The following is a 72,089-nucleotide window of genomic DNA, read 5'->3' on the forward strand; positions in this document are numbered from 1 at the left end:
AAGCACTCGCCGGATCAGAAACTCGGAAGATTAGAAGAAAAGGAAGCCCTTGAAAGTTTAGAGAGATGAAGATCTTGAAGAAAAATTTGAGAAAATGAAATTGGTGGCCAAAATCACGGAATAACTGCCCTATTTATAGGGAAAAGCCCATGAAGAAGGACCAATCAGGGCACAGCCCATGAAGCGTCAACCAATCAGCGAACAGACACGTGTCAGACATGCAACCACGGAATGTCAATCGTTGCAACAGTTAAATGTCAATCAATGCAACAGTGACCAAGCGTCTTCAACACGCCCTTTCACATCTCTTCGTCTACTTATCTTCCTCAACAAATTCCTAGGCACCTGCTCTCCGCCGGCCACATGATCGACCAAGCTAGGAAGCACCGGCCGGGGGCAATCAAAAACAACCGGCACTCTCAGCTCTGGTCTCGGCCAGCGTCACATTCTTTTCCACATCGGATACCCTTTACGCATCCATGTGGAGGGGGGATATGGTACGGCCTAACAAGAACCACGCCGATACATCAGAAGAAGCCGATACCAGAAATTTTGCAAAAAATACTTACGCAGAATATACGCTCAACATACATCGGAGCCCATACCACGGCATAGACTACGCTGGGGGCAAATTGATGGGGCATATTCTGCACCGCTGACCAAGTCAACATATTGAGCAAGGTCAAGGTTATCCACAGCAAAATCAACGACTTAGACAGTCTAGCCGATGCATCCCATCGGCCTGTCACCTGGGTCTCGGCCTGACACCTAGCCAGCCGGGGCACATATCCGCGTACTCATATCCAAGACCCCTCGGCCGGCCTGCCATAGGTCCGTCGGCCGAGGGTAGAACGGTCTTTCCACCTGCTAGCCACTTGGCCACTACGTGACAAAAGGTAAAAGCCTATAAATACTCCTCAACCTTCATTGAGGAAAGGATCCACAAAATTGACCTAATAACCACTATTCATCTGGTAATATCTTCCTTATCTCTCTACAATACACTCTTAGCCAAGTTACGACAACTTCTCTCTAAGTTTACTGACTTGAGCGTCGGAGTGAGTACGCTCGGCCAAAGCCGAGCCCTCAGTTTGTTCATCGTTTCAGGAGACCGCAAGGAGGATTCAAGCAAGGACATCATTCTACGAGCTACGAGTGGTAACAAATATCTGCTCTGGAATTACACCCGGAACAGTTACAAATGGCGAAAAACTCTTATAATTTTAATTATTAGCAATAAAATAAAATCTATTCTATTACTCGTATAGCATATTATGATCTGCATATAGGAGTAAGGATGTCAATTTCACCCGCATCCGATCGAAATCCGATCCACCCGATCCTAAAAGATGGATGAAAACCCGACTTAAATGGATGATGGATGGACGACGGATGAAACAGATGACGGATGACAGATGGGCTGGATGAAGAAATTTCACCCGCCATCCATCCATTATCACCCGATTTTACTACTTTTTATTTAATGTTTTTACACATATAACACATTATTAAGATATAAAATATTCAAATTTTCATATTTTTATACTCTTAATATAGATATTTTTTGAACATACCCACTAGAAAATTAAACTAAAATAATAAACTAACTTTATTTTTATAGAGAATAAAAAATCATCATTTTTTTAACTTGAAACATATAAATACACAACACCCGTTTATCACCCGATCCACCCGTTTCATCCATGGATGATGGATGGATGGATGATGGATGATATGTTTCACGGATGACGGACGGGTTGGATGAGATTTTAGAAGGACGGATGGATGACGGATGAGGCTTCACCCGACCCGAACCCGATCCATTGACATACCTATATAGGAGACATGCCCAAATGAAAAGACTTAAGCTAGCCTTTATTTTTTTTATTTAAGCCTAATATTTTATAATGACAATAATGATAATAAGCTTACTCCGTATTTAGTATTTTCTCCATCATTGTAAAATATTCGGTAGTGAAAATAAAATTTAGACCAATTTTTTTTTCACATATGTAAGCTTTACCTTATAAAAATTAAACTAGTTTTACTCATGGTCATCTTAACTCGAATTGTTACATATGATGATTTTAGTTTGGACAAGTAATGCTTCACTTTCAATATTTTTTTTTTTTTTTTTTGTATTTTGATAGAAATTGATATTTTTAATAGGTCGGTTATAAAATAGGGTTATTTCATAACAATAATCCATCCTATTGGTGGTCTGCAATAATCATTCCATCATATCAATAATCCCAATTAAATCCAACCTAAGCACCATACCTTCTAATAACGAACCAGATGATATTTTTTTAAGTTTATGTTGAAATATTTGATAGTTTTTGGACAACCTAGCTTGTATATGTGATGTTTATGTGTAATATTTTCAAGTGATGAATCAAGTACTTGGTTTATTTGATACACATAAACATAAAAAAATACCAGCTGGTTCGTTATTAGAAGGTATGATGCTTAAGTTGGATTTAATTGAGATTATTGATAGGATGGAGTGATTATTGCATACTACCAATATGATGGATTATTATTATGAAATAACCCTATAAAATATGCTATTCTTAAAATAAATTGAGCCACCTCTTACTCTGGTCGTCTTACTGTTAGACGGTCTTATATTACAGAGAAGAATTGTCATAATGATTCATGAATAATTTAATTTGTTATTTTATATGCCTTTTGATTTATTTATATAATATTGATAGAATTTAAACCTAGTTTATGAGTATCACCCATCATAACTTATCGATTGAGCTAGTTGTTGTCATCTTCATTATATATGTCACTTGATGAGACAAAATGTCTCCCTAGTCCTTACCTCAGCCAAATGCCGTCATGGAAGTCCATAGTAATAAGATTAAGCAAGCCCTAATTATTAAGGGCGGCTCCAATAGTCTATATGCTCAACTTGTCAACAACAACAACAACAACATCGGAGCCTTAATCCTAAAATGATTTGGGGTCGGCTGACATGAATCATCCTTTCGAACCGTCCATGGGTGAACGCACGCCTCAAAATGCGAATAAAAAAAGGGAAGATGAAAAACAAAAGGAAGAACGAAAATGTAATGGAAAGTCAAGATAAACTTAGGGGTTTTAAAATCGAATTCCGTCTTTCTTTTATAAAAACTTAAAATTTAAATCGAGAGAAAAGATTAAAACGATTTTTAAAAACCGAAATAGAGTTAAGGATCCGGAATGAACCAGGTAAAATCTATAAGAAAGGTAAAATCTATAAGAAAGTGGTTTGTAAAAAAGTGTAATAAAGGAGAGAAGAATAAAATCTGTCAAAAAAACAAAAAAATTCCTTCAACCTAATAATAACTTACGATTAATAATACCATCATTATATTTATATTAGATTATTTTATTAATATATAATTGTGTTTATTAATAAATTTAAAATATTTAACGTGAGTATAATGGTACTAAAACATCCTTAAAAAAGTAAAGCTTTCTTTCTAGGGTTTCCTATGAAAGCTTTCTTCTTGGCCAAGTCTTTGTCAATTCCTTTGATTTTCGGGGCTATTTCTCTCGTGGGTATACGTGCAAGGAGCTATTAGTCTGCTACTTCATCAATCATCTGGTACGTTGTTGTGATTTCGTTATTTTTAGGGTTTGGGCGGGTAGTGGTATTGCATAGAATGGCGAGTTCGAGTAGGGATAAGGGGAAAGGCATTATGGGACAGGTTGACGATGGAGTTCCTGGTGTTTTCGAATGGGAGGTTGAGAGCGAGGTAGGTCAAGTTGATGATACACCTTTCTTGCTCATAGGGAAGATCTGGTCTTCAAGGGCTGTTAACGCAAAAGCTACTATTGAGACGATGGTTAAAGTTTGGAATCCGAAGGGCCGTATTACTGGTAATATATTGGATGTTAAAGGCAGAATCTTTGTTTTTCGTTTTGAGTTCGAGCGGGATAAGCTGAAGGTAATGGATAGTCAGCCATGGCACTTTGATAAGTTTGTTTGGTGTCTTAATGAGCCAATTCTTGAGGGGAAGATGATCGATACGCCGTTACACAACTTGCCTCTGTGGGCATGGATTTATGACCTTCCTTTAAAGGGAAGGGCGAATGAGACGAACCTCCGTCGCATTGGGGCACAGTTAGGGGAATACATTGGCCATGACGAGGTGTCCTTGACGGTTGTTGATAAGGTGGTTAGGGTTAGGATTCTTCATGATGTTCGGGTGCCTTTGAAGAAGGAGGTGAGTATTCGGCTTCCGTCTGAAAGGAGTCAAATATGAAAAATTACCAATTTTTTGTTATGGGTGTGGAATATTAGGCCATGGGGAGAAGGATTGTGACCATGGTCCTTATGAGCCTAGCGAGTTGGGGTTTGGGGAGGAGCTGAGAGCTCCAAATAGGAGGATAGTGAAGCCGGCTGTTCAGAATGTGGGTCGTGGTGAGGAGGCTCAGTGTAGGGTGGCTACGAAGGATGGTAGGGTGCGTGAAAAGTTGAGCATTGATCTGATGGTAGAGCGATTGCAGGCCATTGCATTATCTCATCGCGTGAATAAGCAGTTGGCTAATAATGTGAAGTCTTCGGTGCAGTTGAGGGAGGTTGGTGCGGGAGTTGTGGTTGAACAGTGTGCGGGAGGGTTGAGTTTGTTGGGTGGACTGGGCCATGACGGGGGTATGGAGGATGTGGGTCGGGGTTGTATGGAGAATGTAGCTGGGGTTTGTGTTATTGTGCCGAGTGAGGAGGCGGAGTTGGAAGAGCAGGCTGATGGTATGTGCAGGCAGGATGGTTTGCAGGGGCATAAGGTGTATGAGGGGAGTTTGAATGGAGTTAGTGTTGAAACAGGGGAGGGTGAGAAGTGGAGGAGGCAGATGCGTGTAGTGGGGGGGGGGGGGGTAGTTGTTTGAATGTGCAGGAGATTGTTGTGGGGTCTATTAATGATAATAAAAAAGAGCGAGAGAGGTAGATGAGATGGGGGAGAGTAGGGATGAGTGTGCAGGTATAGTGTTGGGTCGGAAAAGACGAAAAGATGGGGGTTTAGGAGAGGATACGGGTGTGTCGAGCATGGAGGAGATTCATAGGGATGTGACTATGATGGTATCTGAGGCGGAGGTTGATTCAATTCAACCCCGCCGGGCCCAATGAATTGTTTGAGCCTTAACTGCAGGGGGCTGGGCAACCCCGAAGCAGTAGGCGGTCTTCAAAATTTGTTTCGAAGGGAGGCCCCGGCTTTGGTATTTTTATGTGAAACAAAGCTGAGTTGTAGTGAGATGAGACGGGTTACAGCTAGTCTGACGGGGCATTGTAGTATGGAGGTAGATAGTGTGGGCAGGTCAGGAGGACTTGCTTTTTTTGTGGCGTGAGGATGTTAGTGTGAAGTTTCGGTCGGCTTCCGTCCATTATATGGACTTCGATATTGGTGAGGTAGGATTGGAGTGGCGTTTGACTGGATTCTATGGTTGGCCGTCAGTGCAGGATAGACATTTGTCTTGGCAATTATTAAAACAGCTGGCTGAAGAAGATCATTCTTCGTGGTTGTGTATAGGTGATTTTAACGAGATTTTATATGCTAATGAGATGCCGGGTGGGTCAAGGGCCCAGTGGCAGATGAATAATTTTAGGGAGGCCGTGGATGTTTGTGGGTTATGTGATTAATTATCTTTCGTGGGCTACGAATTTACTTGTGATAATGGTCAAGCTGGAGTGGATAATAGACAGTGTCAGTTGGATAGGGCTATGAAGACGGAGGCTTGGAGTGACCAATTTCCCTATGCTAGACTCTATCACTTGAATAGAGAATGGTCTGATCATGCACCCATTATGGTGAAGTTGGATGGCCGAAGGGAAGAGGGGGGTGATGGGGAAGCGGTTCCGTTTTGAGCAGATGTGGGTGGAGGAGGAGGGGTGTGAAGATACTATTCGGCGTGTATGGGAGGTTGATGATTTTGATGTTCTAGAGACTATTTCTCGTTGCGCAGTTGAACTGCAAAAATGGAAGGGAGTGAGTATTGAGAATATAGTGAGGGACTTGTCACGTAAAAGGAAGAGATTGGCATGGCTGAATGAGAATGAGCGGACTGTTGGTAATGTTAAGGAGAGGAAAAAGCTGTTGGGGGAAATAACAAATCTACTTCGCCAGGAGGAGGTTTTTTAGAGACAGAGGTCAAGGGCTCTTTGGCTTAGGGAAGGGGACCGTAATACTAAATACTTTCATAGGAAGGCTCGGCAGAGGAAGAAGAAGAAGACAATTAGTCGTATTGTGGGGAGGAATGGTGCGGTTTGTGAGGGTAGGGAGGCGGTGACGGAGGAGGCGGAAGGTTTTTTCTCGACACTGTTTGAGTCGTCTAGGCCAGAGCAGGTTGATGGGATGTTTGATGGGGTACGGGGTCGCGTGACGGCGGTTATGAATGAGCACTTTGGGGCGGCATATAGGGGAGAGGAGGTGATCGAGGCTCTAAATCAGATGCATCCTTTGAAGGCCCCGGGGCCGGATGGGATGAATGATTTATTCTATCAAACATATTGGCATATTGTTGATCCTTCTGTTACGAGAATGGTGTTGGGTGTCCTAAATGGAGGTGAGTTCCCTTGCTTGGTAAATCATACTCATATTGTGTTAATTCCAAAAAACAAGGCGCCGGATAAACTTGCGGATTATCGTCCGATAAGCTTGTGTAATGTGTTATATAAACTTACTTCTAAAGTCTTAGCTAATAGACTTAAGTTATTTCTTGGTATGCTGGTTTCAGAGAATCAAAGTGCTTTTACTCCGGGGAGGTTGATTTCTGATAATATTTTAGTTGCTTTTGAGCTGTTTCACTATATGAAAAATTCTTGGACAAGTGGGGGTCATTTGGCCTTAAAGCTGGATATGGTAAAAGCATATGATAAGAGTGGAGTGGGTTTTTTTGCATAAGGTTCTCCTGGCTATGGGTTTTGACAATGGGTGGGTAAGTAATGTGATCATGCGGTGTGTTAGTTCTGTTACATATGGAGTTTTAATTAACCGGATACCTTCACGGGAAGTGATTCCGACGCGTGGGCTCCGTCAAGGCGATCCCATCTCGCCATATTTATTTATTCTTTGTGCTGAAGTCCTATCAAGTTTGTTGCGTAGGGAATGTGAAAGAGGGGCTATACATGGGATACAGGTTGCGCCTCAAGCACCGGTGGTTACGCATCTTTTCTTTGCAGACGATAGTATAATTTTTGTCAAAGCTAATGTGAGGGAGGCACAACGTGTTATGGAAGTTCTTCATAGGTATGAGATGACATCGGGTCAATTAGTGAGTAAGGAAAAGACAACTGTGTCTTTTAGTAAAGGTACTGAGGAGCGCAGACGGCTAGCTGTTGAGGCTGTCCTTGGTGTGCGTGTGGTTGCCGAACATGACAGGTATTTGGGGTTGCCCACGGTGATTGGGCATTCGAAGCAGGTTCTCACTAGGGTGGTGCGTGATAAGCTGAATAATTAATAAGTTGCAGGGTTGGCGGGGTATGCTATTTAGCCGAGCTGGTAGGGAGACTCTGATAAAGGTAGTGGCCCAATCTATTCCTACTTATGCGATGAGTGTTTTTAGACTACCTGCCAATTTCTGTGATGAGTTACGTTCTATGGTGTCGAGATTCTGGTGGGGTTCGAATAATGGTAAGAGGAAAATGTCATGGGTAGCTTGGAGGTATTTGTGTCGGCCTAAGGCGAGAGGAGGGCTCGGTTTTCGTGATTTTGAAGATTTTAATAGGGCTTTGTTAGCTAAGCAAGCTTGGAGATTAATATGTGAGGATGGAAGTTTAATGGGGAGGATTTTGAAAGGTAAGTATTTTCCCAATTGTTCTTTTATGGAAGCTGAGATTGGAAATAATCCGAGTTATACGTGGAGAAGCATTTTTGGTGCGAAGGAGGTTATGGGTCTTGGAGTCCGTCGTCGTATTGGTTCGGGTGTTGATATTAGGGTTTGGACGGATCCATGGGTCCCGGGAACGAAATCAAGGTGTGTCATCTCTCCACGGGAACATGCCGATATTGATATGCGAGTAGCTGAGTTGATGGTTGATGGTGAGAACCGGTGGGATGAGGCAAAGATTGATAGTTTGTTCTTGCCTTTCGAAGCAGTGAGAATTAAAGGCATTCGACTTGGGGAGGTGGGAGCTGTGGATAGTTGGGCGTGGGATCATACGCGCGATGGGGAGTACTCTGTGAAGACCGGGTATAAGTTGCTTGTAGAGGATGGTGAGTCGGAGGTTGGGCATTCTGATTTTGCGAATGAAGTTTGGTTATGGAAGGTGATTTGGAAGGTACATGTTCTCCCACGGATTAAAGTTTTTATGTGGCAACTATGCCATGATGCGATTCCTACGAAGGTTAATATAGCTCGTCGGCTGGGTAGTGGTGATGTAGCATGTCCTCGTTGTCATAGTGAACGGGAGTCTTGTTTTCATGCTATAAGGGGTTGTGGTTGGGGTGATGAAGTTTGGGAGGAGGTGGGGGTTGATAAGGGGGTATGGCGGGGTGATATGTTGGTGAGGGATTGGTTGGAGGCTGCATTAAGGGAGCTGGGGGAGAAGGAGAGGGTTTTGTTCCTTGTCACATGTTGGGTTTTATGGGAAAGGAGAAATAAGCTGGTTTTTGAGGGGGAAAGGTGGGATGTGGGTGGGATTATGCGGAGGATTTGGGGTGTTATCTGGGAAATGGAGTCGGTGCAAGGTGAAAGTGTGCCGAGTGGTGTGGAGGGGTTTCGGCTAGGGAGCTGGGAGCCGCCGGAATTGGGGGTGTCTAAGATAAATACGGATGCAGGGGTCATGGAGGGGGTAGGTGTGGGGCTGGGTGCGGTTTGTCGGGATTCGGCGGGCGGAGTTGAGTGGGCGGTGGTGTTGCAGCGAGGTATAGGGGGTGATGTAGCAATGGCGGAGGCTGAAGCGATATTGTTGGGTCTGCAAGAAGCTAGAAGGATGCAGTCCCGGAAAGTCATTGTTGAGAGCGATTGTCTGATCGTGGTTGAAGACTTGATGAAGCATAGAACTGGTAGGAGTGAATTATTTGTGATTTATGAGGAAATTAGACAGATTAGTATATTTTTTGAGTCGATTGTTTTTAAGCACATTAGTAGGAATTTAAATAAGTTAGCACATGCTATGCCATGGACTCATGGTAGACGATTTTAGACGACTGATTTGCCGGCAGAGTTTGGTAATGTAGCCGTTGCAGATATTAGTAATATAATTTAAAGCCTTTATGGTTTTTTACAAAAAAAAAAAAAAAAAAAAAAAAAAACATCCTTAATACAAGAAACGTTACATGTTTATCAACTTAAAGAATACGGATTACAAAAAAATACAAACTAATCACCAACATCAATAAAAATTACAAAAAACAAAAATCAAATGATATTAAAAACTTTTGCAATAATATTTTTCGAAATCTTAATAATTGACAGCACCACAAGTCTTCCGAACTTGCCCTTGAGAACCAGTAAGAACACCAATCTCAATCATTTTAGTCATGGACTCAGCAAAATCCTTAGCAAAAGTTGACCCATATGAGGTAACTTGTGACTCAAGGTAGGTTTTCGTCTCAGAATCATCCAAAAGCGCGGCGTCAGACTGGAAGAGTCCTCTATGTTGTGTCACCATGGTGAAGTACTTCTCGTCGAAGACCTTAGGGGTAATTCGGTCCATAAAAACGAATGATTTAGAGTCGCCGACCACTTTAGGGCACTTGGCTTTTAAAAATGCAGCGTAGGATGGCGATAGGGTGGGGTCGGTGTCACCTTTTCCGGTGAAATTGTATAATCGGCCTTGGATGATGAAGCAGTGTCCAATTCCAATAGTGTGTGCACCTGTATGCATGCATACATGATATCTTTATCTTAACCATTGTACTAAAAAAACTCTCGATTAATTAGTTGATCATTGTCAAGTTTTGGCACCTAGTACACTGTACATACATATGTTGAATAGTATACGATCAATTAGTTGATCATTGATAATATATAAATTAATTATTTGGATAGACATGAATAAACGAGGCTAATTGTCACATGCAAGTTTCCGTTATTTATGGATCAATAATTAATAATTAGAATTTTAATTAAAAGAAAAATAAGAACCTAATAATACAAGTATAAAAAGAAACGACAATGATAGGACGTCCCCAGTGTCATATTCTTATGTAGGGTATCTTACTTTAAGAAAACGTTATATGTGACTATGTGAGATAGTGGTAATAAGACTCGGTATTGTCAGTAATGTAGTCTTAATTTCCGAGAAATAATAAGGTTACCTGAGAGGACGACCAAGTCCTTTTTGGTTAATCCAACAGCTGCGAAGTTTTGTGTAAGGGTAGTAATGTTTGAAAATGGTGAAGGAATATTCGCCAATGCTTCGGAAGCTAGTGATATTTTTCCATCTTTTCTACCAAGAGGCACTTTCCACCATGGTCCTTTAATCTGCATTTCATATATAGGTTGTTTCGTTTAACAGGCAATGTTAGGTGAAACTGACTGAAAATTTAGCTGAAGTCTGAAAAGTTAGCTTAGTTTGATGTTAAACTAGCTGAAAATTAGAGCTGATATTATTAAAACATTTCAGACAAATTAGTTGAAAATGTAGCTGATATCTGATAAAATGAAGTAAAAGAAAATGATTTATTATTATTGTAACAATTGAAGGAGTAAAATCGAAAGATAAAATAGAGTGTATACCGTGACAACTGCATCCCGAGCTGCTAAGGATAACACATCAGCACACGAAACCACGCCGGGGCACTCCTTTTCTAAGGCTCCTTTGATGGCATCAACGACTTCAAATCCTCTAAGTGTTACGTTTGGAACAGCATCTTTCTCTGTTTGATTGTTCGATGGTGTAGGATCCAACAAAAGCGAAGCATCACAACCCTACAAAGTTCAATAGAATCACAGTTATAGTCTAACATGTATCTGAAGTGCACATAATACAGATACTCGAAAGAAAAGCCTGCCAATAAAAATCTCACTAGAAAATGAAAAAGCGATTTTATATAGGAAAATCGGACACATACCCTAACAATGCAATCATGGAAATTCATTCGGAGCAAGCCGGGAGCTAGATTTGGAGTATGGCCAACATATTGCTCAGTAATTCTCTTAGAAATTTTCTCGACATTAGGGCACGAGTACTTGTAATAATCCGTCTTTAACCCGGTTGCACTCGAAATAGCTATGAACATGGCAAAAATAGCCATGAATGAGGTTAATTTTTGAAGCATCATTTTTGGAAGAATGTTTGCTATCTCTGACAAAAAATGACAGAAATTAATGTGTGTTTCGTAGTTTGTACTTTTGTTTGTTGATTGTGTGACTATAAACTTGTGAATTACAATGATTTTATAGTAGAGACGTAGAGCATAAGTGCCTTGATTAACGGTTAGAATGTCAACGTACAATGTTAGAGAATATAATTAATTAGGGTTTTCACATGCAAAATCATGTTAATTTGTACATAATGCACGTTAACTCATATGGGATTATTGTGACAATGCATGCCAATTATTATTGCCAACTCTTATGTCTTTTTAATATTATCGTTTACATATAATTGGGGTTCTCATATTTTGACGCTCCACGATATAATAAAAAATATCAAAATGTAGAAGTAATACGTACTATTATCAAAATATAATATTTGATCATAACAACTTAATTTGGTTATGGATATAACAAGGGATGGTGCTAAGCACACGCCAGCCAGATGACTATAGTCCAGGTAAACTTCCTGAAAAATTATTGTCTAGTATGATATTTTCTCATATACTTGTTACATTTTAAAGAAATAAAGTCCAAACTCCAAATATGTAAGTAAATTAATCAACTTACTGTAAATGAAACTTTTCCAACGCAGAAATTGATATGTCCTAAATTATTTACAGTTTTGAGATAACATATATAGTCAAATATTTTTTCAAAAAAACAAAATAAAATAGATACAACACAAAATTGATATATGAGAAATTGATATTTTTTTTTGTATTTTAATAGAAATTGATATTTTTAATAGGTCGGTTGTCTTTATAAAATAGGGTTATTTCATAACAATAATCCATCTATTGGTGGTCTGCAATAATCACTCCATCATATCAATAATCCCAATTAAATCCAACTTAAGCACCATACCTTCTAATAACGAACCAGATGATATTTTTTTTAAGTAAAATAAGCATAAGTTTTTGTATGTATACCGTGTTATCATATACGTAGTATTCCATACTAAATTACTGAATCAATTAAACAAAAATCTATGTTTAGAAGTATACCATAGCATAGGGTTACAAATGGCGAAGAACTCTTATAATTTTAATTATTAGCAATAAAATAAAATATATTCTACTACTCGTATAGTCGTATAGCATATTATGATCTGCAAATAGGAGACATGCCCAAATGAAAAGACTTAAGCTAACCTTTATTTTTTATTTAAGCCTAATACTCCATATTTAGTATTTTCTCCATCATTGTAAAATATTACGTAGTGAAAATAAAATTTAGACAAAAAAAATTTCACATATGTAAGCTTTACCTTATAAAAATTAAACTAGTTTTACTCATGGTCATCCTAACTCAAATTGTTACATAGGATGATTTTAGTTTGAAATTAGCTCAATTACAAAAACTCAAAACTAAAAAGACAAGTTATGCTTCACTTTCATTTTTTTTTTTTGTATTTTGATAGAAATTGATATTTTTAATAGGTCGGTTGTCTTTATAAAATATGCTATTCTTAAAATAAATTGAGCCACCTCTTACTGTAGTCGTCTTAATTACTGTCAATTAGACGGTCTTATATTACAGAGAAGAATTGTCATAATGAATAATTTAATTTGTTATTTTATATGCCTTTTAATTTATTTATTTTTGGTGTAAATAGAGTTACAAGGACGAATATAATATTGATAGAATTTAAACCCACTTCATGAGTATCACCTATCATAACTTATCGATTATGCTAATTGTCGTCTTCATTATATACGGAGTATGTGACTTGATGAGACAAAATGTCTCCCTAGTCCTTACCCCAGCCAAATGCCGTCATGGAAGTCCATATTAATAAGTAAGCAAACCCATATTATTAAGGGCGGCTCCAATAGTCTATATGCTCAACTTGTCAAGTGTAAATAATTAACATGGTATTTAAACAAAAAACATTCCTTCAACCTAATAATAACTTACGATTAATGATACCATTTTTATATTTATATTAGATTATTTTATTAATATATAATTGTGTTTAACAATAAATTTAAAATATTTAATGTGAGTATAATGGTACTAAAACATCCTTAATACAAGAAACGGGACATGTTTATTAACTTAAAGAATACGGATTACAAAAAATACAAATTAATTACCAACACCAATAAAAATTACAAAAAACAAAAATCAAATGATATTCAAAACATTTGCAAGAATATTTTTAGAAACTTTAATAATTAACAGCACCACAAGTCTTCCGAACTTGCCCTTGTGAACCAGTAAGAACACCAATCTCAATCATTTTAGTCATGGACTCGGCGAAATCCTTAGCAAAAGTTGATCCATATGAGCTAACTTGTGTCTCAAGGTAGGTTTTCGTCTCAGAATCATCCAAAAGCGCGGCATCAGACTGGAAGAGTCCTCTATGTTGTGTCACCATGGTGAAGTACTTCTTGTCAAAGACCTTAGGGGTAATTCGGTCCATAAAAACGAATGATTTAGAGTCGCCGACCACTTTAGGGCACCTGGATTTTAAAAATGCAGCGTAGGATGGCGATAGGGTGGGGTCAGTGTCACCTTTTCCGGTGAAATTGTATAATCGGCCTTGGATGATGAAGCAGTGTCCAATTCCAATAGTGTGTGCACCTGCATGCATGCATCCGATATCTTTATCTTAACCACTATACTAAAACATTCTCGATTAATTAGTTAAATCATTGTCAAGTTTTGGCACCTAGTACATACATATGTTGAATTGTATATGATCAATATCATTGATAATATATAAATTAATTATTTGGATAGACATGAATAAACGAGGCTAATTGTCACATGCAAGTTTCCGTTATATATGGATCAATAATTACTAATTAGAATTTTAATTAAAAGAAAAATAAGAACCTAATAAAACAAGTATATAAAAAGAAACGAAAATGATAGGACGTCCCCAGTGTCATCGAAATTTGGTATCATCCTCTCTCAAGTCTTATACATTATATAGTCATATTCTTATGTAGGGTCTCTTACATTAAGAAATGTTATATGTGAATATGTGAGATAGTGGTAATAAGACTCGGAATTGTCAGTAACGTAGTTGTCTTAGTCTTAATTTACGAGAAATAATAAGGTTACCTGAGAGGACCACCAAGTCCTTTTTGGTTAATCCAACAGCTGCGAAATTTTGTGTAAGTGTAGTAATGTTTGAGAATGGTGATGGAATATTCGCCAATGCTTCGGAAGCTAGTGATATTTTTCCATCTTTTCTACCAAGAGTCACTTTCCACCATGGTCCTTTAATCTGCATTTCATATATAAGTTGTTTCGGTAAATAGGCTATGTTTATTAGGCGAAACTGACTGAAAATTTAGCTGAAATCTAAAAAGTTAGCAAAGCTGAAAACTAGAGGTGATATTATTAAAATATGTCAGACAAACTAGCTGAAAATATAATGTAGCTGATATTGATAAAATGAAGTAAAAGAAAATTATTTTATTAGTCTTGTAGCAATTGAAGGAGTAAAAACGAAAGATAAATTAAAATAGAGTGTATACCGTGACAACTGCATCCCGAGCTGCTAAGGATAACACATCAGCACACGAAACCACGCCGGGGCACTCCTTTTCTAAGGCTCCTTTGATGGCATCAACGACTTCAAATCCTCTAAGTGTTACGTTTGGAACAGCATCTTTCTCTGTTTGATTGTTCGATGGTGTAGGATCCAACAAAAGCGAAGCATCACAACCCTACAAAATTCAATAGACTAACAGTTAGAGTCTAACATGTATCTGAAGTGCACATAATACAGATACTCGAAAGAAAAGCCTGCCAATAAAAATCTCACTAGAAAATGAATGAAAAAGCGATTTTATATAGGAAAATCGGACACATACCCTAACAATGCAATCATGGAAATTCATTCTGAGCAAGCCGGGAGCTAGATTCGGAGTATGGCCAACATATTGCTCAGTAATTCTCTTAGAAATTTTCTCGACATTAGGGCACGAGTACTTGTAATAATCCGTCTTTAACCCGGTTGCACTCGAAATAGCTATGAACATGGCAAAAATAGCCATGAATGAGGATAATTTTTGAAGCATCATTTTGGAAGAATGTTTGTTAGCTATCTCTGACAAAAAATGACAGAAATTAATGTTTGTTTCGTAGTTTGTACTTTTGTTTGTTGATTGTGTGACTATAAACTTGTGAATTACAATGATTTTATAGTAGAGACGTAGTGCATAAGTGCCTTGATTAACGGTTAGAATGTCAACGTACAATGTTAGAGAATATAATTAATTAGGGTTTTCACATGCAAAATAATGTTAATTTGTACATAATGCACGTTAACTCATTTGTACATAATGCACGTTAACTCATATGGGATTGTGACAATTCATGGCAATTATTATTGCCAACTCTTATGTATTTTTACTATTATCGTTATGCATATAATTGGGGTTCTCATATTTTGACGCTCCATGATAGTTGAAATATACTCGCTTTAATTTGTTACGGTTGGTTATTAACCTTTATTTTTTTTAAACATGATATTACTCCTATATAATGATAACGACATGTAAGTTTATTGAGTCTGTTCAGTATTATTATGTACTACTTCGTATTAAGCTGTGAAAATAAAATTAGGTTAAAGATTATTATGTAATCTTTGCCTTATTCAATTAAACTATAGTCTAACTCATAAATTTATCTTAAAGTAATTTATTACTCCTATATATACGACAATTTAACTTTGATATATATTAGCGCAATTTGTTACAAGTGCATGCTAGAGAGATCAATGACTTTTCAATTAGGTTATGTTTTTAGCCTTTTAGGACTTAATTTTTAGTTCATTTCAGATAATTTCAGTTCTATTCAGTTCATTTAGTTAAGTTTAACTTCATTTAGTTCAGTTCATATTTTCACAAATTAACTCTTATTTTAGTTCAGTTTAACTCAGCTCCATTAAATTCAGTTTAATTCAGTTCAATTTTTTTTAGGCAAAAAACAAAGCCTTACTTTTATTTTATTTTATTTAACCTGGTATGTATTTTATGATGGGACTTTTCAATTCAAAATTAGTTAGGCTATCTATTAGCAGAATGAATTGTTTTTATTGTAAGGCGGTTTTATAGAACGAAAAGTTGCTAATACTAAGAAAGTGAATATTTTGTCTATGTCCTTTGATGAGACAAAATGTCTGCTAATACCTTTGCCAAATGGCATCTTAGAATAAGTCCATAGCAATAAGTTTAAGCAACCCCAAATTATTAAGGGCAGCTCTATTTGTCCATTTGCTCAACTTGTTATTAAGTGTAAAAAATTAATGATGTCTTTATCGATTTATATAAGATTTCTGCTCAACCACTTAATAACTTGTGATTAATTTGGTGTCTAAGTGTGCTATCAACGTCAAATCCAGTGCTTCATGCCTTGTACGAATCTGATAAGATTATAATACCGAGCCTGAGCCACACTCATATATACGAAGGAGAGAGTCCAACTGATAAGTTTAAGCAGGTTCATTTTGTGTATATATATAATTGTATTATCATTGATATATTCCAAGTGAGTGGAGCTATTCATGAACGGGTTGACCCATTAGGCTCGCCTTGTCCGCCCCCTAACAAAGCAGGCTTGAACAATGTAATTTTCAAAATTTACAAAAACCCGGCCCACAAATCCGCCCGAAATTCGCTAACCCACATGTCCGTAGGCCCAAGAAATCATAGATACTTCATACTTGTATAGCCGTGGCCCTAGACCCCTAGGCTATTGGACTACATACATCATTGAATTTATCTAAACAAAAGCCCATTTCAACAAAGAATCATCATGGGCTCCCATTTTAAATTTTGTTATCCATCGTATGTTCTTGGACAGCCCAGTTGGATAATGCATATGTCATCTACCATAATCATCAGATTCATCACAAATTATTGTTATCATTTTATAAGAAGACTGACTAGCCCATAATATAAAAACATAATTATACCGAAGATGTTTTAGTGTAGTGATTAAGAAGGGGGTATTGTGGATAATAGGTCTCAAGTTCGAATACTCCTCCCCTATTGTAATGCTACTAAGTTCGTATTGTGTTGGACAAAAAAAAAGCACAATTAAATTATTTAATATATTTGTAAAGAATATTTTATTTTGAATACCTAATATTTTATTTTGAAAACTTGCATATTTAAATATGTCAGTATTCATTTTGACAAGAACCCCTTGTCACTCTTGAATTACTCTCTTGAGTCTCAACAGGAGTTGCCTTATCTTTAGGGATATATACCCCTTTCCTCACAGCTGTTGTTCTAGGAATTTTAAACTTTGAAACCTTAGATGAAGAAGCTTCAACAGTTGGAGGTGGTTTAAACCTGGGAGATGTCCTCCTAGTAGTAGTGGCTAGGGATGTCACAATAGGTGAAGCAGGCTCATTGGATTGAACAGATCCCACAATAGGTGAAATAGGTGAAGTGGCCTGGGTTGACTCACTTGCCTTGTATTCAACCTACCACTTCTTCTTGGTGAAATAACAACAGTAGCATTGGACAATGGAATACACAACTCAGCATCTTCTATTGTTTGAATAGGTTCAACAAACACAACATCTTCTAATTTATCAGGTTCAAGAACAGGTTTAGGAATAGGCTTTAACACACTTCTCTTACAAGGTATTTTTTCCCTTGATGTCCCCTGTTTTTTATTCTCTAAAGTCACCTCAACCTCATCAACATTGTCCTTTTTCTTATAAGACCTAACTTGTCTTGCCATAAGAAGAACATGACAAGGTTTAACCTCAGACCCAACCCATATATCAATTACTTTCTTCCCCTTTAACCTATTGAACATTTGCATAAAATCAGTGTCATCCCTTAACCACACTAATCTCATTTTATAGGAATATGCCAATGAAGGGTTTGTAGGCCATTCAATCTTTTCTGCTTCCACCTCATCAAACATGTCGTTATAAACATCAATGAGCAAGTCCTATAAGTATCTTCAACTAAAACCTCAACAAAATTAGCCCTATAATGCAGTTTCAAGACAATATTCTCCATACTGCATTTAAAATTCAACATTTACAAAGTTTCAGTTCAGAAAACATCATCAATAACAATAAATTTTGAACTAAGCTAAGTTTTGAACTTAAAAGATTGCAACTTTGCTAAATTAAAGCATAATTAAACACAAAAATTAAACACCATCAATAACAATAAATTAAACCCAAAACATAGGGGAAACATTTGATATTTATTTTTGAAAGACAGAAAGAAAGATCATGCGATAGATTATTAAGAGTTTGGACAGAAACATCTTACCTTGTTTAATATTAATATGTTTATTAAGTAATTTTGTTGATCCAATTATTATTTATCTAATCTTAGTCTTATACTCCTATAAATATACGGTACATTTTATATGAGCGTATGTACTCCACACGACCACACCTATAAACCTATTATAACAACACATAACAAAGGTGAACTAAACCGAGCTTAACGTACTAACACAAATCGAAAACAATTAAATTAAATAATGTTTATATCCTAGACATACAAGTGGAGTGTTATAATAAGTAAAGCCACCCTTGCCTGTAATTTAGTCTTGCTTAGTCTTATTGGTGTGAACTTTCAAAATGGCAGTTGTCAAGACCTGTACAATACGACCTAGTACTCCATATCAACAAAATCATATGTTTAACTCCTTAATTGGGTAATTAGTCTATTATTTGAATCAATATGAGAAAGGGTCTATTTCTAGTTTGATTGATAAATGATAAATGATAAATCCCTCAAGTAGTCATGTTTAATACTCCTAGCTAATTGTAGTTGCATACATGTTATGTTTTTAGTTTGTGAATTTAGCAAATTGCCATTTTAAGATTCCAATAAACGAAGTCACCCATTTACATTAGGTGGGTAGCTGATATTCAAATAATCGAAGTCATACTTTGGACCAACGACGTAGGTCTATATGTTATAAATTGATGAGGTACAGTAGTGTTTTTTTTTATAAATAAAGGAACAGACGCGTTGATTTTAGGGTTTAATTAGCCTCCTTTGATAATTTCGGTTTTTTAAGTGGAACTCTCTTGACATAATTCGTCAAATTTTAATCGTAATTTCAGACAGACTAAAATCATAGCGAGACTAAAATTCGTAACTCGTCTTACTTATTTTTTTTTTTCTCATGACGGAATTTGAAGCATGATGAGTCGATGACGAGCTTACATTTTCAATTCGTAAACTATTTCAAATTGGGTTAAATTAAAACTTTTGATTGGCTAAAGTTAGTTAGGTAAGAAGACCATATCATCCAGATGGCTATATTCATTGACAATTGACAAGTTATTTTCAATATTACTAAGCATTATTTATATAAACTAGTTAATCAAAACAATACTTTATTACAAAGAATTAAGGTTGACAATATTAAATAAGGTGATGCATGCACGTATGTTCAAAGTCCTTTGCTATAAAATCCTAATAATTTGCATGCTTCAGGGCACAAATCAAAAAAACAAAAATTAAGAAACATAAAAACATTAATACTTTTCTTTGTAAAAGAGAGAAGTAGGATCATTAGAGTCGAAGAATGACGTCGTTTTTGAAGGTATTGACATTGTTTGCTATATTCGGCATGATGGCCAATGTAGGCCATTCTTATCCTCCATGCCCCAATGTCGAGGCTATATCCAAGCGGATCACGGAGTACTTTGTTTACCGTGATCCGACTCTGGCAGCTGGCTTGATCAGAATGCTCTTCCATGACTGCATTGTTAGGGTATGTACTATATTTATATATACTACATACCTTTATAGATAATTCACGTACTATATGTATTTTACATATTATATTCATTATATATATATGCAGGGTTGTGATGCTTCAGTTCTTTTGGATCCTACGCCTTCTAACAATGCAACGGAGAAAACCGCAACCCCAAACTTAACACTTAGAGGGTATGAGGTGGTTAATGCCGTCAAAGCAGCACTGGAAGAGGAGTGCCCTGGTAAAATATCATGCGCTGATGTACTATCATTAGTTGCTCGAGATGCCATTGTTGCGGTAATACATACAGTTGTCGTTCATATTAACCAATAATTCATCTAATATTTCAATTATACATTATTTGTTATTATGGAGTTAATTAAATATTTCTAATAATTAAAATGAAATGCAGATTAAGGGGCCATACTGGTTTGTGAACCTTGGACGAAAGGACGGGAAAATATCCCTGGCAACAGACGCGTTGAGAGACATTCCATCACCTTTCTCAAACATTACAACCCTCATTAAGAACTTCGCAGCAGTCGGACTAACACCAAAGGACTTAACGGTGTTATCAGGTGCACACACCATTGGAATCGGACACTGCAACATCATCCAAAGGAGGTTGTACAACTTCACCGGAAAGGGAGACACTGACCCCAAGATAGCACCAGGATACGCAACGTTCTTGAAGTCAAAGTGCCCCCAAAGAGTGGGTGACTTGATATCAGTAGTGCCCATGGACGCCTACACACCAAAGGCATTCGACGTTAAGTACTTCACAACGGTGTCCCAAAAAGCAGGACTATTCTCGTCTGACGCCGCTCTTTTGGATGACTCCGCCACAAAATCATACCTACTTTCTCAAGTGTACTCTGGTGGAGCTTCCTTTGGCAAAGATTTCGCTGTCTCGATGACTAAACTCATTAAGATTGGCGGCACTCAGGGTGAAATCAGGAAGACTTGTGGTGCTGTTAATTCATACTACTAACTTCCCGAGTACCCTTATTATTCATGGTTTCGACATTGATTTATTCATTTGTTATTGCAAAGTTTGATTTTTGAGAAGTTTTGTATTCTTTATTATACTGTAATGCATTTCTATTTTTCGTTTGCTTGTTGTATTTCTGATCTATAAGGTCAGTGAAGTTACTCAACATCATATTATTTATAAAATTTAATTTCAAAAAATTTCGTTTGTTAAGTGGTTTGGGAAATTGAACCGATGGTGAACTACCTTAATGATAGTGTAAATAAGACCAAATTGACATTCAGGAGTTGTGGTGGTTACAAAAGGTTTTTTTTTTTTTTTTTTTTTTGATGACGAGGGGGTTGAGTCCCCCCGGGCCCATGCATTCCCGCACCACCACATGGACCATGTAAGCCACCCCCTTCCCCCCGGGCTGCGGTGGTGATGATCATCGCCCCAGGTGGTAGTCGAACCCAGGACCTCTCAACTCCTGCGTTTTAAGCAGTTTAAGCATTTAACCCAGCTACCACTGGACTAACACCACTTGGTTATTAAAGGTTTAGCTCGGTGAGCACGGTTGGTGCAGGAGTTGTGGTGGCTAGAAGATGGTGTTTCATGGGGAATGAGGTTGAAAATGAATGAGGTGTAGATCAAGTGAAACTGACTCGATTTGATTCGATAAGCCGGATCCCAATCCATAAAAAATGGTATAAGTCCTGAATATGAACTCAAACTAACCCTACTCGACCTAAACCTTGACGAACGATGATAATTAGTAATTTAGCGTAATTTTACTCATGCTTTTATCTTGTATTTGACTTGATTTTGTGTGCTTTAAATGTTAAAAAGCTCATTTTGTTAATTAATTTGAAGTAATTAGTTTTGTTACATTTACCGGGAATAATTATTTTATATGGTACTACTCTCGTATTTTTGTAATTATAGGTACCGAGCAAGTGAGAGTGGGTAAATAAGACGGAGTCAAACGATATTAAAAGAAGATTGAGATCAATAGTTGACCGTTCCCAATTAATTCACTTGGCAAATTCATGGCACTTTGTTCATTCTCAAAAGTTTTACTCAAACAACTCCCCTGCTACCTTTGTTTTGTCATCATCATCAACAATGGCAATTACCATCACCATTTCATTCCCAAACCAACATCACCATTTTTTAACCACCTTCAACAATTCATTTACCCGACAACCATCTTTATACATCCAACCACCACCATCCATTTCACCCTCCTCCTCTGACCCACGATCACCATTAATTCAATACAGCCCAGAAACCCGACTCCATTGTCGTCCTTAGCCACCTTTCATTCTCACCATTACACACCCACTTCAACACCATCCGTCACCAACATTGCCGCTCACCTCAACAATCACCATTTTCACTCCCCTGCAATTCAACCATCATCATATTCAGTCATCATCAACTCGCATCATCGGGTATGAACTCGGAATCAAAGCAACAACAGAATTGAAGACGAGAATGAAGAATGTTGGCCCACTCAAATCGATGAAAACTGATGAAGCTTTGCCCTGCCGGTCAACCGGCAGCCGACATCCTCTACCGGCAGAACACACCCATTTTTCCTCCTTTTTGTGAAGGTCTCGCTGCCGGTATAGGGACCGGCAGCCGGCCTACCGGCATAACGCTCCCTTTCAACTACCTCGCATCATTTTTGTGATCTTCTACCGGTGCCCCGGCAGTCGACTGACCGGCAGAACACACACCCCACTTGATTTCTGCTCTTTCTCAATGGCCTCGCTACCGGTGACACGGCCGGCGGCCGGTGGACCGGCAAAGAACCCCTGATCGTCCTTTTTCCTTATTTTGTCCTTTTTGTCTACTTTTTGTTCAAGTTTTTGGGAAGGCGTCATTTGTTTTGCTTCTTAGGATTATTATTATTATTATTACTTTAATATTATTATAATTATGAGTAGTAATTAGTATAAGGAGTATATAAAGACTACTTTAGACTACACTAACACATTACCACCACCTTAGAATTACACAAGAAATTAGACTAGTCTTTCATTCTCTCTCAATATTGTAAAACCCTCATATTTCTTCTCTCATTTTCATTCAATAAAAAGTTGTTATCTTTCTTTAATTATTAGTTTAATTCTTCTTTTGTTCATTCAAGTTCTTCTCTTTCCATTAGTTTACAATTGGTAATTTTGGGTTGTATTTGGAGAATTGAAGAATCCTTCCATATTTCAATCCAAGTTCCTTTCTTTGCTATTGAGTTGGTATAATTTCTCTTCCTAATTTCATTTGTTTACATTTGTTTTTTTTCTTTCAAGTTTAATCTTAATTGTTTATGTTAGGTGGTTGTTATTCTCTCTCTTGTTCATCTTTTCTCTATTCACCATTGTTGTTTACAAGATTGAATCTTTGAATTTCTCATGTTAAAGATTGAGTCTTTGAGTTTATTGAGTTAAAGTTTGTGCCTTTAGTTTAATCTTCATTGTCTCTTGAATTAAATTGTCTTTCCTTATAATTTAAGTTGGATTATTGCATGATTAGTAGTAGAATTTATTCTTCCATTATGATTATGCATAAAGATTCCATCTTTATTCATTGTCTTGCCTTAAAAACCATGATTAGTGAGTAGTTTTTCACTAGGACTCGGTTTGACCCGACATGAGTAACTTCACTAATTGATTCTCATATGGGCTAATTGTTTGGGGAAATTGGTGAGGGTAGTTTAGAGGAATTTGCATGTTTAAGGTTTGGCTTTTGGGTAGTGTCGACTTGTGACCCTTGTCCACCAACGGGAGTTGGTTAGGTTGTAAATTGGATACCCGAAATTTGATCTTGTCACCAACTAAGGTTGAGACCGGAAGGGAGAACCGAGGGAGGGTGCCTCTAGACTAGCGTTTGAAATCGACCTCCGGAAGGAGGAGTGGGATGACCCGGAATACGATGAGTACTTAATGATCTTGACCAAATTCTTGACCTCCTTGGAAAAATGCATGTTTTCGTGGTTGTTGGGTTTTGAGTTAGGAATACCAACTTTCGAACCCGGGAGGGGGGTTAGTTGGAGTAGCTAGTGTCCTTTTGCGAACCCGGAAGGGAGGTTCTAGGCGAATTAGAGCCATCTCCTCCTTGCCCGTCTACCCGAATAATTAGCCTAGGCAATTAATTGTGTGAAGTTCTGAATTGTTGAGGAGAACCGAGTTCTAGGCCTTTTAATCATTTGAATTACAACTTGTCTTTCTTTCTTGCTCATTTACCTTTCTTTTGTTAAGTTTGCATTTCATTTTGTTTTAGGTAGCATTAGTATAACAACCTCATCTTTTATTGTCGACTTAGCTAAGCATAAGAATTTAAACAATTAGTAATCACCCTTGCTCCTTGTGGTTCGACCTCGACTACCCTACTACATTAGTTGAGTTATTTGTTTGATTTGGGGAGTGCGACAAGCCCCACTATCAAACGACCTGCAATTGACTCAACTTTCTTGATTAGTTTTGCAAACTGATTTTTTTTCTCAAATCAAAATACACTGACATGAAATATGAAAATTAATAAGGTCTCAATTTACCTATAGTTAATAGGCTAAAAAGTAAAAACTCTAAATATACCGAGCTAGCATGCATTGCGCGAATCTAAGGAGATGAATTAGGTTATAACATAAGTCAAGTCGCAAAAATCTACGACTGTTAAGTATTGTTGTGGATCTCCCTCGATAAGTCCTATGTCTAGCCACGCGGGATCCATGCGCGACCATGCCTAGGTGGAGTTCTTGATTCCCCGAGGCTAGACCTGCTTGGTCATGTCGTGAGAGATCCATAAATAACAAAGTTTATGGTATATATGTTAAATCTTTTATAATTGTTCCCAACCTTTTCTAATCATTCCCAACTCATTCTAAAACAATATAATTTTCTTAAAACATACAATTAACCATAAAATTATACACGTACAAAAGGTTAAAGAAATTGGGAAAAAAAAACAATTGTTGTTATTAATAACGTTAAGGGTTTTTCTAAAATGTGCCCTAAGGGCACATGACAATAAGCTAATTAGGGAAATTTTGTTGAGATTATATCACTAATTATGGTAAATATGAGTTTCAAGTCTAATTTATCATGATATATTCTCAACAAAATTTCCCTAATTAGATTATTATCATGTGCCCTTAGGGCACATTTTAGAAAAACCCTAATGTTAATTTGTCGAATATGAAATTGTTGTCGATATGGTTATTATTGTCAATGTTGTAGCATCGAGTTTTGTTAAAAGTGATCATAGGAATAATTATAATAGTTGGGCTGCAATCATAACCTTAAAGTTTTGGTTGAGTTGGTTCATCTATCATGGTATCAGAGCCAGGTTCGAGTCTTGACAACCTCAATAAGTCATCAAAAACTCACGAAGTGGAATCTCAGCACACAGTATGGGAGAGCCTGTGCACTAATCACTCTTCAAGCCTCAGCCATTACTTTAAGGTTTTGGTTGAGTTGGTTCATTTATCAAGTGAAAGGTATAAGATGAAAGGAAGGAAAAGATAAAATGAAAAAGTCGATGACGCGATTTAATTTGTCCAATAGGTAAACAATTGAGATTTGAATATAGGCATTTGGCAAGGCCGGCATAATGTGACCTAGTGCTCGGTAGCATTTGATTTACTCCGTAATATGAAGGACTTTTGTTTCTCGTTTGATGAATACCTCAAACAGGCGTGTGTTTAGTTTGTATAATTTGCAAATTGGCATTTATAATTGGATTAATATCCAAATAATGGGAAACACGGTTTCGATCGATTTCAATTTCGAATACGACTTGGTCAGAGGTATGACAATATAATCCAAATAAGATTGCCCTTCGAAATTCGAATATTAAAAGAGGAGGGTTTAATACAAAATCTTATCTAAACTACTTGAAAAATAATTAACTAGCCTAGATTCTGCGCAATGTACGCGCGGTATATAGTTTTTTATTTTTTTCATTGTATTACATATAGATTAAATTTTTATCTTATTAATTTTCATATTCACCGCAAAATGTATTTTGATTTGAAAGATAAATAAATCAACAAAATTAACCAAGAAAAATGAGTAATGTCATGAAATGTTTGTTTTAAAGAAAATGTGTTTTTTTTTAATTCGAAACTAATGAATTCATGTTATAACTTTTTTCAATTCTTTTTTAATAAATTTTTTATCACGAAATTAATAGCAATTTATAGTTTTATTTTACACAGGAATGTATGCGTTAAATCATCAATAAAAAAACTATGTACTATATATTTCAATTTGAAATAACAAACTAGGAGTAAAATTTATGTATATCGATCTATGGTAGTTAGGTTAAATGATCATATAATTTTGATGGCTTTAATCGTTGACAATTGACGTCTTCATACACTCGTGCTCGCATGTATACGAGTTAATAATGTTTCCTATATATACTAGTGGTTATTTTTTTATTACTTCAACTATAAGTTAATACAAAGAATATAAAGTTGACAATAATGTTGAACTATACGTGTGCATGGTGAATGCACGTATGTTCAAAGTTCTCTGCTATAAAATCCTCATAATCTACAATGCTTCAGGGCACAACTCAAAAAACAAAAATAACTTTACATTTATACATTCTTTTACTTGGTTAAAAAGTTAGAAAAATGACAACATTTTTGAAGGTATTGACATTGTTTGCCGTATTCGGCATGATGGCCAATGTAGGCCATTCTTATCCTCCATGCCCCAATGTCGAGGCTATATCCAAGCGGATCACGGAGTACTTTGTTTACCGTGATCCGACTCTGGCAGCAGGCTTGATCAGAATGCTCTTCCATGACTGCATTGTTAGGGTATGTACTATATTTATATATACTACATACCTTTATAGATAATTCACGTACTGTATGTATTTTACATATTATATTCATTATATATGCAGGGTTGTGATGCTTCAGTTCTTTTGGATCCTACGCCTTCTAACAATGCAACGGAGAAAACCGCAACCCCAAACTTAACACTTAGAGGGTATGAGGTGGTTAATGCCGTCAAAGCAGCACTGGAAAAGGAGTGCCCTGGTAAAATATCATGCGCTGATGTACTATCATTAGTTGCTCGTGACGCCATTGTCGCGGTATGTATTTATACATCAGTATATTTCAATTATACATTATTTGTTATTATGGAATTAATTAAATATTTCTAATAATTAAAATGAAATGCAGATTAAGGGGCCATACTGGTTTGTGAACCTTGGACGAAAGGACGGGAAAATATCACTGGCAACAGACGCGTTGAGAGACATTCCATCACCCTTCTCAAACATAACAACCTTGATTAAAAACTTCGCAGCAGTGGGGCTAACACCAAAGGACCTAACGGTGTTATCAGGCGCACACACCATTGGAATCGGACACTGCAACATCATCCAAAGGAGGTTGTACAACTTCACCGGAAAGGGAGACACTGACCCCAAGATAGCACCAGGATACGCAACATTCTTGAAGTCAAAGTGCCCCCAAAGGGTGGGTGACGTGACATCAGTAGTGCCCATGGACGCCTATACACCAAAGGCATTCGACGTTAAGTACTTTACAACGGTGTCCCAAAAAGCAGGACTATTCTCGTCTGACGCTGCTCTTTTGGATGACTCCGCCACAAAATCATACCTACTTTCTCAAGTGTACTCTGGTGGAGCTTCCTTTGGCAAAGATTTCGCTGTCTCGATGACTAAACTCATTAAGATTGGTGGCACTCAGGGTGAAATCAGGAAGACTTGTGGTGCTGTTAATTCTTATTATTAACTTCCCGTTTCGACATGGATTTATTTATTTGTTATTGCAATGTTTGATTTTTTGAGAAATTTTGTATTCTTTAATTACCTTATAATGTATTCTGTATTTCTTTTGTTTGGTGTGCACTTATATTTAGAGTAATAGGTAAGACAAGACTTATACTTTGAATAGTTTTCCAGTTAAGGACCCAAACATTCAAATTATTTAGTTAAGGACTTGAAAGCATGTTTGAATTTATTTCTTGACTCATCTTATTTGCATTCAAATAGAAACAATTCTCCTTGTTTTGCAGTCAATTTGACTTCAACAGCTACGTTGTCAACATCTTTAATCAAAATTATTTTTAAGGAAAAGATCAATTTATTAATAAAACGCCAAACGGAACTTACAAAAGATATGTATAATCGAAAACAATTCTAATAGAAACCAGAGTACAAATTCGTTCTGTAAAACTATAGATCTCAAAACATGATATGTCAATTCGGCTCGTCCTTGTATCGCTCTTTTCATATAGTTTTTAACGGGATCCTTCGTTTGATTCATTGATACAGAAAATTTAACTTCTACTGGCACCATAGATCGATTGCGGAAGAATAACGCATATCCATTGTAGTGTCGTATGACGAATCATCAACAAACCGCTCTTATCTATATTTCCAATAATAATAGTAAACCCCAGAAAGATAAGGACTGAAAAAACTCCGAAAATAGAGACGGACAAATGGAACTCACCAAAAGGGAGACTTTCATTGATTAATTCATAATTTTTCATACTAATAAATTATAAATAAAGCTATTTGGGGGGCCTTACCATCGATTAATGGTCGATGGAAGCCCCACATTTGAATAATGGAGGTTAGGAATTTTCTTAATCACAAATATTTATCTTCATTGAGGTTAATTTTAGAGTTTTACACAAATTTTGTTAAAGGATTTTTCTCATTTTGTCACCTAGGGTTGTAAACGATTCGATTTTAGCTCGAGTGGGCTCGGCTCGAAATTTTTAGCTCGAGCTTGGGATCGGCTCGAAACTCGTCAAGCCTAAAAAATTGAAACGTGAGCTCGGTTCGGAAAAAAGCTCGAGTTCGGCTCGAGTTCGAATCGAGCTCGTTTTGTCATTATATTATTTTAACATTCTCACTTATTGAATTTAACAAAATATAAATATTTTTAGAAAACAAATAAAGATTATAAAATACTAAAATATTAAACATTATAATATACTTATAAATGCATAAATAGCATATAATTTGAAATAAAATTAATATTACATAAGAAAAATTATACAAAAAATAAATGATAAACGAGTTCAAGCGAGCTTCCGAGTCGAGCCTTGCTGGGCACGGGTTCGGTTCGAGTTCGTTTTGACCGAGCATGAGCTGAGCTTTGACCTAGCCGATTTCGAGGGCTAGACAAGTCTGCTCATATTATTTACAACCCTATTATATCACCTTACAAGACTTAGTTTCTAAATTACACCCTCTTATTTAATTGTGTCAAAAAAAACTTTAACTCTCCAAAATACACGACAAGAAGTTTGGAAAGTGGTGATTTTTTCAAATAAGATCCCTTGTTGGAGAACTTTGACTTACGATAATTCTCAACTAATTAGTTTAGATCAAGCGCAATGAATGCGCGGAATTTGTAGAGCTTTTATTTTTGTATTACCTAATCATGCTAAATTAATACCTCATTAATTTTTCATATTTCACATCATAATATTTTGATATGAGAAAAATAAATTGAACTGTAAAATTATTCAAGAAAAATGAGTAATATTAAACTGTAAAATAATAGTGGTATCTCATTAATTGATCATTTTTTTCGTTATCGTATTTTGTTTCAAGCAAAAAAAAAAATTAAACTGAATATTAATGAAAGAGAATTGAGTAATGTGCTTAAATGTATTTTTTTTAGAAAAGTATTTTTTATATCACAAAGCTAATGATTCTAATTTATAAATTCTCTCATTTTTTTTGTTATGAAAGTAATCAAAGCGATTTATAATTTTGTTTATACATAGTATAAATAGTATGCGTCAAGTCATTCTCAAATAATAACATCAATAAGAGATTTAATAGTTTATAGTTTTATACTATGTATACTTTAATTAAAATATTATAGTTTAGTATTTAGTGAAAATTATATAATTTGATGAAAAGATTAATTTTAATGAAAAGAATTATATAATGAAATAATATGATGTTGAGCAACTGAGTTACATCAATAACTTCACTGACCTTATAGATCAGATGAAACACAACAAACAAAAGAAAAATAGAAATGCATTACAGAATAAAGAATACAAAATTTCTCAAGAAAAACAATAAATAAATCCATGTCGAAACCATGAAAACGAAGACTTGGGAAGTTAATAGTAAGAATTAACAGCACCACAAGTCTTCCTGATTTCACCCTGAGTGCCACCGATCTTGATGAGTTTAGTCATGGAGACTGCAAAATCTTTGCCAAAGGTAGCTCCACCGGAGTACACTTGAGAAAGTAGATAGGATTTTGTGGAGGAGTCATCCAAAAGAGCTGCGTCAGACGAGAATAGTCCTGCTTTTTGGGACACCGTTGTGAAGTACTTAACGTCGAATGCCTTTGGTGTGTAGGCGTCCATGGGCACTACTGATATCAAGTCACCCACTCTTTGGGGGCACTTTGACTTCAAGAACGTTGCGTATCCTGGTGCTATCTTGGGGTCGGTGTCTTCCTTTCCGGTGAAGTTGTACAACCTCCTTTGGATGATGTTGCAGTGTCCGATTCCAATGGTGTGTGCGCCTGATAACACCGTTAGGTCTTTTGGTGTTAGCCCGACTGCTGCGAAGTTTTTAATTAAGGTTGTTATGTTTGAGAAGGGTGATGGAATGTCTCTCAACGCGTCTGTAGCCAGTGATATTTTCCCATCCTTTCGTCCTAGATTCACAAACCAGTATGGCCCCTTAATCTACATTTCATTTTATTCGTTAGAAAGATATAATTAATTCCATAATAACAAGCAATATACACATGCCGCGAGGATTGGTTAATATGAGAGACTGATGTATAAATACATACCGCAACAATGGCATCTCGAGCAACTAATGATAGTACATCAGCGCATGATATTTTACCAGGGCACTCCTTTTCCAGTGCTGCTTTGACGGCATTAACCACCTCATACCCTCTTAGTGTTAAGTTTGGGGTTGCGGTTTTCTCCGTTGCATTGTTAGAAGGCGTAGGATCCAAAAGAACTGAAGCATCACAACCCTGCATATATATATAATGAATATAATATGTAAAATACATATAGTACGTGAATTATCTATAAAGGTATGTAGTATATATAAATATAGTACATACCCTAACAATGCAGTCATGGAAGAGCATTCTGATCAAGCCAGCTGCCAGAGTCGGATCACGGTAAACAAAGTACTCCGTGATCCGCTTGGATATAGCCTCGACATTGGGGCATGGAGGATAAGAATGGCCTACATTGGCCATCATGCCGAATACGGCAAACAATGTGAATACCTTCAAAAATGTTGTCATTTTTCCAACTTTTTAACCAAGTAAAAGAATGTATAAATGTAAAGTTATTTTTGTTTTTTGAGTTGTGTCCTGAAGCATTGTAGATTATGAGGAATTTATAGCAGGGAACTTTGAAGTTACGTGCAATCACCACACGTATAGTTCAACATTATTATTGTCAACTTTATATTCTTTGTATTAACTTATAGTTGAAGTAATAAAAAAATAACCACTAGCTAGTATATATAGGAAACATTATTAACTCGTATACATGCGAGCACGAGTGTATGAAGACGTCAATTGTCAACGATTAAAGCCATCACGATTGTAGGAACCTCTAACCTAACTACCAGGCTATCATAAATATAAAAAATCATTTTCGTTTATTATTTCAAATTTAAATATATATGGAGTACACAATATCGGAATATGTTAAGAATTCCTTAAGTTTTCCAATAAGGGAACAAGTATGGTGTAGATGAGTCAAGAAATTCATATAATAATGCGATCAAACAAATCTAGATAAAAGTAAAAAAATTTAAATTCATAAGTTCAAATGTTTAAAGAATGTTAAATATAAAAACAATTAATATATGCCCTAATCTATTTAAGTAATTTTTATTTAAGTAATTTATAGAAGTACTTTGTATTAAACTCTCCTCTTAATATGGCAATTACTTTTTCACATACATTTGTTCATTATTTTTCCATCTAATACCCTTCTGACCTAAAAAGCAAATGAACTCTTAATAGAGTACATTTTCCCGTAAAATAGATAAAAGTAAAAAAAATTAAATTCATAACTTCAAATGTTTAAAGAAGGTTAAATATAAAAACAATTAATATATGCCTAATGCCCTAATCTATATAAGTACTGTAATTTTTATTTAACTAGTTTATAGAAGTGCTTTGTATTAAACTCTCCTCTTTTAATATACGAGGGACAATAATATTTCGAGTTATATTGTCATACCTCATAACAGGTCGTATTCGAAAACCATATTAGTCAAAACTATGTTTCCTATTATTTGGATATTAAATCCAATTATAAACAAAATAATATACTCCGTATATGTTTGTGACTACAGGCAATAAAACAGAAGTCCATATTTAATTTTTGGAGCGAGCACTAGGTCACATGTTGGACAAATTCGATCGCCTCGTCGACTTCCATTTTATCTTTTCCTCCCTCTCACCTTGATTCTATCAACTTATAAAAAATCGATACAATCAACAACAATGACAATAATAACCATATCGACAACAATTTTATATTCGACAAATTAAAACATAATCAATAACAACAATTTTTCTCATATCTCATTTAACTCTTTGTATATGTATAATTGTATGGTTAATTATATGTTTCAGAAAACTATATTGTTTTAAAATGACCTAGGAATAATTAGAAAAGATTGGTAAGGACATAACCAGAAACGATTACGACTTACCTAGCTAGGTCCTAGATAGCCTAAATTATCTACCGGAGTTGGACCTCAAAATCATTTATTGTTGAAAGTGTATGTGAATAATTTTCGTTGATTTAGTTGCCGTCACCCAGTGGTATCGAATCTCGACGTCACTGCCGCACACCAATGATTCCATGAACTAAACTATGATACCAATGAATCGGGTGTTTTTTTCTTATTTACTAGTATGAACTACATATCTAGGATCTATTATTCAAAAAGATGGGGAGTTAAACGGAGATGTGGCCCACAAAATTAAAGCGGGATGGTTGAAATGGAAGAGTGCTTCAGGGTTTTTATGCGATAAAGATATGCCCCAAAGATTAAAGGGAAAATTTTATCGCACGACAATTAGGCATGCCTTACTTTACGGTTCCGAGTGTTGGGCCGTGAAACATTGTCACATTCAAAAGATGAATGTGGCGGAGATGCGTATGTTGAGGTGGATGTGCGGACATACGAGGAAAGATCGATTAAGGAATGAGGTGATTAGGGAAAAGGTAAAAGTGGCGCCAATAGAGGACAAGATGATGGAAATTGACTAAGATGGTTTGGCCATGTGAGAAGGAGACCTATGGACGCACTAGTTAGGAGACTGGATACTTGGAGAACAGAAAAGGTCCCTAGAGGTAGAGGAAGACCGAGGCAGACATGGTTGAGACTTGAGAGTGATAGAGCACGATATGAGATTTTTGGGGCTTGAGGAGAGTATGGTGACGGAGAGGGCACAATGGAGGGAAATGATACATGTGGATTTTTGGTATTTGATGTTTTTTTTGACATATTTAGTGTTTTTATTTAATTTTAAAAAAATTAATTTATTGGTTCTTCTCTCCTTTATTACACTTTTTTACCAACCACTTTCTTATATATTTTACTTGGTTTACTTTTAAGGCATTCCGGATCCTTAATTCTATTTCGGTTTTCAAAATCGCGTTTTAATCTTTTCTCCCGATTTAAATTTTAAGTTTTTATAAAAGAAATCCGGAATTCGATTTTAAAACCTCTAAGTTTACCTTAACTTTCCATTACATTTTCGTTCTTCCTTTTGTTTTTCATTTTCCCTTTTCTATTCGCATTTTGAGGTGTGCGTTCACCCATAGACGGTTATAAAGGATGATTCATGTCAGCCGACCCCAAATCATTTTGGGATTAAAGCTCTGATGTTGTTGTTGTTGTACTTGTATGAATTACAGTATAATTAATTATGCAATTTTAAATACCTAAACTATACCCCTTTCTACTAATTAGTTTGAAATTTAAATCTTAAAAGAGGGAAGTGAAAATAACTAGGTAAATCAAGTGGTGTTAGTCCAGTGGTAGCCGGGTTAAACCTTGAAGCTTGCAGAAATGCAGGAGTTGAGAGGCCCCGGGTTCGACTACCAGCTGGGGCGATGATCACTTGGCCACTGCAGCCCTCGAAAGGGGTGGCTTACATGGTTCATGTGGTGGTGCGGGAATGCATGGGCCCGGGGGGGATTCAACCCCCTCGTCATAAAAAAAAATCAAAAAAAAAAGAAAATAACTAGGTAAGTTACTATAATATCGTCCCCGATGGGAGCACAATTTGGATACCACCTGGTGACGCTATCTCATTTTCATATGGGATTTCTAAAATTGTGATTTTTGAAGCTTGTTTGGTTACCCAATAGTTTATAAAATATAGGAGTTTCATACTTGAGTTTTCAACTCCTACATGCTGTCATGTTGGGGGAATTACTACCTACCCCTCATGGTTGGTCATTGAAAATTCCTAGGAAAATAAAACTTCGAGATGGCAACCAAACGGCACCACATGTCTTCCTGTTTGGTTACCCCGTATTTTGCCATTGACATCCACAATACCTCCTCCCTCGAGCAACACCTTCACACCTCCATGGACTGCCCTTCCTTGAAATCATCACAAGAAGATGATGGTGTTGTAATGACCAGAGTTATAGCATTAGCATTATCCTTTAGACTAACAGGTAACAACTTCTTGAATTCTATCAAATATCCTTATAATAATATTTAGATTTCTTTAGACAAAGTTTTTAACTTAATCAAAAGAGCGTAAACGATAATTTTTAATATTAAATTATATACTAAATAATACTCCATCCTATTCTATATATTCTTCCCTATTTCCTAAAACGGATTATTCAAGTTTTCTTCCCCTTTCTTATTTTAGAAACTTTTACTCTTATTTTATTCATTTCTCTCTCCTATCACCAAACCCCACCCAACTCTTTTACTCATATTTTATTACTTTCCTTAATATTTTGGCCCCACCATTTCTTATTTAACTCATAATTATTCATCCCTCTCTTCTACTACCAAACCCCACCCAACTTTTTACTCTTATTTTATTCTTCTCCTTAATTCTCGTGCCCACAAACAAAGGGAAGAATACATAGAATTGGAGGGAGTATGATGTTTTTTTTCGTAAAATAATAAATAATACTCCTTCCGTGCCGATCAATTGTTGTCCTTTGGTTTTGACACAAAGACCGAGGAAAGAGGAGATGACAAATAACTAAATGACAAGTGGAACAAATTGAATGAGAATGATCAAATTACTCATCAAGTTCATTCTTAAAATAGAAACACCTCAATATAAAAAAGGACAACAAATGACCAGAACAATGGGAGTAAATAATATGAAGTTGAGCAACTGAGTTACATCAATAACTTCACTGACCTAATAGATAAGAGATAAAACAAACAAAAGAAAAATAGAAATGCATTACAGAATAAAGAATACAAAATTTTTCAAGAAAATCAATAAATAAATCCATGTCGAAACCATGAAAACGAAGACTTGGGAAGTTAATAGTAAGAATTAACAGCACCACAAGTCTTCCTGATTTCACCCTGAGTGCCACCAATCTTAATGAGTTTAGTCATCGAGACAGCGAAATCTTTGCCAAAAGAAGCTCCACCAGAGTACACTTGAGAAAGTAGGTATGATTTGGTGGCGGAGTCATCCAGAAGAGCAGCGTCAGACGAGAATAGTCCCGCTTTTTGGGACACCGTTGTGAAGTACTTAACGTCGAATGCCTTTGGTGTGTAGGCGTCCATGGGAACTACTGATATCAAGTCACCCACCCTTTGGGGGCACTTTGACTTCAAGAATGTTGCGTATCCCGGTGCTATCTTGGGGTCGGTGTCTCCCTTTCCGGTGAAGTTGTACAACCTCCTTTGGATGATGTTGCAGTGTCCGATTCCAATGGTGTGTGCGCCTGATAACACCGTTAAGTCCTTTGGTGTTAGTCCGACTGCTGCGAAGTTTTTAATCAAGGTTGTTATGTTTGAGAAGGGTGATGGAATGTCTCTCAACGCGTCTGTTGCCAGTGATATTTTCCCGTCCTTTCGTCCTAGATTCACAAACCAGTATGGCCCCTTAATCTGCATTTCATTTTAATCGTTAGAAATATTAAATTAATTCCATAATAACAAATAATGTATAATTGAAATATTAGATGAATTATTGGTTAATAATATGAACGACTGATGTATAAATATATACCGCGACAATGGCATCTCGAGCAACTAATGATAGTACATCAGCGCATGATATTTTACCAGGGCACTCCTTTTCCAGTGCTGCTTTGACGGCATTAACGACCTCATACCCTCTAAGTGTTAAGTTTGGGGTTGCGGTTTTCTCTGTTGCATTGTTAGAAGGCGTAGGATCCAAAAGAACTGAAGCATCACAACCCTGCATATATAATGAATATAATATGTAAAATACATACAATACGTGAATTATCTATAAAAGTATGTAGTATATGTAAATATATTGTCAAAAAAAAATGTAAATATAGTACATACCCTAACAATGCAGTCATGGAAGAGCATTCTGATCAAGCCAGCAGCAAGAGTCGGATCACGGTAAACAAAGTATTCCGTGATCCGCTTGGATATAGCCTCGACATTGGGGCATGGAGGATAAGAATGGCCCACATTGGCCATCATGCCGAATACGGCAAACAATGTCAATACCTTCAAAAATGTTGTCATTCTTGTCACTTTTTAAACAATTTAAAGAATGTATAAATGTAAAGTTATTTTTGTTTTTTGAGTTGTGCCCTGAAGCATTGTAGATTATGAGGATTTTATAGCAGAGAACTTTGAACATACGTGCATTCACCACACGTATAGTTCAACATTATTGTCAACTTTATATTCTTTGTATTAACTTATAGTTGAAGTAATAAAAAAATAACCACTAGTATATATAGGAAACATTATTAACTCGTATACATGCGAGCACGAGTGTATGAAGACGTCAATTGTCAACGATTTAAACCATTACAATTTTATGAACCTCTAACCTACCTACCAGGCTACCATATAAATATAAAAAATCATTTTAGTTTATTATTTCAAATTGAAATATATATGGAGTACACAATATCGGAATATGTTAAGAAATCCTTAATGATGTGTTTGGGAAAAACGATTGTATTCTCAAATTTAGATTGGACCAATTTATATGTTTGGCAAACCTAATAGATTTGGATTTCCAAATCCCTACCAAATTCAAGTAAGGCTAAAATAAACTCATTTGAAATCCACTCTCTAACCCCCTCATTTCAAATCTTTATTTCACTTTGCTAAATTTAAAATGAGACATTTCAAATTAAATTCTTGTTGCCAAACACTCTCTAACGGTTTTCCAATATGTCTTATCACTCATACCCATCGCATAAGGGAACAAGTATGGAGTAGATCAGTCAAGAAATTTAGTCGTGCCTAAAAGCATTGATTATATCAGTCCTTGTGAAATCGTATATAATAATGCGATCAAACAAATCTAGATAAAAGGAAACAAATTTAAATTCATAATTTCAAATGTTTAAAGAAGGTTAAAGATAAAACAATTAATATATGCCCTAGTCTATATAAGTAATTTTTATGTAAGTAGTTTGTAGAAGTACTTTATATTAAACTCTCCTCTTTTAATATACGAGGGACAATAATATTTCGAGTTATATTGTCAAGCCCATTTTTTTTTTTTGAGCGAGCACTAGGTCAAATCCTAATTGTTTACATGTTGGACAAATTAGATCGCCTCGTCGACTTCCGTTTTACCTTTTCCTCCCTCTCACCTTGATTCTATCAACTTAAAAAAAAAAAACTATACAATCAACAACAATGACAATAATAACCATATCGAGAACAATTTCATATTCGATAAATTAAAACATTATCAATAACAACTATTTTTCTTCTCATATCTCATTTAACTTGTTGTATATGTATAATTTTATGGTTAATTATATGTTTCAGAATACTATAGTGTTTTAAAATGACCTAGGAATAATTAGAAAAGATTGGTAAGGTCATAACCAGAAACTTCGTTTCCATGGATCTCTCACGATATGACCTAGGTCTAGCCTAAGAGGGATCTAGAACAGCACCTAGGGATGGCCACGGATTTCCCGTGGCTAGACCTAGGTCCGACCGGGAGAGATCCACAACAATTCCTTAACGGAGTCATAGATTTATTACGGTTTAACCTAGCTAGGTCCTAGATAGCCTAAATTATCTACCGGAGTTGGACCTCAAAATCCTTTATTGTTGAAAGTGTGTGTAAATAATTTTCGTTGATTTAGTTGCCGTCTCCCAGTGGTACCGAATCTCGGCGCCACTGCCACACACCCATGATTCCATGAACTAAACTGTGATACCCATGAATCGAGTGATTTTTTTCTTATTTACTAGTATGAACTACAATTATAATTAATTATGCAATTTTAAATACCTAAACTATACCCCTTTTATACTTAATTAGTTTGAAATTTAAATCTTAAAAGAAGGAAGTGAAAATACCTAGGTAATTTACTATAATATCGTCCCCGATGCAAGCACAATTTGGGTACCACCACGTGACGCCATCTCATTTTCATGGGATTTCTAAAATTATGATTTTTGAAGATTGTTTGGTTACCCCATAATTTGTAAAATATGGGAGTTTCATACTTTGAGTTTTCAACTCCTACATGTTGGGGGAATTACTACCTACCCCCCTTATGGTTGGTCATTGAAAACTCCTAGGAAAATAAAACTCTGACATAGCAACTAAACGGCACCACACGTCTTCCTGTTTGGTTACCCCGTATTTTGCCATTGACATCCACAATACCTCCTCCCTCGAGCAACACCTTCACACCTCCATGGACTGCCTTTCATTGAAATCATCACAAGAAGATGTCATCTTCACTACCATCATAAGATGTTCAACTTCATTGACTTCCTTCTTCCTAGATCTCCCTTTTCTCGACCTTCTACTTTTGTCTGTGTGCGGATTCAGGAAGATGGTGTGCTTAATGTTGCGCGAAAGTGGTGAGGTCTTCGGTTATTAAAGATGATGGTGTTGTAATGACCAGAGTTATAGCATTATCCTTTAGACTAAGGCTCTATTCTTTTGGACTTAATTTCAGTTCTAATAAGTTCGATTCGACTTCATTCATTCGATTCGATTCGATTCGATTCAGTTCATTCGACTCATTCAGATTGATTGAATCGATTCGATTCGATTCAATTGATTCGATTGATTCATTTAGTTTATTTCAACATTACTATTACTATTCTTATTGATATCATTTTTATTATTATTATATTAATTTATTTACTATTGTTATTGATGGGGCATATTCTGCACCCGCTGACCGAGTCAACATATTGAGCAAGGTCAAAGATATCCAAAGCAAGTCAACACCTTGGACAGCCTAACCGACGCAACCTGTCGGCCTGTCACTTGGGTCTCGGCCAGGCAACTAGCTTGGTAAGGGCACATATCCGCGTACTCATATCCAAGACCCCTCGGCCGGCCCGCCATGGGTCCATCGGCCAAGGGTAGATCAGTCTTTCCACCTTCTAGCCACTTGGCCACTACGTGACAAAAGGTGAAAGTCTATAAATACTCCTCAACCCTCATTGAGGAAAGGATCCACAATTCATCTAAATATCACACATAAACTGGTATTATCTTCCTTATCTCTCTACAATATATTGCGTTAAGTAACACACAACTTAATCACTTTAAGTTTACTGACTTGAGCGTCGGAGTGAGTACGCTCGGCCAAAGCCGAGCCCTCAGTTTGTTCACTGTTTCAGGAGAGACCGAAAGGAAGTCAGGCAAAGACATCATTCTACGAGCCACGAGTGGTAACAAATATCTGCTCCGGAATTACACCCGGAACAATTGGCGCCGTCTGTGGGAAAAGATACTAGAAGCTAGTCACTTATATTCCCTTACAAAAAAAAAAACTCAAAACAAAACCCACTCACCAAGCTAAGAAGATGTCAAAGCAACAAGAAGTAATGGTGACCGACGAAACCGCATTCTACCAGGATGACACGGTCCCTAATTCTGAGATTAGGCAGACCCCCACCGGCCAAGTCACTGACATGGCGTACGGGATGCCAACAGAGCAAGCAACACCGCTGCCAACCGACCAAGTCACCATCATGGGACATGTGGTTGATGCAGCGAAACTGAAGTTATTCCTGGACTTGATTGGTAATACGCCGATCACCCCCGCCGCAGCGACGGTGACGACAGCACACCCACAAGTGAACAGGGCCCAGAGGGTGACTCCGAATAACCTGACCGGAGCAATGCAAGAGGTCGGGCGCACCAAAACGCCAGCGGTGCCCGTGTTGTCAGTGAGTGACCAAAGTCCTTCCCACACTCATGGGAGGACAGTGTCGCCGCGGCACCAACGAGGACACCCCCGGAGAGATGAAGAAAGAAGCCCGACTTCCCAAAGTCGGAGAACAAGAAACCTTTCCCGCCATAGGGAGAGAAGCCGCAGTAGGACTGCGAGGAGCCGATCGCCGCGGGCCATTCGGCATGTGGTCAGACAGCCCCTCAACGCCTTTGTCCTCGAAGTCCCGGTGCCACCCAAGCTTAAGCTGCCGGCCATATCATACAAAGGGGATAGCGATCCCACCGACCACGTCGAGGCTTTCGAGTCGTACATGTCGGTGTGGGAGCAACCCGATGAGGTATGGTGCAGAGTCTTCCCAACGACCCTCCACGGCATGGCCCAGAGTTGGTACAAGGGGCTACCCAATGGCTCGGTATTATGCTATGCCGACCTGAGAGATAACTTCATAGCCCAGTACTCTTGCAACAAGCGAAGGGCCGTGGAGACCTCAGATCTCCTGACTATCCGACAGGGGGATGACGAGTCCCTCCGGAGCTACGTCAAGAGATTTGATGCTAAAGTTCAGCAGATCCGAGAACTGAACACTGAACTAGCGGCCTTCGCACTGATGAAAGGCCTGCCAAGAGGCGATTTCAAAAATGACCTCATCAAGTGTGAAGACCTCAACCTGGACACCGCCAGGAATATGGCCGACCAAGCCATGAAGGTGGAGGACTATCATAAGACTTGGGTAAGCGACCGCGAAGTCGGGCACCCAGAGAGGAGCAGCCGCCGGGACAACAGAGATGAAGGACGCCGTGACGATAATAGGTCACGGCCTGAGAAAGATAATAGAAAGCAGAACTCGGCGGGCGCCGGGGAGAGTTCGGGACCATACACCACGAGACGGTACAACAGTCTCACCCCCTGGTTAAATCAGCGGCCGAGGTCTTCGCCCTAAGCAAAAATGAAGGGCAGAAGTGGGCAAGACCCCCCAAGACAAAGGCGGAAGGCGACACGAGCCAATTTTGCGATTACCACGGCCAGCCCGGCCATAAGACCGACGACTGTCGGCATCTGAAGAACGCCATCGAGGAGCTAATCCGAAAGGGGAGCCTCAGCAAGTATGTAGCTGGAGACCCAGGACAAAGCTCCGACGGGACAGATAGAAAATCCGTTTTTCAACGGATAGGAGTAATCCAGTAACACCCATCCGGCCCCAGATTCTAATAAACATCCCGGACTGGGGGGGAGCACAAAAGACATGAAGGATACCATTGGAACACGGAGTTTCTAAGGAAATACTTTGTATGGCGGCGGAGGTGTCCAAAACCATTGTGGGCACCCCGACGCATGTTTAGCCCTTATAAAAATGATCCAAGCTTTCCATCAAAGTGTTTATCCCCTCCGTGGTCATATCGAGGTAGACGCCACGGCCCAAGCCGGGCAGTCACCCCAAGAAGTAGACGCCGCGGCAGTCACTACCTGCGCAGTTGATACTCGCGAAAGCGACCAACATGCCTTAGGAACGTATAAGTACAGTTGAGACGCAATTCTAGCCGCCTCGGCCAACCGAAGGCCTGGCAGAGGAAGCGATCAATATGTCTACAGATACGAACGCTGTCGCGCCGTAACCCCTAGCCGCCTCGGCCAACCGAAGGCCTGGCAGGGGACACAACGGTCGATACGCTAACATGTTCACAACGGCGGTTGGGAAGCGCAAATCGGACGCCTCGGCTTGACCGAGAATGAAAGAGGAAGCGGCCAACATGCCAACATGTTTAAAAATACGTATACTCAGTACAGTTGAGACGCAATTCTAGCCGCCTCGGCCAACCGAAGGCCTGGCAGAGGAAGCGATCAATATGTCTCTGATCTGACGCGCTCGCGCCGTAACCCCTAGCCGCCTCGGCCAACCGAAGGCCTGGCAGGGGACACAACGGTCGATACGCTAACATGTTCACAACGGCGGTTGGGAAGCGTAAATCGGACGCCTCGGCCAGACCGAGAGTGAAAGAGGAAGCGACCAACATGCCAACATGTTTAAAAGACGTTAAACACAGTTGAGATACGCATTCTAACTGCCTCGGCTAGGCCGAAGGTAAAAACGAAAAAGCGCTCAATTAATAACGCAAGAAGACAAGTGAAGGATTGTGATCAAAGCCCCGGCCAAGCCGAGGGCCAATAAACAAGCTTTATTAAAAAAGATTACAAGTAAGGAGAATACAGACGACGGCCGTCCCCATAGGGATAAGCCAAAACACAACCTACCAAAGTTTTACAAAAAACAAAGAAAAGAGAAGCAAAAGGTTACAGACATATCACTTGAAACGCCAAAAGATGGCAGGGAGGAAAGGCTTAATAATTGGCCCCCGAACAGCTGAAGCTATCCGAGATGCCGGGGGAACCTGGTGACAACCGCCCGTCTCCCTATGCATGTTGCTGCTGCTGCTCGCCATCAGCGACGTTAGCAGCATCATCCTTGGTAGGCGACCCAGAAACTGTCTTGGCAGCTTCAGCCTCAGCAGCCTCAGCTGCCCTCATTCTGTCGGCTTCCTCATGGGCCGCCTTCGCCTTCTCAGCAAGGGCCGCCTTCTCCGCGGCCTCCTCTTCTTCCTTCTTCACCCTTGCCTCCTCAGCAGCCTTCGCCTCCGCGGCCTTCTCTTTAGCTTCGAGCCTATCATCCAACAGCTCGTCAAATTTTTGCCACGGAAAGGAGCCAACAGGAAAAAGCTCCCCTATCACCTCCCTGGCGGCCTCTTCGGTCAGGTCCCGGTACTGAGCGCACATGTTAGGAAGGACAACGCTTTGAAGCGACTCGATGTCCGCCTCCCTCTGGGCTATGATAGCCTCTTTATTCCGAACCACCTTCCCCTGGGCCTGGAACAGGGATTTCCATTCGTCCCTCCTTTTGGCAGTGAAGTCAGCCTGAGCCTGAAGCTGGTCGCGCTCCTCCAGCAACTTAGCGGCACCAGCGTCCGCGGCCTCGACCTTGGCTCTCTCGGCAAGGACCGCCTTTTCAGCATCCTCCCTGAGTTTCCGCTCAGCAAGGACCGCCTTTTTAGCCTCAGCCTTGGCTGCCTCAGCTTCCTTCTTCGCAGCAGCGACCTCGAGCCTGAGCCGCTCAAGCCGTGGGGCAGCTTCAGCCATGACCTTTTCTTGCTCAACAATATGAGCACCGGCCACCTCAGCCCACTTCGACAGCATCCTGCACAAACTCAGGCCCTCCGACCTAATCTGGGCGGGGGTAGGCTTTGGGAATGAGGAAACGATGGTGGCATCTTTACCGCCTGCCTGCGCAGCTCGCTTCTCAGCGCGCCGTTCAACAGTGTGTCCGGTAGACGGCGGTGGATCTACAAAAAATTCAATCAAGGCATCTGTGTCAACATATGTAGACATGCCAGAGAGACTGTCATCAGGAACGCCTAATGAACCGGCTAAGTCTGAACCACAGGTTAGATCCGTACCAGTCTTGGCCTTCTTGGCCGGAGGATCTATTTCTTTGCCGGCCTCGGCATCAGCAGCAACGGCAGCAGCAGCCCCTTTTCTCTTGCGTAAGAGAGGAGATTCCTCTGCCACAGTGACGTCATCCTCGGCGGTGATATCGACGATCTCCACAGTCTCCTTTTGGACTGAAGGGAGTGGAGGCGGAACTGACGTTGACGCCGCCGCCGCCGAAGACTTTGTTTTCCGCGTTCGGCGCGGTATATTACCAGCAACCTTCGCCTGGGCCGTCGTCGTATTTAGGCCCTTCAACTCCTGGTCCATAAGGTCGTTCGGCGCCGGTCTGCGATCACTTTTATCGACCTTCGGATGCTTCTCAAGAACGTTCTTGCCTTTGTCAAGCCCCATCTTCAAGAGAAATTCCTCAGACAGATCTGGGCCAAAACGATCTGCAAAGGAAACGAAGCAAGAGTTAAGTAAAAGAAATAAATCAAAGTTCAAGAAACAGAAACATTAAAAGCAGAGATAGGCCTCACACCGACCCCACTCACCCTGTGCTAGGGCCGGTATGAGGCCGACGTGGCAGAGCGGCTCGTCTTGAAGAATGATCTGAGTCGGGGGCATCCATCCCTTCGGCGGCCCACTCTTCTCAGTCTCAAACAGCCTCATCGCCCGCTTCTCGTCCGCATTAAGAGGGACCATGCTGGCGTCCATCTTAAGCTTACCCCGGGAGACCCATTTGTCATGCTCCCCCTTACTCTCGCACCGCAAATTGACTTGGTGCTGGAAGGACCGGGGCAGTGGATAATCATCCGGCACCTCGACGTATACCCACCGCGCCTTCCAGTCCTTGCAGGAATAAAGCTTATCAACGGAGACATATCCCGCCTCCGTCTGCACGCTATACCATCCCCTGCCACCGGCGACGTTCAGTCGAAGGTGATGAAGCCGGCGGAATAGGTTCACCGTCGGAATCTCCCCCTTGAACTGGCATAGCCACACAAAACCAATGATCGTCCTAACGGCCAACGGATGCAGCTGTGCCACAGCGACGTTCATGGCTTTAATAATGTTAGCAACGTATACATTGAGAGGAAACCGGAGCCCATACTCCAGGTGTCTCATGTACACGCCGATGCAGCCCGGAGGAGGGCAACAGACATCCTGACCCTCTTTGGGAATAACAATACTATACTCCCTGCCGAAGGAGAAGTGACGTTCAAAAAAGTCGGGACCAGAACAACTAGCAAGCTTGTGGGTCCAAACACGGTCAGGGCAGATCTTACAGGCCTCGCCGTGATCCATGACGTACTGTCTCCCGTCATCAGAATGAGCCCTTTCCTCATCATCACCGTCATCATCAACATCATCATCATCCTCCCAATCCTCCAGAGCTTTTGGATCAACTTCGGGAGAAGGAGACCTAGGGCCCCCAGACCTTATCGGGATGGCGGCCAACGCCTCCTCCTCATCAAGACGCAACGGGGAACCCCCCGGCGCACGATTACTAGGTCCGGCACCAGCAGAAGACATGTTCACAACAAAAAACTTAACAATTAAAAGTTGGAAAATTCGTTTGTTTACCTTGAAGAAAAGTGCTACGCCGAAGTGACGATTCTGAAGATTTGAAGAGAAGGAAGCCCTTGAAAGTTTAGAGAGAAGAAAATTTTAGAGAAAATGAAATTGGTGGCCAATTTCAGGGATTAACTGCCCTATTTATAGAGGAAAGCCCATGAAGAAGGACCAATCAGGGCACAGCCCATGAAACGTCAGCCAATCAGTGAATGTACACGTGCGGACATGCAACCACGGAATGTCAATCGTTGCAACAGTTGAACGTCAATCAACGCAACAGTGACCAAGCGTCTCCAACACGCCCCTTCATATCTCTTTGCCTATTCATCTTCCTCAACAAACTCCTAAGTATCTGTTCTCCGCCGGCCACATGATCAACCAAGCTAGGTAGCACCGGCCGGGGGCAATCAGAAACAACCGGCACTCTCAACCCTGGTCTCGGCCAGCGTCACTTTCTTTTCCACATCGGACGCCCTTTACACATCCATGTGGAGGGGGGATATGGTACGGCCTAAACAGAACCAAGCCGAGATAGAAGAAGCCGGGGCAGAACAATTTTAAACTTGCGCAGAATATACGCTCAACACACATCGGAGCCCATACCACGGCATAGACTACGCTGGGGGCAAATTGATGGGGCATATTCTGCACCCGCTGACCGAGTCAACATATTGAGCAAGGTCAAAGATATCCAAACAAGTCAACACCTTGGACAGCCTAACCGACGCAACCTGTCGGCCTGTCACTTGGGTCTCGGCCAGGCAACTAGCCAGCCGGGGCACATATCCGCGTACTCATATCCAAGACCCCTCGGCCGGCCCGCCATGGGTCCATCGGCCAAGGGTAGATCAGTCTTTCCACCTTCTAGCCACTTGGCCACTATGTGACAAAAGGTGAAAGTCTATAAATACTCCTCAACCCTCATTGAGAAAAGGATCCACAATTCATCTAAATATCACACATAAACTGGTATTATCTTCCTTATCTCTCTACAATATATTGCGCTAAGTAACACACAACTTAATCACTTTAAGTTTACTGACTTGAGCGTCGGAGTGAGTACGCTCGGCCAAAGCCGAGCCCTCAGTTTGTTCACTGTTTCAGGAGAGACCGAAAGGAAGTCAGGCAAAGACATCATTCTACGAGCCACGAGTGGTAACAAATATCTGCTCCGGAATTACACCCGAAACAGTTATTATTATTTTTATATTTATTATATTACTATTATATTTATTAATAATTAATTCGTATTGTTTATATTATTATATTTATATTTAATACATTTATTATTATTATTATTATTATTATATTATATTATATTATATTATATTTATTATTTTATTAATATATTCATTATTATTAATATTATTCATAACATATTTATTATTATTATTATATTTAATATTATTATATTAATAATTTATTATTTTATATTTATTATATTATTAATATACTCATTATTATTAATATTATTAATTACATATTTATTATTATTATTATTATTTATTTTTTAGTTATTATTATTAATATATTATATTATTATTAATAATGTTATCATTTATATTACTAATATATTATTATTATTATTATTACTATATTTATTATTATTTATTTTTTAGTTCTTATTATTAATATATTATATTATTATTAATAATGTTATCATTTATATTACTAATATATTATTATTATTATTATTACTATATTTATTATTATATTAATATTTTATTTTTTATATATCTTATTAGATTATTATTATTATTAGATTATATTAATATATTATTATTTTTAATGAATAATATTATAATAATATTTATTATTATTGGTATTATTTTTATTATAATATTAATAAAAATATAATCTTTTTATTATTATTTCAGTTCAATTCAGTTCAGATCAGTTCGATTCGATTCAGATTGATTCGAAACTCCATTAAGTTGATTCATTCATTCATTCAGCTCCATTAAGTTGATTCATTCGATTCGGACAATTTCAAATTCAAAAGAACAGGGCCTAACATGTAACAACTTCTTGAATTCTATCAAATATCCTTATAATTTATATCTATATATAAAAGAGAGTTTTTTCGAGCGATTCTAGAGCGTCCACATCATCAAAAATTAATTTAGGAAAGTGTAATAAATAATATTTTCCACATAAAAAATAAAGTGGAGAATCTTTTAATTATTATAATATCTATATTTCCTATTTTATATTCATGAGAAGTTTCTAATTTTTATATAAAAACTTTGACATTTCATTTGGCAAAAAAATATCATTATAAAAATTATGAAGAAAATATAATTAGATTCGTGATAAAAAATGTTTTCATTAGAGTATAGATTTCATATGATTTGTACATATTAAAGATGGTGTAATTCTTAATATGTTATATGTCTCACATTGAAAAACAATGTTAGTGTTGTGATTATAATACACATAAATTATAGAATTGTCCCACATCGAAAGATGAACATAAGGTGGGTGATCTTATGACTATAAATAAGAGTCGTAAGAGTTTATATCATTATTTTCACAGTATGATATATATATTTTCTATATTATATATTATATTCAAGTGATGTTTATAAACTTTGTATAAAAGCTTATACATTTCATTTCCCAAAATTTAATTGAAAAAATTATGGAAATTATATTATAATAGATTCTTGGTAAAAGAAATGCTAGCATTAGAAGATATTGTCATATTATTTGCATATATTTTTAATTATGATAAAAAAATAAAAAACAAACGTACTAACATTAATAAATAGCACTCCCTCCATTCAAGGCCAAATACAACATTTTCATTTACATACTTGCCAAGACACAAATTACAACGTCAATATCTTTAAGTTTACATTAAAAAAAAATTAAAAATTTGATATTCTCATTGTACTTTATAGGTAAATCAAATAAGATCTCACATGACCATATTTTGTCTTACATATTGCAAGGAATCGTAAAGATTCTATTCGTTCATGGATAGTGTAAAAAAAAAGAATGTTGTATTTGATCTTGAATCGAGGGAGTATAGTATTTGCTCATTATTATTAACCCGGGTTAGATGTCGAATTATGTGCGAAAAAGATGGTGTATTTCTAAGTATGTTATTTGTCCTACATTGAAAAATATGTTGGTGTGGTGAATATATTACGTATAAATAATAGAATTGTCCCACATCCAAAGTTTAGAATAAGGTGGTTGAGCATATGATTATAAATAGAAGGCATCCTTAGAACCTAAATACCAAACCAAAACCTTCCGAGTCTCTTAAGCATTATCTTTGAGAGCTCTTAAGAGTTAATATCATTATCTCCACGGTATGATATATATATTTTTTATATTATGTCCAAGTGATGTTTATAATTTTTATATAAAAACTTATACATCTCATTTAACAAAAAAGTAACATAATTTTTTTTTTGAAAAAATATATAATTAGATTCGTGGTAAATAAATGCTAGCATTAAAATATAGTATTATATTATTTGCACATATTTTAATTATGATAAGAAGTTAAAAAAATATACTATACAAATATTAATAAATAGTACAGTATAATATTAGTATTTGCTTATTATTATCACTACAAGAAATCCTGTTTTGCGCGACTGAAAATGGCGACAGAAAAAAATAGTCGCCAAATTGGCGACTGAAAAAAAATTCGGGCGACTACTAACTGTCGCTAATTTGGCGACTACCAAATTCCTCCAAATAATTGAAGCGGGTGACTGATTTTCAGAAAGGGCGACTGAAATCAGTCGCCAATTTGGCGACTACCCCTCTGTCAGTCGCCCAGTCACTTATTATACGCAACAACACGGGACTCTTTCTCCCCTCTTTCTTACTTTACTAAAACATAAACACACAAAAATCGTCCCAACCGCAACACCTATTCCGACCACCTAAGTCGACCACCACTCCGACCACTACTCCAACCACCATCACACCGACCACCTCGACGCCGGGAAGAAGAGTTGGTGCCTTATTTCGGTTCATTCTAAGCTATTTGAAGGTATAATTTCTTTATTTGTTTTAAATTTCAATTACTTTGTTTAATTTTAGATTATTTTTGTTATTGTAATTAGTATTAGGATGATTTGATATGTTTATATAAACATTTGTGTTGATTATTAGTGTAGACACCTCGTTTCTGCACCCCTCGCAAACCACCCGGTGATGATTGGGCCGCATGTTTGATTCGCGGAACGATTAGTGACAGTTCGTAAGATTATCGTCAAGTGATTGCTCAAAAATTAATGTCAACCTCTTAGTTGTCATCTACGTCCCGATACGGTCGTTTTGGCAGTAATTAGAGTACATTCGGAGTCCGGGTCAAAAACCGTCTCCATTTTCTCGATAAATCGTAAAATCCCGAGTCGAATGTTCGGAATGTTCCGGATATTTCTATTCCATATTTCTCAAATTTTATCTTTTGGCAAATAATATCCCGTAATATTCAAAAGATAATCGAATTAAATCCGTCCTACCATAACTTAAACACGGAAATCTTTCTTAAACAGGAGGAAACCTCCTGGGAATAGACGCAAAGAAAGGCAGTTGCTGCGCCTCTTCCAAGAGACGCAGTGGCTGCTGCGCCTCTTCCCAGGCCCTTCTTTGCATGATTTACGTATCTTTTTTTATATCTTTCCGAGATTCACTTCCAAAGAGTCTCCGAAACCCTATTCCTCCGTGTGATTAGTATAAATAGGAGCCTTCGTTCCTCATATTTCTCACGCGAGTGTCCGCCCTTCTCTTCTCCCTTTGCATTCTAGACTTTGTTCTTACTAATTGGCGCCTACGTGCTTGAACCTTCGACCACGTAAGCTCGGATCTTTCCGGGTACCAGCCTCTCCGTTGCATGACCGACCAATTTGACCACTACACAATAATCAATCTAATTAATCAATTTGTTAAATCGTTTTCCTCTTACGAGGGCACTCTTTCCTTGCATTCGCGTCGAGCATCACTAATCGATTTTCTTAGTTCTTCTCGTTCCGTCAACATGTAAGTCTGAGGGTGTATAATTCCTCCTTTATTTATTGTATTTTATTTTATCGTATCACCATTGTAAGATTTATGTCGAAAACATCTAATTAAAACCGATTTCTAAAACCGTCTTTAAAACCTTTTTTACGGATTTCCAGTAGACAGACGAAGAGAAAGGACGCAAGAATCGCCGCTCTTGAAGGAGCGCGGCACTTCTGCGCCTCTTCGTGAGGCTGCCAGCGATTCTGCTTCTTTTCTTCTTCCTCGTCCTCTGAAATTCGTTCTTGTTTTGTTTATATTCGTTTGTTCTGTATTTCTTCGCCATGTTAGCATATAATTCACATGTATGTTGTATATCATTCGTTCACATGTTTTAATCGTCATTGTTCCGACTTAAATCCCAAATAATCCAATATTTGCGGGTTTTCGTCATTAATATTCAATCCGAGTTTTAGAAGTTCAATTTCATCATATTGAGTTTCTGGGATTTATCGTTGATATATTTGCATCCATGTTCATAATCCGTCATATTCATCATGTTTAGTTATTAATTAGTTCGTTTAGTTTTATTAATTGTTTCTTAACATCGTCCCTTCATGTAATTAATCCGTCTTTAATCCGTCTCATCCATGTTTTACTGTTTTTATGACTTTAATCATATGTAAATAATCTGCTAATCACTTCCATCCGAGTCAAATATTTAATCAATCCCTAAATTAACAATCAACATTAACGGTTTGCAGTTCCGGCTTCACAGCCAGAACTCACCCTTGGAACAGACGCGGCAACTGCTGCGCCTCTTCCAAAGGGCGCAGTGCCTGCTGCGCCTGTTCCAGGGTGAATTCTGCCTCTGAACTCCTTTTCTGCTTTGACCTAGTTTAATTAGTTTACGTATTAATCCACTAATACTCGTATTATCACCTTCTGACTTGTTCCTATTTCTTTTATTTCTTTTATTTCTTTTATTCCTTTTTCTTAAATCATCCGTTTTAAAGGTATTTTCGACATAAATCGCCTTTTCCGTTGTAATTATTGTAATTTATAATTATTGTATTCCATTTATCATTTGTATGTTTTCACATGTAAATGAGCATTAAATCCTACTTCGACCAAATTGTTTGCTAACTAGTTGTCAACCGACTTAGTTAAATTCTTCACATGCTAGGATTAATCTAATGGATGTTGCATTGCATGCATATAGCCGACGATATATCAAGTACGAATAAACTCCCTAATCATTAGTAGAGGCCGCTATCGAGGCGGGCGGGATTAGGTGTTCGATCAAAAGAGCTTCCTAATACGTACCCTCACCCCTTACTCCGATCTCCGTGAGCACCCGTGTTCATTGGCATCCACGCGAGTCATTCTAGACATAGAATGCTAAGGGTAACGATTGCTTAGTGTTCATGTCACTACTTTGTGTCTTGACATGACACGAGGTACTCGAACGGTTCCAATTTCCCATAAAAATTGGTGGCGACTCCTTACAAAATGCAAACGCTTGTTGTTTCCGAGCTCCCCTCGTCCCAAGCGTCCCGTGGCGCCCCCGCTGTCCACGGTTTGGCGACTCCTTGGGAACATACACTTACGTGTAGCTAGGGTGAAACTTGAACAAGGTTAGGGAACAAGTTTGTACAAGACAATTGTCGGTTTTCATAACTCGGTCTTCCTAGACCGTTTAATTCGGCCTTCCTAGGCCCAACCCAACCCATTCGACCAATCGTCCCGTCTAAACGGTCCTAATTCTTATTTGGGCCTAAGGATGGATAGCGATTGACGTCATCCATACCATGATGCTTACTCTTGTTTGTATCAAGGGCCTTCACTACTTGAGGAAATGGACTAGGAATCGGCCTTACTCTTGTTTGGCACGAGCCTCTCCACAGACTTCGGGTTTGATGGTTCGGTATGGCAACCCACCCTTTAAACCAAAACCCTTCTAAATGCACTCAGCATCCCGTTATAATGCTTGTATAAATATGCAAAACCTTATGTGATCACCATTTCAAAACAAATCATGACGAATTTTCAAAAAATCAAAACCCGTTTTCAATCAAGAATTTCGAAAATAGGGCCTTTAATTAGTACAAAGTCCGGTCAAAACTCTGTCCGTTTGTCAAGTCAAAATTCGGGCCACAAGCCCATTTCAAAACCTCACTTCGAGTCCACTCCTACAACTACACTACAGTTGGCTAGGACACACATTTTCAAAGACCTTGTCTTTCTTCAAAAAACTCACTCAACACAAGTGGCACACACCCACTTCACGAGTCAAAACTTTTCCTCTTTTAGCAAATGTGATAAGAATGGTCGATCGTGTTTTGATTCGTCGCCGGTCTTTTATCCAGTTTCCAAGATGCCTGGGTCAAGTGATGATACAAACCTCCAGCAAATTCAAGAGAGTAATGATCGAATCCTAGCCGCGATAACCCAAATGCAACTCACTCAAGAACAAACCTATGACCGCCTTGAGCTTATCGAAGGCCGCATCTTTGATGTAGAAGGAAAGCTACCTCCCATTAAAAGTGAAGTACTAGGTTTTTCCGATGACGAGTCCAAAGATGAGAATCCTCTCATGGGGACAACTGCAGCTGAGAAAAGACTCCAATACCTAGAGGAGCAATTGATGTACCTTAAGGGGGATGACATTTACAGGGAGAACAATCGAAAGTATGAGGCCGTCAATTCCAAATTGCCCACTAACTTTAGCATGACGGATATCCCTAAGTTTAAAGGACATGAGAACCCTTTGAACCACATCCGCGCCTTCAAGGACTACATGTCTATCAAAGGCATCAAACCCGAGATGTTCTTAAGGATCTTTCCTTCATCTCTTGACACCATCCCAAAGCAATGGTTCTACACTTTAGATCACAAAAAGGTCGCTACTTGGGAAGACGCCGCCATTGAGTTCTCGAAACAATACGCGGATAATGCCGAGATCCAAGTCAACATGCGCACTCTAGAGGTTCTTACCCAAAATGACAAAGAAGGATTCACCGACTTCCTAAGCAGGTGGAGGAAGACTAGTACTCAACTAGTAGAACGTCCAGATGAGGCCACTCTTGTGGAGAAGTTCGTGGACAATCTCAAACCCATATATGCCAACCATTTGAGATATCAAAACATCAAGACTTTCAAAGATTTAACCGTGTTGGGGACACGAATTGAAGATGACATCCGCAAAGGGCTCTTGTCCAAAACGGTAGGTCGAGGATATCAAGGGTCCACAAGTCGTTCATACGGCTCTACCAGCAAGACCGACGAAGTTAACCTTCTCGAGCCATCCAAGAAAACTAGCCCACCAAGGAAGTTCACAAACCTTGGGGACACATACTCCAATGCTCTGAAAAGGTTAATGAAGCAAGGCAAACTCCAACCCATTGGACCTACTCCCGAACCCGAAAGGAAGTCCAAATTTTGGGATGAAAACTCTTACTGTGAATACCATAGGGGCAAGGGGCACGACACAGAAAAATGCTACAAGTTGAAACACGTGCTTCAGGATATGATCGAAGATGGTCGGCTTCCAATTCCACCAGGAGGTAAACCCAACAACACTCAGAATCCTCTTGGAGTTCTAGTGATTACAAGTGACGAATCTACCTTAGATTGCTCACATCTCATTTCTCCCGCCGAAAATGAAATTCATGCAATTGAGAAGGAAAGACTCTACTCTACCATCTCCCCTACCATTTCCGACTTCATCGCGTGGGCAAGGAGTGTAGATAGACAAGTGTGGGAATTAGAAAACATGGTAATGATCTTACGCGATCCCAAGGCAACGCCTAAAGAACGCATACCATTGACCTTCTCTCAAAATGCCACTATGCAAGAAGTAGTCGCCTTGGTCGATAGACTAGTTGATCAAATCATACAACTAGAAAGTGACATCATGAGGATGAAGGAACTAGCCGCAATCAATGGGGTTTGGGCCGATGACGATGAGGACGAGTATCTCATCGAAAACTCCTTAGTAAAAGAGATAGTCCAAAATGGCGAAGACCAAGATGTGGATCACCTAACTCGCTCGGGCCGTCCATACCAAAGTACTACTCAAAACGGTCCAACCAATGTCATCACACCAAATGACAACGAAGACGATCCCACCGATCATTTGCTCAAGCAATTACAAAGAACCAAGGCTGATCTTTCAGTCTGGCAACTAGTGGCAAGCTCATTTCCACACCGCCAAGCTTTACTGCAAGCTTTGGCCAAATTGAATGTGGCACATAACTCTACTCCCGAAGATGTAGTCAACTTGGTCTTCCAAGAATCACCGAAGTTAAGTAATCCTATTACTTTCTCAGACGAAGACTTGCCACCTTTTGGCGCTAGTCACAACCTCGCTCTATACATCACTGTCATCTGTCTAAAGAAGAATGTGCCAATGACCTTGGTAGATGATGGCTCCGCGGTCAACGTCATACCCCTCAAAACGGCATATAAACTAGGCATGAAAGAGTCAGATTGGACCCCTACAAGTCAAGGTGTACGCGCATATGACGGTACGCGACGAAAAGTGGTTGGACTTGCTAGCCTAACCATAGCCACAGGACCAATCGAGCGAAAGGTCAACTTCCAAATAGTGGACATCGAAGCTTCATTCAACATACTTCTGGGAAGGCCTTGGATTCATGCTTCCAAAGCAGTAACATCCACCCTTCACCAAAAGATCAAGATCCCACTCAATGGCAAAGTTGTGACAATCACTTCGTCGCCTATCAAGGCAATAATTGAGAAACAATCAAGCAATCAAGTCCTTGCAGATCCCATATACGAACTTGGGGGTTTCCAAAGTGTAAGTGTCATAGAAAGCGAGTTGGCACCCTTGTACTATAATCCCTACTCTAACTTAGTGGTCAATCACATACTCAAGAATCAGGGATACTTCCCTGGAATGCCTTTGAACCCAATTCGGAAGAACACCTTCGCGCCATACAAGAAAGGCAACTCATCAAAAATACCACTTGGATTAGGGTACAAACCCACAGCTGAAGAAGTTCTCGAAATGCTTGCTCAAGTCCAAAATCGCAAGTATGTAGGAGTCCAAATGAGGCCATATCTCCCCACCCTGAATGGGTACTTCGTTCAAGAAGGAAGTTCGGAACTCTATCACGGATTTCCCGAACCTTGACATTACCTTGAGAAGAAGTTAGCCGGAATCGAGATCTTTCACGATTGCTACTTTATCCCTCCAGAAACGGTTCCTACCGTCAAAACCCGTCAAGCACCTTGCTTAGACGAACAAGCTGTTAGCCTCCTATTTGGAGAGGACCGATTTGTTAGGGCCGCGCAGGATGAGATCATTACTACAATACTTCAAGACGATCGCTTCAACCCCACCGCGTTAATCACGAAAATCGATACAAAGCGGCGAAAGGATGGAGAAAATCAATCAAATGGACCAACAATCAAGGAAGACTCTTCAAGTTCACCACTGGAGAAGGAGAGATGTTCAAGGAAGAGCCGGAAGACGACGAGTTCGAATCAGAGTCGGAGTCGGAGTCGGTCGAGTCAGAGAAGTCATTAGAGAGTCTACTCCTGTCGTCACCCCCACTCCTTTCGTTTCTCCTAGCTTACTTTCAAGTAGTCACGAGTAGTTCGGAAATGCCCCAACTCGTTCCTTTGCCGCCACGGACCATGGATCAGTTGGCTTCTTTGTTTCAACTTTACTCAAATCTTAATATGAATAAATCGGGTTACGCTTACTCTTTGCGTTATCTTGAGTGCAATTCTGTTTATGATGATACTGAGGATGACCAAAACCCGGACTTGACCGAAATACCTCCCTACGTAGCCAAAGAAATACTACGGGAAAGGGAAGGGGGACCGATGAATGAAGACACCGAACCCATCAATGTAGGAACCGAACTAGAACCCAAAGAACTTAGGATAGGGACTACCTTGAGCTCTACCGAACGGGCCGACTTCATAGACCTCCTAAATGAATTCAAAGACGTTTTCGCTTGGTCCTACAAAGACATGCCGAGGATCGACAGGGGATATTGCAAACATAGAATTCCGATTAAGCCGGGTTTCAAGCACAGAAATGCAGAAGCTTCGACGGATGAGAACAGAATGGGCCCTAAAGATCAAGGAAGAAGTTGATAAGCAATTCAAAGCCGGGTTCATCAAAGTTTCCGAGTATTACATGGGTGGCTAACATAGTACCCGTGCCCAAAAAGGATGGGAGAATCCGAGTTTGTGTTGACTTTAGAGATTTGAACAAAGCAAGTCCGAAAGATGACTTTCCTCTACCTCACATCGACATATTGGTGGACAATCTGCGACCACGCATTACTATCCTTCATGGATGGATATGCGGGTTATAACCAAATCAAAATGGCCATGGAAGACATGCACAAGACCGCGTTCGTCACCCAATGGGGAACCTATTGCTATCTGATAATGCCGTTCGGATTGATCAACGCTGGAGCTACATACCAACGCACCGCAACTACACTCTTACATGACATGATGCACAAAGAAGTTGAGGTATACGTAGATGACATGATCGTCAAATCCAAGGAGAGAGAGGGACATATTGCGAACCTTCGCAAGTTCTTCGCAAGGCTACGAAAGTACAACATGAGACTCAATCCTCAAAAATGCACATTTGGGGTAACATCCGGCAAACTCCTAGGATACGTCGTTAGCCAACGAGGTATAGAAATAGATCCCTCGAAAATCAAAGCTCGATTGAAATGCCACAACCTCAAACAGAGAAAGAAGTCGGAGGATTCACGGGAAAAGTTCAATACATAAGTCGATTCATATCGAAACTTACAATGATTTGCGAGCCTATCTTCAAGAAGCTCAAGAAGACAGACCACACCATGTGGGATGATGATTGTCAAAAGGCGTTCGACAGAATCAAGGAGATATTGGCTAAACCACCAGTGCTCATGCCACCACAACAAGATCAACCTCTTGGTTTGTATCTCACAAGAATCAAAACCGCCATGGGTGCCATGCTAGCTCAAACCGTAGGAAGTGAAGAAAGAGCTATTTACTATCTAAGTAAGAAGTTCTTGGAATACGAGTGCAAATACTCACAACTCGAAAAGACATGCCTCGCTCTTGTGTGGGCAACAAAGAAGCTACGCCACTACATGCTTAGCTACTCCGTCAAAATATTCTCCAAAATGGATCCAGTCAAATACCTCTTCGAGAAACCCGTCCTCAATGGACGCCTAGCAAGATGGACCATGATGCTCTCAGAATTTGACCTCAAATACGTGCCACTAAAAGTAATAAAGGGTCGCGCCGTCGCCGAATTCTTCGCAGAAAATCCCATCAACGACGCACAAGTCATAGATACTTGGTCATTTCCCGACGAGGATATACTTCAAACAGATGTAGACTCTTGGGACCTATACTTTGATGGAGCATCAAACCTAAGAGGATTTGGGATAGGAGTGTTGCTCATTTCTCCTGAAGGTGAGCATACACCGATCGCTGTCAAACTCGACTTCGAGGTGACAAACAACGCCGCAGATATGAGGCTTGTTTAATTGGACTACAAGCGCGATAAGCTTAGGCATCAAAAACCTCCGAGTGCATGGAGATTCGTCACTAATCATCAACCAAGTTACAGGATCCTGGAAAATCCGAAGCGAAAGCCTAGCACCCTATCAAGCTAGGATTGACCAAGTCGCTCAATTCTTTGATCACGTAACCTACTTGCACCTACCTCGAGAGGAAAATCAATTTGCAGACGCTCTTGCGAAACTTGCATCTTTGATAAGTATACCAGATTACATGATGGAAATGCCTTTGTGTATCGAACGACGGTCGAGCGGCTTATGTCCATCAAATTACCGATGAAGAAGAAATCGCACAGGAACCCTGGTTCCAAGCAATCCTGAACTTCAAGCTCAATGGTACCTATCCACCGGATATGGATAAAAGGGGACAACGAGCTATACGCCTACTAGCTTCACAATACGTCCTCATGCAAGGAGAATTATACAAAAGAACACCTCTTGGTGTAGTCCTGCGTTGCCTTGATCATTCACAGGCACGAAAGGTGATGGAAGAAGTCCACGATGGAGAGTGCGGTCCTCATATGAGTGGACCTATGATGGCAAAGAAAATCACACGTCTAGGGTACTATTGGACCACAATGGAATCCGATTGCATCAAATATGTGAGGCATTGCCACAACTGTCAAATCTTCGGGAATGTACTGCATGTCCCTCCTTCATTGCTTGGCCATTCTCCGCGTGGGGAATCGACATAATTGGGAAAATAACCCCAGCAGGAACAGGAGGTCACTGTTTCATCCTAGTAGCAATTGACTACTTCACCAAATGGGTAGAAGCGGCTTCCTACACCGCTCTTACGGCCAAAAATGTAGCCAAATTCATACAAAATAACATCATCTGCCGATATGGTTGCCCACATGAGATCATCAGCGATAATGGGTCCCACTTCCAAGCCGAAACCGAACAATTGCTAGCCAAGTACAAGATCAAGCACCATCACTCATCGCCCTATAGACCACAGACTAACGGCGCAGTAGAAGCGGCTAACAAGAATGTCGTCACAATCCTCAAGAAAATGACTGACAATTACAGAGATTGGCCAAGCAAAATACCCTTCGCTTTGTGGGGGTATCGAACATCCGTCAGGACGCCCACTGGGGCTACTCCTTTCTATTTGACTTACGGCATGGAAGCCGTACAACCAGTCGAGCTAGAAATACCATCCTTGCGCATTCTACTCGAAAGTCAAATCCCCGAAGCCGATTGGAAGAGGGATAGGTATGAAGAACTCATCCTCCTGGATGAACGCAGGCTTCGTGCCTTACATAATGTCCAAACATATCAAGCACGTATCAAACGAGCTTTCAACAAAAGGGTTAGGCCAAGAAGCATCAAAGAAGGAGATTTAGTTCTCAAATCGGTCAGAGCTCTTTTACCTGTCGACCCAAGGGGAAAATTCAAACCTAACTCGGCCGGACCATATCTAGTCAAATCAATACTCCCAGGGGGTGCGGTTAGAATCACAGACCTAGATGGGAATGAGTTTTCAAACCCCACAAATCTCGACCAACTGAAACGGTACTATGCCTAGGATAGAAAGAAAAACGCGCCTCGCGTAAACCTACGTGTCGCTCTTGCGGCACTAAATAAAGACCCCGGCCCTTTTGAATGTCCTTTGTGCTCTTGCATCTTGGCAAACTTGTCATCCTCATATCATCAAACAAACTAAATTCGCACCTCCCGAGTAAGCAAAAGCTCATGCTTATTTTCTATGTTCATTACGAGCTCTTGCTTCGAACAATTATTCTTTTACATTTACTCGAACTACGCGCAAGGGTTTGATTTCGCTTTTTTAAGTGAATACGTAGGCAATCCTTCACGGGATTCAACCCACCATTTTATTTAAAATGTAAATAGAAGGACATCTGCATTGCATTTGAAATTCGACAAGAATAATTAAAGAAAATAACAACGGTTTCATAACCACTTAACCTTTTTATTTCATTCAATTTCTAATAATAATAATACGGCAAATAATAAAAGTAGACTAGGCTAGGATTCTAAAAATCCCTCCTTTTATTACAACAATGATAATAATAATCAAATAATAAATAAGACTTGGGCTATTCCTCCATCTTTCCCTTGCCCTTGTCGTTCTTGTCATATTTCTTGTCACGACCTCGAGCCGGGCGCTCCTGCACCACTTCAGACCTAATCACCAACGGTCTTTCTCGAGGCCTGACTCTTCCGTTCTTGCCAACCACCGTCTCTGCGACAGGAGTAGTCTTCGATTTCTTCGAAGGATGAATGACTTGGAACCCGGCTTCCTCTTCTCCTTCAGTCAGATGCTTCTCCTTCTCTTTCTCTCCTTCGCGCACCTTGTAGTCAACGGGCTCACGCTTCCTCAGTCCTTCACGCTCTTCCGAAGTTGCGGCCTTCCTCCACCTCAGATAAGAATCCGACACCCACAAGGCATTGGAGGAGAAACTCAGGAACCACATATTCCTTTGGGCCCATTTCATAGCCCACTCTCTTCGGCTCTCTGTAGTAAGCGCCATAGCAGTCTGCGGAACGGTGTCAAGCCTGGGAATCATCTGCTTCAACCCGACTTGCCTCATCAACCTCTCAGGAAAGATGCATACCATAAACTCCAATCCAGGGATGCGCACGGACCTAGTAGGATCCAAAGAAGACACTCCAGTGACAGACTTGAGATGCCACCACGGTACAACCCACCTGATCAAAGGGCCATCGTCATTCTTCAGCTTGTTCTTCCAATAGTCACAGACCCGGGTGAAGTCCACCATGTACAACCTCGTCCTCATCGAAATCATACGGGCATGATAGGAAAGTGCATGAACTGGGGGCTCGAGCAATCGGAGCCGTTCCATAAGCCAAACCTACCAAAACAGGTATTAGACACCCAAAAAAAAAAAAAAAAAAAAAAAAAAAAAAAAAAAAAAAAAAACGAAAAAAGAAAAAGGAGGGTGTCTTTTACCTGTAAGATGACGGGACTCCCCAAGAATGGAAGATCGCGGTTGGACTTCCTATTATCCAAACCCAAGATAATCTCCCCTAAGCACAAGCAAGCTGGGCTCCTGCGCAGCTCCATTTGCTCAACAAGACCCAATAGGCGGGGATCACCTCTCAAATCTTCATCAACATGTCCCTGAAAGACGTAAACGTGAAGCAAACAGAAACCGAATGCTCTCCTCCTAGCAACGTAAGAGACAGTAGGGTCGGCCCTGTTGATGAATCGATCCATAAAATCCAACATCCGCACGCCTTTTGAAGTAACAAGACGATCTACCTCAAGCCTAGTAAGTCCAAGCAAGTCTCTAAACTTGCCCTTATACCCTTGTGAAGTGGAGGGGATGGCAGGTAAATGTTCAGGGTCCCACCCGCCAATAGCAGCAATTTCCTCCGGAAAAGGACAAATATCACCTCCTGGGAACGCGAAAACATGATAATTTGGATCCCAATAATCAAGACAAGCATCCAAGAACGGCTTTACTACCTTAATGAGCTTCAAACTCAACAGAGACCCAAGGTTGTAAGCACCCATGTCATGTTTCTCAATATTCGAAAACTCATTAGTCCATTCCTTCAAGCGAATTTCTAGGGTATTCATGATGATAATTTTCTCTTGAAAATTTATGGGGCGTTTTTTTATGTGAATCAACGAAGAAGAGACGGAAGAATCGTATGATTTAAAGCTTCATCGACGCTTCTATTTATACTAATTGCTGTTTCCAAAAATCTGTCAGAACCGACCTGCTTGGGAACAGGCGCGGCACTGCTTTGCGCCTCTTCAAAGGGACGACTCTTGCTGCGCCTCTTCCCTAGCATCACTTCTGTGATTTCCGTGTTTGGATCTTTCCTAATTCTATAAACGGATAATTTCCTATTCCTACGGGATTTTATTTTGGTAAATCCGCGAAATTTACCAGGCTTCAGGTTTCCTTGATCCAGGAACGCGCATTTCGAGGCGACGTCAACATTTTCGGCCATTTTTATATTTAGTTCTCATTTTAATTTTTTTTTTTAAATTCTTGCTTTTTTCATTTTCACTTTTATTTAGTCATTTCATTTCTACTTTCTTCATTTTCTAACTTATATATTTCTATTTTTCTTTTTTTGCGGGGGTAACCCTCCCTACCGTCCGGTCATTTCCGACAAAATTTTTGCATTTTCGCGTTCTTTTCGAGTCTCTTTTTTGCACCAATTAAAGGCCTTATGTGTGTATAAAAATGTAAATGAATGTGTTTTTTTTCTATGTAAATTTCGGCAGCATGACGGTACAAACCGTTGTCTACCAAACTTGTCCAAAAGCTAACCTGCAGGTACAAACAACACAACCCAGCAGCAAAAGGCACTCAGGCCGTCGTATATACAACAAAAAGCAAATGTACAAGCAAACTGGGGGCTTCGCCCCAAACAAGTCCAGATGTGCAACTGGGGGCTTCGCCCCAAACAAATCCAAGTCTAAATAAACTGGGGGCTTCGCCCCAAACAAAATCCAAAAATGTTCAAAATCAAAAACCACGCAGACTACTGCTGAGCACCCTCCAACTCGGCAACCCTCGCCATAAGAGCAGCGATCTCGGCATCCCGAAACTCGAGCTCCCTCGACAAACGAGCCGTCTCCTCCCGGGACTGGGCTAACTCTCGCTCCAGCTCACGATCGGCCTGAGAACAGCAGCAAATTGGCTCATGTCAATCGATTCAAACAAAAACAAAATAAAAAAAAGAACAAAATAAAAAAAAATCAATCAAAAGAGATCAAATAAGGTTCATACCTGACGACCTCGACCACCGACGAGTGCCTCGATGGCGGTAGCTCGCAACCGGTTGGCCACCCTCCATAGTGCCACGAACCGAGATGGCGCGACCTGCGTTTTCAAAAGAAATTCTCAGCAAATTGAACAAGTTTAATCCAATGTGTTCTTACGCAAAGGTGAATAAGCCGAGGCTCACCCTCCGAATCGGGATCTTGCCCGATCGTCGAGGCCGGCATCCGTCACAGCCACGTCAAAATCACGCAACTCGGAGATCGTCGTCCTCCCGGTCGCGTCGGTGTACTCGAAAGTCTCGGGATACACTGGGGGCTCGATGCCCGCCGCCTCAACCTCCTGCAAAGACAAACGACTCTCATTAATCGGTGATCTTTCATCGAAATTCCCAAAGTCAATCAAAGAGAAATAAAAGGATACTCACCACTCGGCGATCCAACCTCCCGTAAAGGAATGCCGAGTAGTCCTCACCAGCGAAGGAGGTCGTCACCACTGCGCACACCGGCCAAGTCCGCCTCCCTCTCGGCCTCGGAAGGCTCCCTAAACATCGTCCTGGGAGGATCAACGGAACCGTCAACGCGCCCCAGAGCACCGACGAGCCAAACGCTCGCCTAAGTACCACAGGACCCATCGACGTCCACAACAACGGACGACTCGGGCTCCTAGGTCGAAGGACCTCGAACAAAAGGAGGTGCCTCGGCATACTCCGCCCAGTCCGGGCACCCACCGAACAAGATAAAGACAGAGATCATTCCTATGAACAGATGAAGGGAAAGAAGTATAAATACATACAAACGGGATACTCACGCTTTTTGCTCGGTGAAGGCGTTCACATCCCGCCGGTAGACATTGTGAGAAGAACGCTTGCTCTTCGTCCGGCACATGACCCAATCCCAACGCCCTAGGGAGCTCGAGTCGGCAAGAAATGGAAGAAGCTTCGTCGACAGCCTCTCACCCTTGTCTCCGAGGTAAATCGAAGACAAGAACCACCAAAGCCACAAGCGAGCCCTCTGCGCTCGGTGTACAAGGAGGAGGAGCCGTCTCCCTCCCGTCGATCACCACCGATCTTGGGGTCTTCCCATGGTAATCTCGAACATAGGTGCTGGGTACCAAACCCGAAGACCGCAACAGCCTTCGGCGACAAGTTCCAGCCGATCAATCTCCTCGCCTCGGCCGAATCCGCTCTCATGCCGGTCTCGGCCACACCATCTCCTCGATCCCGCACGGCGGACCGAAAATCATGCCGTAGTCCTCCAAGGTGACTCCCACCTCACCAAAAGGCGGGTGAAACGTGGAAGTCGTATCCCAAAATCGATCCAAGAAAGCGTGGACCAGGCTAAGGTTGGCCCGCAACTTCCTCTTCACGATATCCCTCCAGGACCGAACCGGAGGGACCGAACGCTCCACGCTCAATCATGGCCCTCTCCTCCTCCGAAACTGACCGCTCGTAGTGCTCCATCGCCGTCGTGTACCCCGAGAACGACCGGATATTCCCGGCCTCCTATTATGATTCGAAATAAAGCTATCTTTAGTTTTGAAGTAAATTTGAAGGAAATTCGAGCAAAAAACAGAAAGAGGATAAGTAATGAGTTAGGGAATTCCTATTTACCAAGCTCTTCACCGTCCTGTAGGACAAGTGACCCTCTGCAGCCCACACAAGGTGCCTACTCTCTCAGGTCTCAGCCCACGCGGGAGCTCCTCTCAGCTGACGACCCCCTCGTCCAAGGTGGGCCCGTCGCGGAATCTCCTCCTCCTCAGCAGCCTCCTCCTCAGGAACCTCGTCTGCAGCAGCCATCACCGCGTCGGTAAAAGCCTGCTCCAAAGCCTCCTCAATAGTAACAGCGTCTATGTCCATGGGAGTCCTCCCGGAAGTGGAAGCATCATCACCTGCAACATTAAAACAAGTTTAGGCCGCGTCACGTAACGGCGAGCCTTTGATTAAGAAGTTTTCGAGCCTCCGGGGCCCGGGAATTCCCCGTTTCTGGCCATCCTTGGCCATGTTCTCACCAACTCAATCACTCACGTGACAAATTGGGTCAAGTCAAGTCCAAATCAAAGCCTAGTTCCGGGTTCGAGTCGAAAATTCGGCAGCATTTCGCTATAATGGCGGTTATGCCCTAGAAAGGTGCCCTGCAAAAGTTGTCACCAACCAAAATTCCGAGATGACAGGAAGTTTACCCATCACCCAAGGGTCCCAAATATCAAATTTCATCACGAATGGGCAATCCTAAGGCCATTTTCGAAGCCATTTTCGATCTAGGTTTGTGAAACTTAGTCTCAAAATTCGCTCAAGGGCTCAAAACTCGATGAAAATTCAAAGTGAATACATGGTTATGTTCCTAACATTGCCTACTATCCATTTCTAGCATCAATTTGGCAAGACAAATCCATTTGGGGGAAAAGCCCCAAATTTTCGAGTAAATGGGTCGAAAACCCTAATGTTTGCGGCTCAAAATTCGACAAATACGGATGATTAATGCAAGATTAAAACACATACCTCGATTAGTCATATTTCAAGCAAGCTTTTGAATCCAACCTTGACGGAAATGGTGAAGATTTGAGAGAGAAATTGAAAGATTTGTGTTTGAAATAATGAATTAAAACCCTTCGATTTCGCGTTTTTCGCGGGAATTGTCAAATTGGGGAAAGGACGCAGCAGGCGCTGCGCCTCTTCCAAGAGACGCAGCTCTTGCTGCGCCTCTTCCTTTTGTTCCCTCCTTACGAATTTTCGAAAATTCGTTATGAGTTCGTTATTTGTGGGCCCATCTTTGGTGCGCCTCTTCCTCGATGACATTTGTATCATTTTGGTCCGTTTCGACGATTTCTTCGTTCCGGCCCACATTTTATCCAGCGCGACAATATTTTGCGATATCGTCCAAATTCATTTTATCCCTCGCGCAGTATTTTGCGGTATTGCTCAATTTATTCTATCCAGTAGCGTGGTATTTTGCGATCTTGCTCACTTGGAGTTTCTCCCATGACGATCAAGATGCTCCTAATCGTCAAAATAATCACCCAACGAGAGTTTGCTTGAGGACGAGAGACAAGCGATTCCCTCCAAAATCGATATATTCCCCAACAAGAGTTTGTTTGAGACCAACGCAAGCAAATTCAGCCTCTAAATTTCGCCAAAGTTCGCTTGAGACCGACGCAAGACGGACTTCCCAGCAGTTTCTACCGACGTCCTGCTGTTATTTTTTTATATATCTCTTGTTCCCCGCAGAGTTCGACCAAAGTTCCACTGTGACCCCCTAATGCCTTGGACACCAAGTTATCTTCGGACCAATGAATTTTTTTTTCTTTCGAAGCGTCTTGATCCCGCTTCACCCGGGGTGTCTCGGGTATGATCTCTTCTTATGGCTGGCGAGCTTCCTTACGTAGTCTAATGGACTTTAAACGACCCTCCCCGATAGTCGACTGACTCTAAAATGTTCCCGACGACAGGTCCTTGGCTCAGACCCCTTGAGCCGCCTCGCGTCGCCATAGTCGTGAGGTTGTAATCTTCGATTGACCTGATGGCTATACTTTGACTTTCGCCTTGTCCAAGCCTCAGTCAAAGTGGGGGCTCTGTAGACACCTCGTTTCTGCACCCCTCGCAAACCACCCGGTGATGATTGGGCCGCATGTTTGATTCGCGGAACGATTAGTGACAATTCGTAAGATTATCGTCAAGTGATTGCTCAAAAATTAATGTCAACCTCTTAGTTGTCATCTACGTACCGATACGGTCGTTTTGGCAGTAATTAGAGTACATTCGGAGTCCGGGTCAAAAACCGTCTCCATTTTCGATAATCGTAAAATCCAGTCGAAATGTTGGAATGTTCCGGATATTTCTATTCCATATTTCTCAAATTTTATCTTTTGGCAAATAATATCCCGTAATATTCAAAAGATAATCGAATTAAATCCGTCCTACCATAACTTAAACACGGAAATCTTTCTTAAACAGGAGGAAACCTCCACAGGAATAGACGCAACGGCCAGTCTTTGCGCCTCTTCCAAGAGACGCATGGTGCTGCTGCGCCTCTTCCCAAGCCCTTCTTTGCATGATTTACGTATCTTTTTTTATATCTTTCCGAGATTCACTTCCAAAGAGTCTCCGAAACCCTATTCCTCCGTGTGATTAGTATAAATAGGAGCCTTCGTTCCTCATATTTCTCACGCCAGTGTCCGCCCTTCTCTTCTCCCTTTGCATTCTAGACTTTGTTCTTACTAATTGGCGCCTACGTGCTTGAACCTTCGACCACGTAAGCTCGGATCTTTCCGGGTACCAGCCTCTCCGTTGCATGACCGACCAATTTGACCACTACACAATAATCAATCTAATTAATCAATTTGTTAAATCGTTTTCCTCTTACGAGGGCACTCTTTCCTTGCATTCGCGTCGAGCATCACTAATCGATTTTCTTAGTTCTTCTCGTTCCGTCAACATGTAAGTCTGAGGGTGTATAATTCCTCCTTTATTTATTGTATTTTATTTTATCGTATCACCATTGTAAGATTTATGTCGAAAACATCTAATTAAAACCGATTTCTAAAACCGTCTTTAAAACCTTTTTTACGGATTTCCAGTAGACAGACGAAGAGAAAGGACGCAGCAACTGCTGCGCCTCTTCGAAGGAGCGCGGCACTTTTCTTTGCGCCTCTTCGTGAGGCTGCCGCAGTTCCTGCTTCTTTTCTTCTTCCTCGTCCTCTGAAATTCGTTCTTGTTTTGTTTATATTCGTTTGTTCTGTATTTCTTCGCCATGTTAGCATATAATTCACATGTATGTTGTATATCATTCGTTCACATGTTTTAATCGTCATTGTTCCGACTTAAATCCCAAATAATCCAATATTTGCGGGTTTTCGTCATTAATATTCAATCCGAGTTTTAGAAGTTCAATTTCATCATATTGAGTTTCTGGGATTTATCGTTGATATATTTGCATCCATGTTCATAATCCGTCATATTCATCATGTTTAGTTATTAATTAGTTCGTTTAGTTTTATTAATTGTTTCTTAACATCGTCCCTTCATGTAATTAATCCGTCTTTAATCCGTCTCATCCATGTTTCTTGTTTTTATGACTTTAATCATATGTAAATAATCTGCTAATCACTTCCATCCGAGTCAAATATTTAATCAATCCCTAAATTAACAATCAACATTAACGGTTTGCAGTTCCGGCTTCACAGCCAGAACTCACCCTTGGAACAGACGCGGCAACTGCTGCGCCTCTTCCAAAGGGCGCGATTACTGCTGCGCTGTTTCGAGGTGAATTCTGCCTCTGAACTCCTTTTCTGCTTTGACCTAGTTTAATTAGTTTACGTATTAATCCACTAATACTCGTATTATCACCTTCTGACTTGTTCCTATTTCTTTTATTTCTTTTATTTCTTTTATTCCTTTTTCTTAAATCATCCGTTTTAAAGGTATTTTCGACATAAATCGCCTTTTCCGTTGTAATTATTGTAATTTATAATTATTGTATTCCATTTATCATTTGTATGTTTTCACATGTAAATGAGCATTAAATCCTACTTCGACCAAATTGTTTGCTAACTAGTTGTCAACCGACTTAGTTAAATTCTTCACATGCTAGGATTAATCTAATGGATGTTGCATTGCATGCATATAGCCGACGATATATCAAGTACGAATAAACTCCCTAATCATTAGTAGAGGCCGCTATCGAGGCGGGCGGGATTAGGTGTTCGATCAAAAGAGCTTCCTAATACGTACCCTCACCCCTTACTCCAGATCTCCGTGAGCACCCGTGTTCATTGGCATCCACGAGAGTCATTCTAGACATAGAATGCTAAGGGTAACGATTGCTTAGTGTTCATGTCACTACTTTGTGTCTTGACATGACACGAGGTACTCGAACGGTTCCAATTTCCCATAAAAATTGGTGGCGACTCCTTACAAAATGCAAACGCTTGTTGTTTCCGAGCTCCCCTCGTCCCAAGCGTCCCCGTGGGCGGCCCGCTGTCCACAATTAGGTTTTTAAATGTAATTTAATTAGGTTTTGGTGAAATTGGGATTAATTTGTGATGATTGTAGTTATAGTAGTGTTGTTGATTTTGTTTAATATTAGTTTTGTTAGTGTTGTTAGTGTTGTTGATTTTGTTTATTGGTTATATTGTTTAGTGAATTAGTATATTGGTTTTTTAAAGGTAGTAAATTATTTTAATTAGTTTGATAAGGAGTATTCTAAAAGTAGTAATAAATTAGTATAGTTAGTATAATTTTATTTAATTAGTATAATTTTATTTAATTAGTATAATTTTAGTATAATTACTATAAATTAGTATAATTTTAGTTGGTTAGTATAAATTAGTATAATATGAGTTAATTAATATAATTTTAGTTAATTAGTATAGTTAATTAGTTTGTATGGATTATTGTTAAAGATGGTTCTATGTTTTATTGTTAAAATTATGGTTTATATATTATTTAGATTAAAATGAAGAGATTGGAACGTGGATGGATGTACGAAGAAATGGTAGATAAGAAGAGACGTCCTACCGCTAGATTTATAAAGGGGGTTCGTGGATTTATTGAATTTGCTAAACAAAATGATGAATATGATTTGGTAGAAAATAAACTTAGATGTCCTTGTACTAAATGAAAAAACGTGAAATATCTACATGACATAGAGGTAGAAGAACATCTTTATACAAATGGGTTTTGTCCAAACTATTACAATTGGATTTCTCATGGGGAAGCATATTCTCCCGAACAACCTCAAATCCAACAAAATGAGAACCCATATAGAGATATGGTTGTTGATGCCTTTGAGTCTAATGTTTTCAATAATGACGATCATCTTGCAATGAATGAAGAAGAACCACCAAATCCACAAGCAAAGGTTTTTTTTGACATGTTAAAAGCTTCTGAACAACCATTATATGAAGGGAGCAAAATGTCATTGTTACAAGCCGCCTCTAGGATAGTAACGGTGAATTGTGAGTTTAATATGCCATTTAATGCCGTTGATGCCATTGCTTCTTTGCTTGAGGATGCTCTCCCCGAAAATAATGTCATGACTCGAAGTTTCTACAATACCAAAAAAATAGTTAAAGGTCTTCAACTTCCGCATCAAAAGATTGATGCATGTCCCGAATGATGTATGCTCTTTTGGAAAGATGATGCTTTCCTTGACAAGTGCAAGAAATGTCAAAGAGATAGATATGAGACAAGGGAGGGAGATATTGTTTTGAGGGGAAAAAAAGGCAACAAGGGTTGTAAGAGAGGTGGAAAGAGTAAGAAACCAATATCAATAAACCCGCCATTAATTTACTTTCCAATCGCTCCAAGACTTCAAAGAATGTATGCAACCAAAAATATTGCCGAACAAATGAGATGGCACAAGGAAAATCCTTATGAAGCCAAAGTTGGAGGACCCGTCCAATATAGGTGGATGTATCCATTTGAAAGGTAATAAAAGTTAACTAGTATTATTGGCATTATAACTATTATTCTTTTATACACTTTAATTTTCTAACTTTATTAACTTTTAATTAAGCTCTATAATTATATTATAGGTTTCTTAAACACATGAAGAAGAAAATTGGTAACAAAGCTCGGGTAGAAGGTTCTATATGCAATGCATATTTAACAGAAGAGATTGCAAATTTTTGCTCGCTTTACTTTGAAAAACATATAGAAACCAAGGCAAAATACTTGAACATTGACAAAGAGGATGAAATTGATGCAAGTTTACCCGAGTTTTTTCAAACTCATGATGATGAAGGTTGCTCAACAATTGGGGGAACAAGATATTTGGATGACAACGAATATAATCGTGCTCACCTTTACGTTCTATCTAATTGTGAAATCTTAGAACCATATGAAATGCAGTTTGTGACTGATTTCATGAAAGAGCATCCTAATGTGAGGAGGGATGATGTTTGGAATAAACACGAGGAGCAATTTCCATCATGGTTTAAGAAGCATGTTATTGAGTTGAATATCGAAGATGATTTGATAAGGAGTTTAGCCTCTGGTCCTTCACGAATGGTTAGAACTTGGAATCGATACCTAGTTAATGGATTCAATTTTCATACATTCAACTATGGTAAAAATAAGGCTAGATGCAATTATGGTGTCACTATTTCTTCTCTTGATGACAATGACTATTATGGTATAGTAGAGGAAATATTTGAGATGTGCTATAATGGGCGTGAACGTGCTTATAAGACTGTCTTATTCAAGGTTGAATGGAAGGACAATTCTATAGCCGGAACAAGAGTACATGAACGTTACAAACTCGTAGAAGTGAATCATACTAAAACATATTCTAAGTATGACCCTTTTATACTCGCACATCAAGCTCATCAAGTGTATTTCTCTTCTTATCCATGCACGAGGAATGATAGAAATCAAAAGCAAAATGGTGGGCGATCTTTAAGACAAAGGCAAGATCAAAAATAGATACCTCTTTTTTCCAAGAAGAAGTAGTATCAAGTAGCACCATTTTGTCTCCAATTGAAGAAATCAGTTACGAGAATGGGAATGAAGAGGGTGAAGAGTTGGAAGATGAGGAAGACGAGGAAGAGAATGGAGAAGATATAGAGTTGGAGGAGTGGGAAGAGGAAATAGATAATGATAATGATGATGATGATGATGAAGAAGTTGATGATGATGATGAGGAGGAGGAGGATGAAAATGAGGATGAGGATGAGGATGATGAGGATAAACTGATGAAGAAGATGATGAGGATTAGTGTTAGTTATTTTGGTAAATTTACTAACAACATTGTTTAATTTTATTTTATATTTTATTGCAATTATGTTTTTATTTTACTAACAACATTGTTTAATATTTTTCTTTTTTTGCAATTGTAGATGGCAGGAGGTCGCTCAGGACGAGGTAGACAGCGAGGCGGGGGTAGTCAGCGTCGTAGTACGTCTTCTTTAGAGGAAGAGGAGACGGAGGTTGAGCAGGCGTCGGTCGAGGATTCGACCAATGATGACTCATCAGATCACGGACCCGAGATTCAGTGAACTAATGATGGGAAGATGATACTTGATCCGGCTGGTCTTTGGTAAGATATTGTAGACACCTCGTTTCTGCACCCCTCGCAAACCACCCGGTGATGATTGGGCCGCATGTTTGATACGCGGAACGATTTGTGACAGTTCGTAAGATTATCGTCAAGTGATTGCTCAAACATTAATGTCTACCTCTTAGTTGTCATCTACGTGCCGATATGGTCGTTTTGGCAGTAATTAGAGTACATTTGGAGTCCGGGTCAAAAACCGTCTTCATTTCCTAAAACCGTCAAATCCCGAGTCAAAGCAATGTGCTTGTCTACCTAAGGTTAGGATGTCATAAAATGTTTAGATTATGTCTCATTTTGAGTCCCATGTCACTTCATTAGGCTAAACTAAAAGTTTACATTACAAAATGTGCATTTCATTTAGTTAAAATGACAACCCGACCTTTAGGCCCGTTTTACGAGGTGATAACAACTTT

General features: G+C 39.4%; 5 protein-coding genes across 5 annotated transcripts; 2 read left to right on the plus strand and 3 right to left on the minus strand.

Moving 5' to 3' along the window:
• Positions 1 to 9,250: 9,250 nt before the first annotated feature.
• On the minus strand, positions 9,251 to 11,300 carry LOC141610702 (peroxidase 1-like). Its single transcript, XM_074428920.1, has 4 exons — positions 11,007 to 11,300; positions 10,672 to 10,863; positions 10,251 to 10,416; positions 9,251 to 9,807 (listed from the first exon to the last, which is right to left on the minus strand). Exons 1-4 carry the CDS (start codon positions 11,214 to 11,216, stop codon positions 9,392 to 9,394), a joined length of 984 nt encoding a protein of 327 aa, XP_074285021.1. The 5' UTR covers positions 11,217 to 11,300; the 3' UTR covers positions 9,251 to 9,391.
• Positions 11,301 to 13,284: 1,984 nt separating this feature from the next.
• On the minus strand, positions 13,285 to 15,401 carry LOC141610703 (peroxidase 1-like). Its single transcript, XM_074428921.1, has 4 exons — positions 15,084 to 15,401; positions 14,745 to 14,936; positions 14,326 to 14,491; positions 13,285 to 13,839 (listed from the first exon to the last, which is right to left on the minus strand). Exons 1-4 carry the CDS (start codon positions 15,291 to 15,293, stop codon positions 13,424 to 13,426), a joined length of 984 nt encoding a protein of 327 aa, XP_074285022.1. The 5' UTR covers positions 15,294 to 15,401; the 3' UTR covers positions 13,285 to 13,423.
• Positions 15,402 to 19,791: 4,390 nt separating this feature from the next.
• On the plus strand, positions 19,792 to 20,960 carry LOC141612608 (peroxidase 56-like). Its single transcript, XM_074431421.1, has 3 exons — positions 19,792 to 19,980; positions 20,074 to 20,265; positions 20,381 to 20,960. The coding sequence occupies exons 1-3, from the start codon at positions 19,792 to 19,794 to the stop codon at positions 20,957 to 20,959; spliced, it is 960 nt and encodes a 319-aa protein (XP_074287522.1). The 3' UTR covers position 20,960.
• A 5,622-nt stretch (positions 20,961 to 26,582) lies between these two features.
• Positions 26,583 to 27,722, plus strand: LOC141612609 (peroxidase 56-like). The gene is made up of 3 exons (XM_074431422.1): positions 26,583 to 26,771; positions 26,861 to 27,052; positions 27,144 to 27,722. The coding sequence occupies exons 1-3, from the start codon at positions 26,583 to 26,585 to the stop codon at positions 27,720 to 27,722; spliced, it is 960 nt and encodes a 319-aa protein (XP_074287523.1).
• Positions 27,723 to 30,084: 2,362 nt separating this feature from the next.
• On the minus strand, positions 30,085 to 31,247 carry LOC141612610 (peroxidase 56-like). The gene is made up of 3 exons (XM_074431424.1): positions 31,059 to 31,247; positions 30,774 to 30,965; positions 30,085 to 30,663 (listed from the first exon to the last, which is right to left on the minus strand). The coding sequence occupies exons 1-3, from the start codon at positions 31,245 to 31,247 to the stop codon at positions 30,085 to 30,087; spliced, it is 960 nt and encodes a 319-aa protein (XP_074287525.1).
• Between the last annotated feature and the right edge of the window lie 40,842 nt (positions 31,248 to 72,089).

Source organism: Silene latifolia, chromosome 11 (genome assembly GCF_048544455.1).
Source record: "Silene latifolia isolate original U9 population chromosome 11, ASM4854445v1, whole genome shotgun sequence".
Taxonomy (NCBI): domain Eukaryota; kingdom Viridiplantae; phylum Streptophyta; class Magnoliopsida; order Caryophyllales; family Caryophyllaceae; genus Silene; species Silene latifolia.

What these genes read in the sequence shown, in the direction of transcription:
- LOC141610702 (XM_074428920.1), bottom strand. Translation starts at nt 11,216, where the DNA reads ATGATGCTTCAAAAATTAACCTCATTCATGGCTATTTTTGCCATGTTC. An exon ending in TCCATGATTGCATTGTTAGG is followed by an intron (nt 10,864 to 11,006) that starts GTATGTGTCCGA and finishes TGAACTTTGTAG; the next exon opens with GGTTGTGATGCTTCGCTTTT. An exon ending in CTCGGGATGCAGTTGTCACG is followed by an intron (nt 10,417 to 10,671) that starts GTATACACTCTA and finishes TATGAAATGCAG; the next exon opens with ATTAAAGGACCATGGTGGAA.
- LOC141610703 (XM_074428921.1), bottom strand. Translation starts at nt 15,293, where the DNA reads ATGATGCTTCAAAAATTATCCTCATTCATGGCTATTTTTGCCATGTTC. An exon ending in CTCGGGATGCAGTTGTCACG is followed by an intron (nt 14,492 to 14,744) that starts GTATACACTCTA and finishes TATGAAATGCAG; the next exon opens with ATTAAAGGACCATGGTGGAA. An exon ending in GGACTTGGTGGTCCTCTCAG is followed by an intron (nt 13,840 to 14,325) that starts GTAACCTTATTA and finishes GCATGCATGCAG; the next exon opens with GTGCACACACTATTGGAATT.
- LOC141612608 (XM_074431421.1), top strand. Translation starts at nt 19,792, where the DNA reads ATGACGTCGTTTTTGAAGGTATTGACATTGTTTGCTATATTCGGCATG. An exon ending in TCCATGACTGCATTGTTAGG is followed by an intron (nt 19,981 to 20,073) that starts GTATGTACTATA and finishes ATATATATGCAG; the next exon opens with GGTTGTGATGCTTCAGTTCT. An exon ending in CTCGAGATGCCATTGTTGCG is followed by an intron (nt 20,266 to 20,380) that starts GTAATACATACA and finishes AATGAAATGCAG; the next exon opens with ATTAAGGGGCCATACTGGTT.
- LOC141612609 (XM_074431422.1), top strand. Translation starts at nt 26,583, where the DNA reads ATGACAACATTTTTGAAGGTATTGACATTGTTTGCCGTATTCGGCATG. An exon ending in TCCATGACTGCATTGTTAGG is followed by an intron (nt 26,772 to 26,860) that starts GTATGTACTATA and finishes TTATATATGCAG; the next exon opens with GGTTGTGATGCTTCAGTTCT. An exon ending in CTCGTGACGCCATTGTCGCG is followed by an intron (nt 27,053 to 27,143) that starts GTATGTATTTAT and finishes AATGAAATGCAG; the next exon opens with ATTAAGGGGCCATACTGGTT.
- LOC141612610 (XM_074431424.1), bottom strand. Translation starts at nt 31,247, where the DNA reads ATGACAACATTTTTGAAGGTATTCACATTGTTTGCCGTATTCGGCATG. An exon ending in TCCATGACTGCATTGTTAGG is followed by an intron (nt 30,966 to 31,058) that starts GTATGTACTATA and finishes ATATATATGCAG; the next exon opens with GGTTGTGATGCTTCAGTTCT. An exon ending in CTCGAGATGCCATTGTTGCG is followed by an intron (nt 30,664 to 30,773) that starts GTATGTATTTAT and finishes AATGAAATGTAG; the next exon opens with ATTAAGGGGCCATACTGGTT.